The sequence below is a fragment of the Mus caroli genome, unplaced genomic scaffold (genome assembly GCF_978045245.1).
Source record: "Mus caroli unplaced genomic scaffold, Mus_caroli_1 scaffold_11, whole genome shotgun sequence".
Classification (NCBI taxonomy): Eukaryota; Metazoa; Chordata; class Mammalia; order Rodentia; family Muridae; genus Mus; species Mus caroli.
In genome coordinates this window covers 113,083,478-113,155,566 of record NW_028227266.1, presented here as the reverse complement: position 1 = coordinate 113,155,566, position 72,089 = coordinate 113,083,478, and the positions used below count along the sequence as shown (strand labels likewise).

General features: G+C 42.9%; 2 protein-coding genes across 2 annotated transcripts; one reads left to right on the top strand and one right to left on the bottom strand.

Moving 5' to 3' along the window:
* Positions 1-14,230: 14,230 nt before the first annotated feature.
* On the bottom strand, positions 14,231-32,060 carry LOC147002160 (uncharacterized). The gene is made up of 11 exons (XM_085828327.1): positions 31,931-32,060; positions 29,580-29,650; positions 28,810-28,834; positions 26,987-27,100; positions 24,685-24,746; positions 23,958-23,979; positions 21,172-21,285; positions 16,845-16,912; positions 16,369-16,393; positions 14,851-14,936; positions 14,231-14,236 (listed from the first exon to the last, which is right to left on the bottom strand). The coding sequence occupies exons 1-11, from the start codon at positions 32,058-32,060 to the stop codon at positions 14,231-14,233; spliced, it is 723 nt and encodes a 240-aa protein (XP_085684453.1).
* A 4,752-nt stretch (positions 32,061-36,812) lies between these two features.
* On the top strand, positions 36,813-50,781 carry LOC147002159 (cartilage-associated protein-like). Its single transcript, XM_085828326.1, has 5 exons — positions 36,813-36,860; positions 37,353-37,524; positions 40,871-40,999; positions 48,706-48,851; positions 50,713-50,781. Exons 1-5 carry the CDS (start codon positions 36,813-36,815, stop codon positions 50,779-50,781), a joined length of 564 nt encoding a protein of 187 aa, XP_085684452.1.
* Positions 50,782-72,089: the final 21,308 nt, after the last annotated feature.

The window sequence follows — 72,089 nt, the reverse complement described above, 5'->3', positions numbered from 1 at the left end:
CGCCACTGGGCCCCGTGTCTTAGGTTGGTCTGTGCATAAGGAAAGTTGCCCGTCTCTGGATACCGCAGTGCTGTGTGACAGTAACTGCTAAATGACCTAGGGTGAACTCTACAAAAGAGGAACTAAACTTCAGGGGAAATGACCTCTTTAATTGCCATCAATGCTTGGTACACCACTGCCTTATACTGAGCGTGCTCTCGTTTGCCAGACACAAAAGACACAACCCAGGGGGACCACTGCTCCCCAGGCCAAAATTCCCGCCCACTCCTTAAACTATGAGAAGGCCATTGGTGATCCAGGAGGTGAAGTCCCCCAAGGTGAGAGGGTCAAGTTGAGTGCTGTTGAGTTTGGCAATCTGGAGGAGCAGCTTTCTGGACAACTGCTCCGCTTTAGCCGACCAATTTCCTACTCAGATAAGAGGTGAATCTGTTCAAGAGACTGAGAGAAATTAGCTTATACAACTTTATACAAGGGGCACCTAATGGGCATAGGTGGCAAACATTTCAAAATCTACTATAGGCACAAAGGTGAGAAATTTCACAACCACAGCAGTATACCCTGCCAACATTCTGCTAACAAACATGTCCTTCCGGAACTATTACAATCTATATCTCTGTCGGGGGGAGTAATTTTCGAGTCAGCCTCTCTGGTACCCAAATCGGGTGTTCTTGACTTTGTGGAAAAACACAAACAGCTCCCCTGGATCTCGAAATAACGGGATCTGGGCCATACCATTTTCCAGTTAGGACATCTTTCCATTTGACATCCTGTTTAAGGATAGGCGAGGTCATGGCATGCCTATCTGCAGCTGAATGACCATGTTCGTCCAGAATTTAAAAATTTAAAGTAAAGAGAGCTAAAGATAATTGTTCTTTGGGTGGCTGGCCATGGGCGATTCCCCCTTTTTGTTTTTGTAAGAGTTCTTTTAAGGTTCGATGTGCTCTTTCCACAATGCCTTGGCCCTGTGGATTGTAGGGAAGGCCAGTAGAGTGACTAACCTGCATTATTTTGCAAAAGGTTTGGAATGATTTTGATGTATATGCGGGGCCATTATAAATTTTTAAACTATCTGGCCTTCCCCAAGCTTCCCAGGCTTCTAGGCAATGGCCAAACACATTGCGGGATTTCTCACCGGACATGGGGGAGGCGAAAATGACACCTGAACAGGTGTCAATTGAAACATGAACATATTTTAATCTTCCAAATGCTGAGACATGAGTAACATCCATTTGCCACAGTTTTAGAGGAAGCAATCCTCGAGGGTTAATACCAACATAAGGGGGGTGGTGAAATTGTACACACTGTGGACATTGTAACACCACATCTCATGCTGAGGATCAAGAGATATCAAATTTCTGCTTAAGTGCAGAGTTCTATCAGACCTTCAAAGAAGATCTAATCCCAGTTCTTCACAAACTATTCCACAAAATAGAAACAGAAGGTACTCTACCCAACTCATTCTATGAAGCCACAATTACTCTGATACCTAAACCACAAAAAGACCCAACAAAGATAGAAAACTTCAGACCAATATCCCTTATGAATATTGATGCAAAAATCCTCAATAAAGTTCTTGCTAATCGAATCCAAGAACACATCAAAACAATCATCCATCCTGACCAAGTAGGTTTCATCCCAGGGATGCAGGGATGGTTCAATATACGGAAATCCATCAACGTAATCCAGTATATAAACAAACTCAAAGACAAAAACCACATGGTCATCTCGTTAGATGCGGAAAAAGCATTTGACAAGATCCAACACCCATTCATGATAAAAGTCTTGGAAAGATCAGGAATTCAAGGCCCATACCTAAACATGATAAAAGCAATCTACAGCAAACCAGTAGCCAACATCAAAGTAAATGGTGAGAATCTTGAAGCAATCCCTCTAAAATCAGAGACTAGACAAGGCTGTCCACTTTCTCCATACCTATTCAACATTGTACTTGAAGTCCTAGCCAGAGCAATTCGACAACAAAAGGAGATCAAAGGGATACAAATTGGAAAAGATGAAGTCAAAATATCACTCTTTGCAGATGATATGATAGTATATATAAGTGACCCTAAAAATTCCACCAGAGAACTCCTAAGCCTGATAAACAGCTTCGGTGAAGTAGCTGGATATAAAATTAACTCAAACAAATCAATGGCCTTTCTCTACACAAAGAATAAACAGGCTGAGAAAGAAATTAGGGAAACAACACCCTTCTCAATAGTCACAAATAATATAAAATATCTTGGCGTGACTCTAACTAAGGAAGTGAAAGATCTGTATAATAAAAACTTCAAGTCTCTGAAGAAAGAAATTATAGAAGATCTCAGAAGATGGAAAGATCTCCCATGCTCATGAATTGGCAGGATCAACATTGTAAAAATGGCTATCTTGCCAAAAGCAATCTACAGATTCAATGCAATCCCCATCAAAATTCCAAATAAATTCTTCAACGAATTAGAAAGTGCAATCTGCAAATTCATCTAGAATAACAAAAAACCTAGGATAGCAAAAACTCTTCTCAAGGATAAAAGAACCTCTGGTGGAATCACCATGCCGGACCTAAAGCTCTACTACAGAGCAATTGTGATTAAAAACTGCATGGTACTGGTATAGTGACAGACAAATAGACCAATGGAATAGAATTGAAAACCCAGAAATGAACCCACACACCTATGGTCACTTGATCTTCAACAAGGGAGCTAAAAACATCCAGTGGAAGAAAGACAGCATTTTCAACAAATGGTGCTGGCACAACTGGTTGTTAACATGTAGAAGAATGCGAATCGATCCATTCCTATCTCCTTGTACTAAGGTCAAGTCTAAGTGGATCAAGGAACTTCACATAAAACCAGAGACACTGAAACTTATAGAGGAGAAAGTGGGGAAAAGCCTTGAAGATATGGGCACAGGGGAAAAATTCCTGAATAGAACAGTAATGGCTTGTGCTGTAAGATCGAGAATTGACAAGTGGGACCTCATGAAACTACACAGCTTCTGCAAGGCTAAAGACACCATCAATAAGACAAAAAAACCACCAACAGATTGGGAAAGGATCTTTACCTATCCTAAATCAGATAAGGGACTAATATCCAATATATATAAAGAACTCAAGAAGGTGGACTCCAGAAAGTCAAATAACCCCATTAAAAAATGGGGCTCAGAACTGAACAAAGAATTCTCACCTGAGGAATACCGAATGGCAGAGAAGCACCTGAAAAAATGTTCAACATCCTTAATCATCAGGGAAATGCAAATCAAAACCACCCTGAGATTCCACCTCACACCAGTCAGAATGGCTAAGATAAAAAATTCAGGTGACAGCAGATGCTGGCGAGGATGTGGAGAAAGAGGAACACTCCTCCATTGTTGGTGGGATTGCAAGCTTGTACAACCACTCTGGAAATCAGTCTGGCGGTTCCTCAGAAAATTGGACATAGTACTACCGGAGGATCCAGCAATACCTCTCCTGGGCATATATCCAGAAGATGTCCCAACCGGTAAAAAGGACACATGCTCCACTATGTTCATAGCAGCCCTATTTATAATAGCCAGAAGCTGGAAAGAACCCAGATGTCCCTCAACAGAGGAATGGATACAGAAATTATGGTACATTTACACAATGGAGTACTACTCAGCTATTAAAAAGAATGAATTTATGAAATTCCTAGCCAAATGGATGGACCTGGAGGGCATCATCTTGAGTGAAGTAACACAATCACAAAAGAACTCACACAATATGTATTCACTGATAAGTGGATATTAGCCCAAAACTTAGGATACCCAAGATATAAGATACAATTTGATAAACGCATGAAACTCAAGAAGAATGAAGACCAAAGTGTGGACACTGTGCACCTTCTTAGAATTGGGAACAAAACACCCAGGGAAGGAGTTACAGAGACAAAGTTCGTAGCTGTGATGAAAGGATGGACCATTTAGTTACTGCCGTATCCAGGGATCCATCCCATAATCAGCTTCTAAACGCTGACACCATTGCATACACTAGCAAGATTTTGCTGAAAGGACCCAAATATAGCTGTCTCTTGTGAGATGATGCCGGGGCCTAGCAAACACAGGAGTGGATGTTCACAGTCAGCTATTGGATGTATCACAGGGCTCCCAATGGAGAAGCTAGAGAAAGTACCCAAGGAGCTAAAGGGATCTGCAACTCTATTGTTGGAACAACATGATGTACTAACCAGAACCCCGGAGCTCTTGTCTCTAGCTGCATATGTATCGAAAGATGACCTAGTCGGCCATCAATGGAAAGAGAGGCCCATTGGACTTGCAAACTTTATATGCCCCAATATAGGGGAATGCCAGGGCCAAAAGAATGGGAATGGGTGGGTAGGGAAGTGGGGGGCGCTACGGGGGACTTTTGGGATAGCATTGGAAATGTAATTGAGGAAAATATGTAATAAAAACATTTTAAAAATATTTAAAGTAAAGAGAGCTAAAGATAATTGTTCTTTGGGTGGCTGGCCATGGGCGATTCCCCCTTTTTGTTTTTGTAAGAGTTCTTTTAAGGTTCGATGTGCTCTTTCCACAATGCCTTGGCCCTGTGGATTGTAGGGAAGGCCAGTAGAGTGACTAACCTGCATTATTTTGCAAAAGGTTTGGAATGATTTTGATGTATATGCGGGGCCATTATCAATTTTTAAACTATCTGGCCTTCCCCAAGCTGCCCAGGCTTCTAGGCAATGGCCAACCACATTGCAGGATTTCTCACCGGACATGGGGGAGGCGAAAATGACACCTGAACAGGTGTTAATTGAAACATGAACATATTTTAACGTTCCAAATGCTGAGACATGAGTAACATCCATTTGCCAGTTTTAGAGGAAGCAATCCTCGAGCGTTAATACCAACATGAGGAGGGTGGTGAAATTGTACACACTGTGGACATTGTAACACCACATCTCATGCTGAGGCTCGAGAGATATCAAATTTCTGCTTAAGTGTAGCAGCAGGAACATGATACAATCGATGAAAATCTTTTGCAAGCTCCAGTGGGGTGGCATGAAAAATAAATTCCATGCGAGTGCTAGCATCCACTAAGGCATTTCTTTCTGCCATAGGCCCTGGTAAGGTAGAGTGAGCTCGTATATGTTGAATAAAGAATTTATGTGTTCTTTTCCAAATCAATTTTTGTAACTCTAATAAGATGGTGCACACAGGGCTGGTAGGTCTAATGGGTCCTGCAATTTCTAATGCATGCACTGCATTTACTACATAAGCCGAATCAGAGACTAGATTAAAAGATTCCTTAAAAGCTTTGAATACTTCCAACACAATTTTACATTCAGTAAGTTGTGGGGTGCCAGGATTGTATTGAAAAAGAACGGGTTTTTGAGAATTAACTACATAGGCACCAACACCTGTTTTAGAACCATCTGTATAAATATCCAATGCACCTGATATGGGTTTAGATGCTGTGAATTTGGGAAAATCACTGGATTTTCACTAAAAAATTGTAGCAAAGGATCTTTGGGATAATGATTACCTAATTCCCCATCAAAACTACAGCGTAATAGAGCCCAATCATCTATCAAAGAACTTAGAATCTGTATTTGATTAGCATTATAAGGTGTAATGATTTTCTGAGGGGGTGCTCCAAAATGTTGAATACACGATTTAATGCCCAAAATCGCTAATTGAGCTACAGCAATGGGATAATATTCAAGGGTTTTATTGGGAGATACATGAGGATAAATCCACAATAGAGGACCTGACTGCCACAACACTCCTGTTGGTTGACAGAATGTCTTCAAAATGCCTAAGAGGATGTCCTCTCCCTCTTTCCATCTATACAGTTTGGCCTTTTCTAAACACCTTTCTACCTTTTCTAATGCTACTCGGGCCTCAGGGGTGAGAGCACGAGGTGATGAAAGCTGTGGATCGCCCTTCAATATATCAAAAAGAGGGATTAATTCAAAATTTGATAGCCTCATATATGGACGAATCCAATTTATATCACCTAGCAATTTCTGGAAATCATTTAATGTTTTTAAATGATCTTTACGTAATTCTATCTTTTGAGGTGTAATAAAATGTGGAGTAATTCGAGCACCCAAGAACTCTCCTAAATTTCCCTTTTGAACTTTATCAGGAGCTATAAATAATTGTTTCATTTCTAATTCTTTTACTAGCTTAATATAGGCGTCATCTAAACTTTCTTTATTCTTTGAGGCAAGAAGGACATCATCTACATAATGTACTATCCTTAACTTTGGGAATGCATCACGGACAGGTTGTAGGGCTTCTCCTACAAAAAGTTGACACATAGTAGGACTGTTTGCCATCCCTTGAGGTAAAACTATCCATTGATACCGTTTATCAGGCTCTTCATTATTTACAGAAGGAAGAGTAAAGGCAAAGCGCTCACTATCACACAATGCAAGGGGAATAGAGAAAAAACAATCTTTAATATCAATGATTATAATAGGCCACTCTTTGGGCAAACTAGAAAGTAGGGGCAGACCCCTCTGTATGGGGCCCATAATCTGCATTTGATTATTAATGGCTCGAAGATCCTGCAGGAGCCTCCATTTGCCTGATTTTTTTCTTAATCACGAATATGGGTGTATTCCAAGGTGACTGGGAAGGTTGAATATGTCCTAATTTCAATTATTCCTCTACTAATTCTCTGGCAGCTACTAATTTTTCAGAGGAAAGAGGCCATTGAGGAACCCATACAGGCTCCTCTGTTTTCCAAGTAATGGGTATACCACCCTCAACGGCCCCTAGGAAAAATCCAATCCCTTTCTCTCTTGTTTGAACTTTGTGGGCACTAACCTAGTCCTGCCTTGTAATGACTTTCCTAACCCTTTTCCTGGGATGTAGCCCATATTAGACATAATTTCTCGGGCCTGTGGGGAATACTCATTAGTTAATATAAGATCCATTTGGGTTAAGACATCTCTACCCCATAGGGTCACAGGAATATCCACAACATAAGGAAAAAATTTCCCTGACTTACCTTCCTCATGTTTCCAAGTTAATTCCTTAGCACTTATAAGGGGAGCAGTCTTATAACCTAGACCATGGAGGCTTTGAGATGATGTTTGCAAAGGCCATTTTGGCGGCCAATCATGAGTGGAGACAATACTGCGATCTGCACCTGTGTCTAGCAACCCCAGAAAGGATCGTCTTTCAACCTCCAAAGTTAACATGGGGCGATCTCCTAATTCCATTGATAAGAAAGTGAACCAAGAACCTGTAGAACCTAGTCCACTCTCTCCTCTTATTTTATTATTTGCTGGAAAATGTTTATGCAAACTTGGCAATAGTAATAATTGAGCAATTCTGTCTCCTGGAAAGATAGCTGAAATACCACTGGGGGAGGCCACTAAGATTTTCACAACCCCCGTATAATCTGGATCAATCACTCCAGGGGTAATTTGTAATCCTTTTAAAGCAGAAGATGAACGGCCAAGCAATAGTCCTACAGTATCTTTGGGAAGGGGGCCTTTAAAATCTGTATCTATGGGTTGTACCCCCATCTGTGGGGTTAATACAACTCTGGTGGTGGAATGGAGGTCCAATCCTGCGGAGCTTTAGTGGCTCTCCGTGGTCTCTCAGATGACGGAGAGACGGCCAAAGTCTCGTCTGGTCTTTCTGAAGAGCCCCATATATTTGAGGGCCCTGGGGACGTGGGCCCTGCTGTCCGTTTTTTGGCCTAGTGCCATTATATCTTGCTTGTAATGGTCGGCCTTCTATGTCCTTAGTATATCCTGCTTGTAATTGTCGGCCTTCTATGTCCTTTACTGATCTGCACTCATTAGCCCAATGTTTTCCTTTTCTACATTTATGGCATATTCCTGGCTGTCTAGGTTTATCTAATGGAGTCCTTTTCTCATTTTCTGGGCATTGTCTTCTAAAATGTCCTCTCTGGGCACATTTATAACAAGTATCATTATTAGATCTACCCAATTGTACCACAGCTGCCGCCAGGCCTGCATTGGTTAACGGGCCCCCTAGTTCTCTGCAAACCTTCATCCAAACTTCTAAAACTTTATGTTTATAGGGTGTAATAGCTGCTCTACACTCCTTAGTGCATTGCTCATACACTAGCTGTTTTACTAAAGGCATAGCTATATCAGGATCTCCAAAAATTCTAGTGGCTGCTTCAATGAGGTGTGCTGCAAAGTCTGAAAATGATTCTGTGGGACCCTGCAAGATTTTCATAAGATTGCCTGAGACTGCGCCTTTGTTCGGCAATGCCTTCCATGCTTTGGTAGCTACCTCATTTGTTTGAGCATAGACTGCTTCAGGATAATTTGTTTGATCTAAAGCAAAACGTCCTAAACCTAGAAGCATGTCTGCATCCCAATGTCTCTGAGGATCTTGTCCTGTGGCTAAATTTGCTGCTGCCTGACTGTTTGCATATTCATAGGACAAGGACTTCCAATCTAAACACTGTCCGGACGACAAACAAGCCCGAGCAATATTATTCCAGTCCCCCGGGGTGAGGCAATATCTAGCAAGCGCCTCGACCTGTGCAACTACAAAAGCTGCACTCACCCCATAGGTACGGACTGACTCAGCCAGCTGCTTAATAGTTTTAAAATCTATTGGCTCATGATACCGTTGTCCCTGGCCATCTAAGAATACAGGGAAAGTCAGTTCAGCTTCCTTCCAAACCTCTGGGCACAATGAGGTACCTTGTTTACCAGCTTTTGTGGATTCCCTTTTTACTGTATACTCAGGATTATGAGGTGGAGCAGTTGGCACTTTACTCCTTTGCCAACCGACCTCCCTTTTTTCATACCTATTCCTCTCATACCGAGCTGCCTCTTCTTCTAGGTCAGCTTCCTCATCTTTATCAAGCTCTGAGTCACTGGAGTCAGAACTTGCTGAACTTATTGTTAAGTCTTTTAATGAGGGATATCCTTTTGCTATTTCCTTTCCTTTCTCATTATTTCCTTTTCCCTTTGAATTTTCCTTTCCTCCCTTTTCCTTTTCTCTCTCTTTTTCACCCCTTTTCTTTCTTTTACTTATATGTTTCCTATCTTCCTCTGACATACTTTCTTGTTCCATAAAAATTTTCTGACCTGCCTTAACTTCTCCTATCACCCAAAAGCAGAAGCCAGAAATTACAAAAAAACAAAACTAAAACACTAAGAGCTACCCACACTGGGTCTACGGGCAAGAGAATCATATCCCTCCTTTTAACCAGGGATCAATTTTGGGAGACTGAACCGGTACTGCCGTTCCTCAGCTGAAGAGTTCTGAATCCTGCAATCCTCCGTTCCCCTTACGGGCCACCACTTGTTGCGCTCACCTTGTACAGCAAGAAAAGACACAACACGGTCGGATTCTTCTCAACAGCTCTCTTTATTTCTGCAACACTTCCATGCTACTCAGGAACTCCCGCAACCCCCGGGAGGACCGACATCTCCACCCCAGCACTGGGGAGAGCTACGTGTCCTCCTGGGATTTGTCAGTCTGTCACCCCCTTTGATACGTAACACCCGCTCGGGAGGGGTTGGCACCAGATTCTGGCTGGCGCCTGCGCAATGATGTTGTTTAAGGCGCAGGTGTACCAGAGGTCATTGTCATCTTTTGGGCGTGAGGTTGCCTACAACCAGTAAAAACCAAATGAACCAGCTACACTTACACCAATCAGAAAATATTAATTTTTCTAGCTATAATTATACAATAAAAAGCACTTTGTCATTAGCTAAACTCAATAATCACAAATGCTGAGAATTTTCTTAGGAAAAAAACTTCTATCAGCTTTTCGCCCTCAAACCATGAGGCTGCAGGATCCCTTTTTTAAAAAACAGTTTTTCCAGCAGGTGACCTCCTGCTGTGCCTGATCCTGGCTAAAGTGTGTGGCCATTCTCAGCTTTGCTATACCAGCAGAGAAAGTGTTAGCCATCTTTTATTTTCCAACATGAAACACAGAACATTCAGTCATTCAGACGACTAGACACAAACACACATGAATTGAACACGTGAACAGACAGGTGCACCAGACATTAGACAAGACCTTAGACAAAAACACAAAGACGGCAGTGAACTTCTGCTGTAGGGCACAGAGGGAATAATCTCTGTCTCTGGGAGAGTTTTCCTCCCACCTGATGCAGTTCTTAGGCTGAGGCAAATCTGCCTGATTATTAAATCTAAACCCTTTTATTTCTCTCACCTAAAAAGCAGCTTCTGGAAGCTGCGGCCAACTTCCTATTACGTTCCTAGATCCTGATATCACTGCTGCACGTAAGCGAATCCAGTGCGCGGGTTTAGTGCTGTTTCAGCTTAGCCCATACCACACCTTAGCAACCTTTTGCCTGTTGCTTCTCCGGTACGGATTTTCTTTAATTCTTTTCTTCTTCCATGGAGCTCCAAACCAGCAGTGTTTCTTCCAGTGTCCTCTGCCTTACCCAGGGCCCACGTGGATGCCAAATTATTGAGGACAGCCTGTGGCTCTCATGTCTGGGTTCGAGCCTGGGAGACAACCTGGAGCTGAAAGAAAGGGAAACTAGGCGGATGTGTGAGAGAGAGATGGAACCAAGACAAGATTCTGATCAGGGCTCAAATGTTTAATATTAGTCTGCATTTATAAAGAGGGAAGCCGGTCCCCAGTCACACCAAGTTTCCTGTGATGTGGCAGAACAGCCTTTTAGCAGAAACTCGCCAAATTCACAGTTTGCTGATAACTCAGGAAAATCTTGGAGAAAAGGTTAGGCCTCAGGCAGGTGGCAGGCAGTGTCACATCAAAGGAGAGGGATGAGAAGCAGCACAGCAGGTGGTCCCGCCTCAGTGGTGAATGGTCTGAACCAGCCTGCCTAGAATGAAGAAGGGTACACTGTACTGAGTGTTATTGAGTCTTGCATGGTGAGGTTTCTCCACTCTCACCTTTCAGCCTTACTTCCCCACTCTGACTCTTGATGCCATTTATATATTCTTTGACATGATTAGTACCACCAACCTCATGGTACTTCATGACCTTAGTCTTGGCTATTTTAACGTCAACTTGACACAAGCTAAAGACATCTGAGAAAAGTGTGCCTCAGTGGAGAAATTGAGTCTACAAGACCAGGCTGGAGGCAAGCTTACAGGTCATTTTCTTAATTAGTGATTGATGTGAGAGGGCTCAGCCTATTGTGTGTGGGGCCATCCATAGACTCATGATCCTGTATTCTATAAGAAAGTGGGCTGTATAAGCCATTCAGGAGCAGTAAGCAGAAGACCTCTATGGCCTCTGCATCAGTGTTGCCCCCAGGTTCCTTCACTGTTTGAGTTCCTGAATTGGCTTCTCTCAATGGTCTGTGATTAAGGATATGGAAGCCAAATAAACCCTATCCTTCCCAAGTTCTGTATGGTGTTTCATCACAGCAATAGTAACCCTAAGTAAGAACCCCTCCATGGGGACTTTCCATGTCCTGATGGTTTCCTTGGATGCCAGATTCCTTCCCACCTTGGGATTTGTACCTCAGACTACTGTTCTATCATGTTAACATTGTCCTTCCAAACCACAACCCCTCACCATCAGCCCCCCTGCATTATCGCTCTTTTCTCAATATCTCCTGACAACTCTACAAGGTTTTGATACAGCAATTCTTTATCCTGGTAAACTGGAGGCTCAGAATGTCTGCAGCTGTTTCTGTTTCTCTGTGCACTCTCCCTAACCCCTTTCAAAGCTTTTGAAGTTCCTGAAGCCACTGGGTTTGCTGTACTTACTGGAGCAAAAATGGAGGGTTTTGACTAGTAATAGCGCCTCCTCTTTTTCCTCTTCTTCTTTCTTTTTATGGGTGCATAAGACTCTTCGTCATCCGAAGATGTTGGTGGCGCTAAAAATAATAGATCGACCACTGGAAATAGAGTAGAAATAGGTTCAAAATAGGAAATAAGTTGTGGCACAAAGCTCTGGGACCCTGTTGGGTATTTTTTGCAAGGATCAAGTTGACATTACTAGGTGAGTGACTTCAAACACATGCCCTACCTTTCTTATATCAACATTGTCTGGGAAAAATTCTATTGGTTTTTATTTTGTTGGTTGCAACTTTTGGATGTTCCCTTTGGGTCTCCTCTTACATCAGAAACAAAGCTTTTCTTGCTGTCTGTGCTGTGACCAGCAACCGTGTCCCCACTCTGTTCAGCTCCCCTGCTTTCCCCAGTGGGGCAAATACAACCCTTCCCCACAGTTCCACAAGGGAAGGCATGAACCAGATGATCTGGTAAGATTCAACTATATCTTACTGGGCATGTCCCTAAGCAATGTCCCATTGTATACACTTCCCAATGAAATTTTTATGGGATTCAAGTGAGGCCAAATTTCAAGGGAAGAGTACAACTGAATAAACTTAGGCACAAAATGGGAAGGAATGCAGGGAACCACATATTAGATGGTTAGGTCACATCTGGTGGCCAGTGCAACCCAGTTGGCAGAATCAGTAACAAGGTAGAAGGGTTTTATGGGTTACTAGGCACCAAGTACAGAGTCACCATTTTACTCAGGAAATAGGGAAGAGGGTGGGCAAGGCTGTGGATAAAAGACAGAATTAGGGTGTTCAGACAATGTGGCCTATGAGGTGGGCTCCTGCATCTCTGTGGACACAGGAATCAGAAAGAGGAGTCCTCCTTGAGTTTACACTAGGCAGAATCAATGCATCCAAAGTAGAATACAGGACAGTATGTCAGACAGACAAACATCCATCCATCCATACATACATACATACTTCTCAATAAAGGAAAACCTGACCCCACTGCAGGGGTTTCACAGAAGACTTTAGGGAATATACTCTCCATTGATTCATACTCTAGACAAGAGAAGACAGGTGAGAAATATACTAAGCATGAAGTACACAAAAGTCCCAGAGAGCTCAGAGGAAAGTTGTGACACACAGGAAGACAAAGCAAGGAGATCTGATGAGACAAGGCAGGAAAATGAGGTTCAGACTCAGGTAGGACGATAAAGCCAGAAAGGACACTGGAAAGAAAATACAAGTGGCCATGCCTTTTAAATCCTGGGAACATATGTGCACACTCTGAACTAGGGATATCTGAAGAGGAGGTCATAGATGGACCAGAGTTCTAGATTCACTGTCAAGTACTAGGCCAGAGTTTCCAATGCAGGTGTCAACATGTTCTGTGACCCATTCACCCTACAGGTCAGTTTAGTGTGAAAACACAAGCTGGAAATGAGCTAACATATATCCTTCCCTCTATGCTTTTCCCCTTCTGATACCTTCCCCATATGACAGTATAGACTGAGAATGCAGTTACCTACCAGGAGCAACACTGTTCGACACTTTTCTGAACTCCCACTCCTGTACCTCCATCGCTTCTGCAAGAAAATAAACAGAGTGGCTCACTCACTTCTGCCTGCAGAGGATATAGCCACATTGGTTCACAATAGATTAGCTTCAACTTTCCACTGGCTCCTTGACTCCTCATGTTAGAGAGGGTGCTGCAGTGAGGCCAGACCACTCACTCTGCCATCCACCCATAGAGTGCCCTTTATAGAGAGACTTAACAGGCAAGAGAGGACCATAGAGGTGCTGTGATAAATCCTGCAGGACCAGCTGGAAGAGGATTTCCTTCTTCGGCATTATTGGGCCCACACTTCATGACCTTTGTATTCAGGTTCATATCAGTGACTATAGAGAGTTGTACTCCACTGATAGTTCTATCCTAAATCAACAATCAGAAGTGAACGCCAGATGTCAAACAAGCAGTGCACAAGGAGATCTCCTAATTACAGTCAAAGGATTGGAGCTTTGGCAACATCAGAGGCAGGGAGAATGCTTTAATTTTTAAATTTATTTCAGCTGTATTGCCTGCATATGAGTGCCTGTGTACCATATGCATGCAGTGCAAATCAAGACCAGAGGAGGGCATCAGATACACTGGAACTGGCTTTATGGATGGATGTAAGAAGCAATGTGGGGTGCTGAGATTAGAATCTTAGCCCTCTGGTAGAGCAGTCACTGCTCTTGCTTAAAAAGCTATTCCCCAAACTCCCCTACCTCATCTTTAATTGCCAGTGGGGTTTGCTGTTCTTTGCTTCTATACATTACCATTACAGCTGGAAGGAGAATCAAACAAACCTACATCTCACTGATGCCTTTCCCACTGCCTCAGCCTGGCAAACAGAATGTACAACCCGACTGCTTCATGAGCCCCTTTCCTGTTGATCTCCACAGGGCATTCTCTTACTTACCAGGAAAATTCTCTGTACTATCCACAGCGTTTTGTTCCTTTTTCATATCCGTCTCTCCCACCTCGGCTATACCTGAAGAAAATCAGAACAGAGTGTGCCACATGAAGTCACACTGGCTTGAAATTAAGCCCAGTTCTGCTTGGGATTTTCCATGGAGCGTCTATGGCAGAACCAGTATCTCTCATTTAATTTTCAGCCCTTCTTCCCAAAAGGGACCTGGAGTGAGGTTTCTCAGAAATGAAACCCTAAGATATTTCCTGAACAAGGGAGGGATTTCAGATACTTACAACTCCCTATCAGGGTGGAAGCCATCTGCAATCATAAAAAAGAAAGTATTGTCAGGATTGGCTCATATTATATATGTCACAATGGCCTGGCTTTCTCTGGATGATTTAGAGAACAATAGACATATATCGTATGGTGCTGCAAATGACACAGGTAAAGATGGAAAGAGTCTTTCCAACAGTGAACTTTCCAGCCCATTTATACTGCAGGCACACAATCCTTGATAGATCATGAAAAGTCATTTTTGAGGGAACTGCCTCTGTGGTTCAATTTTAATGAATATGGTGATGGCAATCACACCAGAGAGCTGGAGATCCACTGGTAAAACAGACAAATAAACAAACAATTCTCTGAATTCCACAGAGAAAACCAATTTTCAAAAAGCAACACAATTGGAATACAGTTAGACCTGCATTTCTATAGAAGACGAACAAAGGGATTCTTATGGTTTGTCTTGATTCTGGAACACGGATACCATGTGGGAAATCTAGGATAAAACAGAGTATCTGTCAGGTTGTTAATAATTAGTGATTATAAAAGCCTCAGGGAACATTCTCAATTTGCACATGAGTATATGGAGATAGCTTGGACTGCTTTGAGTCCATTCTCCACTGTAGAAGGATGTTCAAAAGAGGGGGAAAACCAGAACAAAAAGAAACCTAGGATCCTTGTTCCTTAACTAAAACCCCTTTAAACAATACAAAAGAAATCCAGCTGATCCACACTTTGCGTTATTTGCATGTAAGTTTTCAGAGCTGATTAGTTGGTGTTTTAAAACCAAACAGGAGACCCATACATACATACATTACAGACACACACACACACACACATACACACACACATGCACACAAGAATGGTGTTCAGAAGACATGAATTTGAGAGAGAACAAGGTAGGTGGTATGAGGATGGTCACAAAGAGAAAAAAGAAATAGGACATGATTTAATTTAAAAAAAAGTTTTAAAGCTCAGTGTGTGTAATTGTTTACACTAGATCTGTGCCACTAGCAGGTGGTTTTCAGAATTGCCCAGGGCTTTTCAACTAAATCTTTCCTTGGTGATTGGCAAGCAAGTTTGGAAAATCTTATTTCTCACAGTGCTATTATCAAGTGTACTATAGTACTTCAGTAATTTTATTTTTATGTTTCAAGTCAGCTTCTAAAACAAGCCCAAAACCTACTGATATAGCCACCTTAGGGTCCTTCATGATTGCTTTTAACTTCAAAGGACTGTGTAAAAAGACCAGACATAGCAGGGAGTCTTCGGACTTTTCACATGAATGCTTTCAAGCATCTGTGGCAACATCTTAGTTTACATATGCAGTTAACTGGACAACAGACACAACTCTTCATGGATGGGCAGCACCTCTGAACTACATGCTGCACTGTCAGCCATGATGCTATTGTCTTCAGGTCTTCTTAAATGAAGGAAGCAAGGGCATTCCACAGCATGAACAGACTCATATTTTCACTTTCTCTCTTTCTACAGTTTTGAGAGCCAGGAATTCTTAGGTTGTTTTCTGAAGCAAGGATGATAACAATATCCAGGCACAAATGCCAAGGAGAACAATGAGATAATAAACTATAAATTTCAATTAAAGTGTGAACTATGTCTCCCATAAACCATAACACCACACAGAATCTCATACACTCAAAATCACAGACCACTGAAGCACACAACCCCCAGCATTCTCTGTGTACACAGTCTCACGGAAACCTATGCAGAAACTTGACTATAAAAGTATATCTAGAAGAACCTTAAAAAAACAAAACAAAACAAAACAAAAACCCAAAAAACAACATGTTGACTTGCTTCCAGAAATAACAAGTTGGTTGGCCCATCAAAGAGAAGCCAGTAAGAGATGCCAGACCTATCTTAGCAGTTACATTTTCTTTCTCATCAAGGAGTTAAATAATACTTACAGCTTTGGTATTCTTCCCAGGACCCCTGAAATTACAGAAAAAAAGACATTATGAGGACAACTCCATGTGACTCGTAGGCACATGTCTTTATTTCTCTTCCTTGGTACTGAAAAGGCATGGTTCTGCCAACATTAGTAGATGGCAGAAGAGATAAGATATATCTGTGACAAACCCACATCTTCTCGTGAATGATGCATCTTTAAGTCCCGTTCAGTCATCAACTGCAAAGTAGTCAATTCAAGGAAGTACATCATTTCCAAGAGGGATGGGTGCTAGCATCCATCCTGGACCTGACTGTGCCATTCAGAAAAGCTCTTTCCCCATAAGGCTTTTATTGGTAAGGGACTATGCTATCATTCCAGAAAACAGAGCATAGTATGCATAACAATGCTACCCTATTTTGAGAGCCAAACTCAAATGAAATAGGAAATTCAGACAGCAACATTTCTATTTTAGTCAAAGTAAAGTCACCTTACCTCATCATGGTATTCGAACTCTTCTTTTCTATAAAATATTTCTTTAATTTCAGGTGCACTCTGACTTTCTAGGAAGACAGAGTAACTGTTAACCGCTGGTGGCTTTGGGCCATGGCTTCCTTAGAGAACACTGCTTAACTTATACAACAGGATGTCTGCGCTGTAAAGGCTAGATTGAGTGGCTACTGGAGCATCCTCAGTGATTGCACTGAGTCAGTGAAGAGCAAGGAAGAGAAGGAAAATGGAACACTTGCACTATGATGAGAGCAAAAGATGACAGCAAGAAAGTCTTCCAATGTTTCAAGTCTCTTACTCATATCAATCACTTTTAGACCAGAGCGTTGGTCTTCTAAGACCAAGAAATATGAGTTTAAACTTATGCTAGGTTGCATCTAGTACGAACTCTCGAGGATAATCTCTCAAGGATCAGATAATCCAGGGTACCCAATGGAATATGGCTTATAGAGTAGCAGCGGTGAACATAAGAAAGTAAAGACTATGAAAATGTCTCCCCTCTGCAGTACATCTGGGTACCCCAGAATGCTGGCAACCATTGAGGCTCACAGCAAACCAGAAGGTGAGTACTCAAGTACAATGAACTACATGGCATTTAACCTTCAGTGGTGTCATGCTCCACTCCTCAGCTCAGTGCATGGACTACAAAGGGACAGTCATATAATCATGGAAAGGACTGCCTCAGAAATTGTGTTGGAGCAGGACTGAGGTGGGGTTATTGCATAGCTTTTCTCTGGAACAGACATTATTTTTAGAGTGGACCAATAGAGCTACATAATTTCTGTCCTTGGACAAGAAAAGAATTTTCCCAAGTAATCTGCTGCTGAAAGTATGGACTGACAATGTTTTTCTGGTGGTTTCTCAGAGGCAAACATTCCATAGAATGAAATCACAATGAAATGAATATTGTAGATGATCTACATGCTTCCCACATTCTTCTGACAATCTAAAACCCACACTCATGGAGGACAATGTACATACACACACATACACACCTACGCACACATGCACACATGCACACACATACACACACACACACACACACACACACACACACAGAGAGAGAGAGAGAGAGAGAGAGAGAGAGAGAGAGAGAGAGAGAGAGAGAGAGAGACTCTTCTAAGTACAACCAACACATGAAGCTTTATGTCTTTCCCATTGATATTGAAGCTCTGTTCAGATAGGAAGGTAGTGCTTAGAATTCTATATTCTCTGGTGTATTGAAGCTACCCCCCAACAGAGCAACAGAGTTCCAGAACGAAGTCTACGATACCCTTGTTTCTATACAGTTAAAACTTATTCGAAAACCCTGGACACACTTCGTGAAATAGCATAATTATTCTAAATTCATTCAGAAAGTCACTAAAAAAGTAAGATTTCAAACAATAATTTCAAAGTAGACAAAAACCATTCATTTTATAGCAATGTCTTGTTTACAAAAGATGTGTGGAAAGGCTAAATCAAAAATTATAAGTTTAAATGTACACAAAAATGTTCATAGAAAAGAGTATACTTTTGAGTTACTCTATACAGGGAATAGAGTATCTCAGAAGCCGTGTGCTGCCATATAAGCAACCAAGTGCTAGGAGCTGGAGAGATGACTCAGAGGTTACGAACAACTGTTGCTTTTGCAGGTTAGCTGGTTTTGAGTCCCAGAATCCTGATGGTGGCTCATGTTCATCTGCAACTTTAGTTCTAGAGGATCTGACCTGTCCTCTGAGCTCTGTCTGCACAAGGCACTCACAAGGTGCATACACATAAACATAGGTAGGCAAAGGATTTATAAACCAAAGAAAACTAAAGCTAAAATATGTTTAAAGTCCAGTGTCTGTGAGTCCATGTGTACGTGGGCATGTAAGTATCCTCAGCTTGTGGCATATCCATGCCTTTGAGTGAGTACCTGCCTGTGCCCATTTTCCTGGAGACCACAAGAGAGTATCCACTAGTCTGCTGTGTTGTTCACTTCTCTGATTTCTTCCCTTCAGCAGGGTCTCTCACTGAAGCTCAAGTTACGCTGGCAGAGATGTGCTCTTGTCCCTACCACAGACAGTGCTATGTTTATAAGCACAGACATATATGTCTGGTCTTTCTGTGTGTCTTATTGATTCAGACTCAGGTCCCATTGCTTTCATATCAAATGTTCTTCTTTCAGAACATTATCTGCATACAGAATGATGGTGTCATATTTCTAATGTCAAACACCACATATCCAGGGTGTTTGTAAATAGAGAAATATTTTGATTTTTAACATTCTACATACATTTTATGGAATTAAAAAATGAATCATTATCCATTTTATTTATTTATAGTAAACATGTTTCTGGATGCTATAGTATTTCTAGGACATCTAGTATACTTTTGAGTTCTTTGGATTAGTTTTTGTTTTTCTTTTCTTACTGTCCTTTCAAGGCAGGATTTTTCTGTGTAGCTGTCCGAGAACTTGGTCTGTAACCCAGGCTGGCCTTGGACTCAGAGATACACCTGCATCTGCCTCCCAAGTGCAGTGTGTGCCACTACACCGGGCCATTCTATTCTCCTCTCCTCTCCTCTCCTCTCCTCTCCTCTCCTCTCCTCTCCTCTCCTCTCCTCTCCTCTCCTCTCCTCTCCTCTCCTCTCCTCTCCTCTCCTCTCCTCTCCCTCTCCTCTCCCTCTCCCTCTCCCTCTCCCTCTCCCTCTCCTCTCCTCTCCTCCTCTCCTCTCCTCTCCTCTCCTCTCCTCTCCTCTCCTCTCCTCTCCTCTCCTCTCCTCTCCTCTCCTCTCCTCTCCTCTCCTCTCCTCTCCTCTCCTCTCCTCTTCTCTTCTTCTCTTCTCTTCTCTTCCTCTCTCTCTCTCACTCCCCCCTCTCCTTTCTCTATCTCTGTCTCTGTCCCTGTCTCTCTGTCTCTCTCCAGATGCTAAGGAAGTCAAAGATCCCATGTATTGCCAGGCACAGAGCTCAGAGTTAAGGTGGTACTGATCAGGAGGAAGATGTTAGAGAAGGACAAGAGAAAGAGGTTATAAGGTATTAGGAGAGTGAAGAGGGTGGGCTGAAGGAGAGGCCTGGGTCTTTATGGAGCACACTGCTTAGAAGCAGGAGCCCCCGAGATTACAGTGAAGACAGAATCTATTCAAATTACACAGATGACCAAAGCTAGCAGTACCCAATGAGAATGCAGGAGAACCAGGTATACCTCCTTAAACCTACTGAAGATGTTTGGAGGAAACAGACTTCTTATTCTAAGAGTGAAATATACAAGTACACTAAAGCATAGAAGATAGACAGGCAATGTCCAGATAGATCCTAGGAGGGCTGAAATCATGTTCCTAAGCCCTAGTACATGGATACTACTAGTTCATGGGAACTATCAAGTCCACCCTCCTCATCTTATACATTGATCTCAGAATGCATGAAAAAAAATGCCCAATGCTGGGCCAAGTCAAGGTTCTTCCCCACCCACTAGATCAGTGGTTATAAGACAGGGCCAGCTCTCTAATCTCCATTGTCTTAGTCATGTTACATGCCAGTTAGTGCAGGATGAGGAGAAGAGACTACAAATGAACTAAAAATCACACATTTGACCTCTGTTTCCCAGGCCAAGCTCAAAAGTCTTTCTGCCACTTTAGCCATGCCATTCTCTGGGTGCCCTTGAAACAGGTCTAAACATTGACCTGTGGCTATAACGTGACACCACTTTGGGCTCCTCTCTCTTTATAGATGCTCCACATTCTCAAGCTAAGGCGCAAAATAAACCTTTCATCTCTAGGTTGTTTTTCTCAAAGTATTTTTTAAAGGGGGTGGAAAATAATTTAGGTATCATCTCCATAGACAGCTACTGCTCATCCTTATGCCTCCGAAAGAGGAAAATCAGAGAAACTTTCCGTTTTCCTTGTCCTTACGATTTCTTTTCCACTCTCTCATTCTCTCAAACACAGAGTGTAACATGACCACTGCTGGGACGCTCTCTCACTCAATCTGACCACCAAGGATTTTTATATAATTCACCTTTACTCTTCAGAGCTAATCCACATGGATCACTCACACGTGGGGGCAAGCAGTACCGAGAGTTGCTCACCTCGTCCTGCCTACATCAGGTGAAGCACACTGGCTTATCCAACATGTGCCTCGGCTTTCCTCTAGTTCATGTTATTCAATGAGAGCTGAAGTGAGCTTTAGGTACATTTGTACATTTTAGGGTTGCATTTCTACTGATGAGATAGATACATTAGCATTTTCACGTATAAAAATATGCTAAATCTGTTCAGTTTTACATAAGGTACACAGGATATTCAACTACTACAGATAACTGAAGCAAATCCTCAGTATTTACAGTACCTGTTTTAATAGTTGGTTGGGTTTCTTTGGATGTACCTTTATGGGCTGAAGGTTTCTCCGGAGCCTGGGAGGGACTTGAGTCCTTCCTATAAAATTTTCTAAAGAATGAAGAAACTGGGAACACATTCACAACAGGGAGAGTTAGGTTAGCTTTATGGCAGCAAAACAGAAAATTAATCATGCTTCTGTGTTTATAAAAATGACCTCATTCCCTGTTTCCAGTTAATCATCAGCGTCAGGATGGCGCTTCAGGAAGGTCACTGCATTTTGTGACTAAGCACTACACAGACACCTTAGGCAATATCTACACTTGTGTGGCTATGACAATACAGCAAGAGCAGCAGGACTTGAGTGTGTTATGGGCATGGAACAAGATGGGAGCCATATCCATCTGAGAAACACAAGTATGCAACGTTGTTCGTATAATTGTTCTTTCTCCATGCTTTCTCTCAAACAATGTAAGTTTCAGAAGGATTTCCCATGAGGATTTCAGGTTTCAAAGATAACTCTACATGGTAAACCATAAGGAAATGCTCATGTATAGCAGAAATGCTCTTTGTTTGTTAAATATCAGATGTTTGTCAGAAATGAGGTTTGTTAAATACCAGAGGAATTAAGCTAGACTCTGGTGACTGAATTCAGAGTGAGTATTCCACTGGATCCAGGTCGGGGAACATGACTGTTGTTGAGTTTTCATTTTCTACTTAATCATGGCATTTATAAGTCATGGAGAACATATGGTATTGCATTAAGAGAGCTGGGAAATATAGAATATTGTACAACATCTTATTTTTCATCCTTAGCTACTATACTATATTCTTTTCATTGGGATCAAATTCTGACAGAAGCAGCTTGAGAGAGAGAGAGAGAGAGAGAGAGAGAGAGAGAGAGAGAGAGAGAGAGAGAGAGAGAGAGAGATGGTCTCTACCTTTCAATCACTGACTCAAAATTGGAGTTTTATCCAAAAGGAGTGGAGAACCCTGGCTTAGTACAAATATGTGGCATTCCTTCTACTTCTTCTGCCTATCACATGCCTGGCAGTGAATGATTTGGATCAACAGGAATTATAGATTCTTGTATATTTCTCAGAAATACTTAGACTCCAAATTATTTTAAATCAAGTTGTCACATGAGATGTTTTGGCAAAAACAAAATTTCTCTTCTATTGACTAAACCTTGATGTCTGCAACATGACAAGGCATGAAAGGTGATCTGGCATTTGGATGACATGTATGCATGTTGCTTTCTAGATGACAAACATCCTCAGCCACTACATGAACAACCCAGATAAAGTGAAGCTGGAAGGACAGTGTGGGACATTAAGTGGTACATTAAGTTTATGCCATACCTTCTCTATTCTGACTCTTCAAATTCCAGTTTCTAAAACCTCCTTTTCCAGGGAGCATTTGCCTCAAGCCCACTCTTTATATGTACATTTTTAAGTTCCAGAATGCCTTTGATACAAGATTAGGCTTAAAATACCAATGTATAAAAGGATGAGTTTGAATTTATGATTCTCTTTACTCTAGTTCAGCAGATCTGGGTTCACACAGTGTGCCCCCATGGGCACATATTATAGTCCGTGGGATCAAAACTAGGACCTTTCACATACAAGGAATACACTAAACCAACTGGACTATACATCCTGCCCACTTTAGCTCTCTATGACAAATTCTTTTCAAGTCAAAGGCCTGACTGTGAAGGTACTTTAACACATCCAGCATCCCAGCCAAACGCTGCCTATATAAGTCAGAGTTGCCCACATAACTCAGAGTTGCCTATAATGTTGCACTGAGTGCTCAGACTTAACAGGCAGCATGAAGACTGACCACCAGTGATAGAAGTAATATTGGAACTCAAAATTGAGCTTACATTTAAAGAAATATAAATAACAAAAGACTGATCCAGCACTGCCCAATAACCAAGGGCTGACTGGAGTTCTTAGTGGACATTGCCCAGAAATTGTCCATGACATTGCTCTTTGAGATCCTGTTAATGTTGACTAGTCTGTTAAGCCTTTTCACCAGTTCTAACTGTAATGAGACATTTCTATTGTAAGTCCAGTTATCAAACACACTCAATCTATTTATTTTAATGTAGTGTCTTCCTACACGCAAACTCTCTGATCTGATCAAGCATGTGGACTTTCTCATCTTCTATACTTGTGAATGTCTTCAGGGAGATAAAGAGCACTGCCCAGTCTTCTGCTGACTGTTGGTGCTTGTCAGTGCATGGGATCTCACTAGGTGGGGTTACTGCAGACAGATGCTAGGAAGCTGGAACACTCGCACAGGGATTGCTGAACCCTTAATGAAGTATTCCTTAAGCTCTATGGCTACAGAGGCTGATGAATTACCTCTACACTTTGGGTTATGATTCTCCTGAGAACTGCACAAAGAAATAAATCTGCTGCCCATCGGTATGGCGAGGTTAAAACACATTTTTGTAGGTAAAATGTGTATCTTCCTTTTTGAATTGACACATTTGTCACTGGGAGGTGGATTGTGTAACAGGGATAACTGTCTTGGGGAAAAACCTATGCAGTCACTGCCTGGTGCACAAAACCCACCCCCCTCCCAAACTAAAGGCATTAGAGTTGAAAGCAGTTACTGTAGACACAGGGCCGTGACTGGGTACTTCAGGTATCACTTTTCCCCCTTTTAACTCCCAATTTTCACTCCCACTAGAAATCTTATATCACTGTAGTGTACCAGACAAAAGACAGCTAGTATTTCTACAATTCTTATCTAAAATGTGTCCTGAGAAAGAAATTCCATAATACATACATTTAAATTGTTTGGATTCCACCTGTAATTAAAAGGAAAGAAAACACTTTGAGGCTCATGACAAAACATGCTAAGTTTTGTCTGCATAGTTCTTTGGTTTACACTTGTGACACAGCACAGTGTAAAGTACATAGGAAAAAGACATAAAAAGGGCTTGCATGATACTTTATGTGATGATGTCACAGAAAACCCAGGCTATGCACTTAGTGGCAGAAACTATTATGTTGCACACTTATGTTGACTCGAGGTAAGATCAGACCACCTTTGGTTGGCAGACCAACTTAATAATCCCTTTTGTGAGATTAATTCCTCTATGGGGGCTCCAATTAGTTGCAATGAATGATCATGTTTTAAATGTATTACACCCTCAGCATTCAAATATACATTGCATGAAGCTTCCCACTACATAGTTTTGGGGAATGACTCAAACTCATTCTAGATGACAGACTCAAGAAACAAGCAGGAGCAGACCCTTAAGGAAAAACACACATTCTTATAGATGGTATGCTTGATAACTTTTGAATAAATATTATATACCATGTGTCTAATGAGGAACTTTTTATTCAGATAAAAAGGTTTCTGTCCACAAACTATGTTGCCCAACACTGGAAGTTTTATGCTCTATTCAGGCAGGAACAAGCTCATACAACTCTCTGTCTTCTTCTTCCTTAAGCTAAAGATCACCAAAGTAACTTTTCTATCTTATAGAAAAGAAAGGGCTTCTTACCTTTGTCACGAACTCTGATATATGGTCTTCGCTAACTGGTGAAGCTGCAGTGACATTCTCTGCTAAGAGGAGGGGGACAGACATTGACAGTCAGCTCATTGTACTGCTTACTACTACTACTTAGGCAGCATCTTTGCTTGGTGAGGATAAAAGTACAAGGACTTAGCACATGTGACTAGACCTAATGAACAGGATGGCTGGGCTGCTGCTGAACTGCTTTCCCTTGAAGGTAAATTAAAGTAAAGAAAGACATGGAGAGGTATTAGTAACAGAACTGTTCCATTTGCAGAGAGGAGGGACCCAAATCAGCATAAAATAACCGGTCTTTGCCGTGTAAGATGAAACACAAGTCTTCACATGTATTCCATTTGGAGGGACCACTGTGCCTCAGTTTGCCTGTTGAGGTCAGAGGACAAACTGTGGGTTCCTAAATCTGTACATGGAAAAGCTAACCCCTACATGTCAAAATGCTCAGGAAACATTTTGGAAGATGAGTGGAATGATTCTAAGAGATGGCGGGATAGGATAGATGCTGCTAGATAGTGTCTTCTAGACATGAAAGGGATGATAAACACATGAGATCCCATACAATCGTTCAAACAGGGCCTGCATCATGCCAGCATCTATTGACTGACCACTTTGGATCAAGAACTATGGCTAATCAGTGATGAGAGAGAGAGAGAGAGAGAGAGAGAGAGAGAGAGAGAGAGAGAGAGAGAGAGAGAGAGAGAGAGAGAATATGGAATATGAATCAGTTTTCTCTAGGGGTGAACCCCCCTCATAGCTTGATTTCAAATTAGCAGCACTAAACATGTATACTTAAGAGCAACATTAAATAAACTCAAGTGTTTATGTAGCAATAATATTTATCATAGAAGAGGTCATATATTTGAAGGGGAACTTGGGATATGTTGGACTGGGGAGGGGGGTAGAATTATATAAATAAAGTAGTCGCATTAAATTCTCTAAGTGTAAATTAAAACAATCTTGCTTTTCCATGTCTCCCCACTTCCTTCCTTCAATCAAGGTGTAGATGCTGGACCCAGAATTTCCCATTTTTGGCCCTGACTCTGCTGGGGTAACAGGTGTGTACAGAAGTGTCCCACCCTTTGTCTGTGTGTGTGTGTGTGTGTGTGTGTGTGCTGGGGATTCAAACTAGTAGTTCACAGCTAGTGTTCACAGCAAGTGTTCTTACCCATGGGGCCATCTGCACAGTCTGTAGTTTTCTGTACACAACTATTTTAAAGTGGAGGCTTGTATTACAAGAAATTATCCCTCAAAGTAAAGAATGATACAATCTTGGAAAGTGTGACTAAAAAGAGGTAAATTGTAATAATTTGTCATATATGGTGCACATTTTATAGAAGTAGATGGCAAAATTGATAATCTATATGTCATTTATGCGTTTATAAATATGCAGTTTTCTGGCCTTTATAACATTTCTTCTTTGTGATGTATATATCTGCAACCACCCCACCCCGTTTTTGGAAAGTTGTAATGTGACTCTGCCACAAACTTCCATTTACATAACTTCCCTATGTAAATGATCTGTAAGCTTATATTACACTGAAAAATAAAATATTACTTCCTTACGGTGTTTCCTTCTTGGTATTTTATAACAACTGCAAAAATTATTTAGATAGGGCACAACACAATGGAAATGTACTGCTATTCACTGAACTTGAAATCCTGGGTGTTTCGTAGTATCACAGTAGTCTGGGGGAAACTGTGTACAAGCAACACAATGGCAAGTAAAGCAGAGCACCCCAGGCACCATGAGCAGTGTGCACTGGTAAGTGGAAAAGAACACGAACCTCTCCTTTCCCCATCCTTACAGATATTGTCCCCACACTCTCATCTCCAAACACAGGTATAACCTGACCATTTCTGGGATCTTTGCCACTTGATTAAGATGAGGCATTCTGGTACCTGGTTTGACTTTAACCCTCAATCATGGGTCACTGGACATATACCAGGTCACTCTTTAGAAAGATCTGCTACAATCAATTTACATCACTCTCATAGGAGAGAAAGCACTAGAGGGCAGTTCACCAAATCCTGTCTCTACAGGGGAATTCCTCCCGACTCAGGGAAGATGTGCTTCAGCTTTGCACTGTTTCATGCTATTGAATGAGAGACCCAAAACTGAATGCATTTTGAAATTCTGTGGTTGTATTTCAATCAAAGATATAGATATATGGCATTGTTTCCATGGGAAAAATAGCCTTAAACTTTTCTATAAATTGACACATGAGATAAAAAAGTTATCAACCACTATAGACAATTACAATTCCCACAGTACCTTTATCATTCTTTACATTTGTTTTAGGTGATGGAATATTGCAGACTTGTGGTCCACAAACCTCTAGAGGACCCATAGCTTGCTTCTCTTCAACTCTTTTTAATAGTGCAGAAACTAGGAATACATTAAAAAGAGGAAGTTTTGTCACCTTTTGGTAGAAAACTCAAGCAAACTAACAACTACTGAGTATTTGTGCCTTTGATCTGACTGCTTGTTCCAGGTGCAGTCATCAGAGTGAGATTGGTGCTTCAGGAGGATCACTGCATGTCATGTACAAGGAGTTAGGCATTGAATGGACATCACAGGAATCCCAGATAAAGCCTAAATATAGATGGATATGAAAACACAGAAGGAAGAGCCACACGACTGAGCATGCTGTCATGAGTGTCCTGCCCAATGGGTATAACTCTAACCCTTCTGAGAGCCACAAGCACACAGCCACACTCTTGCAATGCCTTCAGCCACCAACTCTTCACTACAACACAAAGACTTCCTCCTTAGGTGGTTGAGAAGGACTTCCCATGAGACTCACTAGGCTAGAACAGATCAATCTCTTTAGTGTATACTGTAGGAAAAGCACAGGCATTGCTGGAGTGCCCTGTGATGTCTGTGACATGTCAGAAGACCTCAGCTGCATAGGAGTAACTGTACCTGGAGTCAGGAATGCATTTATTCCAGAACATTGTACAACACTTGTTTACTCTTCATTCTTATCGACTAAATGTCATGGGCAATGTATGTTATTCCCTTAGTGGGATGTAGAGTGGTAACAAGCTGTGAGACCCTCTGACTTTTCACCCAAGCTTACAATGATAGCTACATTCATGCATCAGTGACCATCTTCCCTGACAGATACAACTGAAGGTACACATAGTCTACCTTTCAACTCAAAAGAAGTTGTGGGATTCCTGGATCAGTAAACAGGGCCTTCCCCCACCATCCTCACACTGTCAACTGGCTCTCAGAAACTGAGTCTGATCACTGAGGAACAGAATCCCACTGATGACTCAGACACCAAGTCAATGCAACCCAGTTCTCACATGAAGCTGTGCAAAGAAAAAGGGGGAGCTTCTTTTTATCTGGTCACATCTAGATATACCCTCAACTGGAAGAGACTGGAAAGGCAGCTTGGTGTCATTGTAGGTTGCAAATGTCCCCTCATGCAGTGTTGGGCTCCCATTGTCAGAATCTGTGGTCTGCCTAGAAGTGTGTGGGCTTTTCTACCTCTCATGCTTGTGGATGTATGTCTGTGGGCAGATGGAGAGCAATGCCCTGGCTCTGCCCTCTGAGGTAGTCATGGCAGAGTCTGGGCTCTCTGTGATTTGGACCTACTGAAGGAAGATGCTGGGAATATGTAATATAGGCATCACGAAGTCCTTGTTCCACAAAGTGTCTGTTGATCTGCATGGAGAGCCTCATCGTTCACCTCATAGAGTAACACAATTAAGAAATGAATGCACCACATGTCATGAACTTTCAATTCGTGTTTTGTAGGTTAAATGTGTATCCTATTATGGTAATTCAATAGATTCTCACAAGAGATTGGAGTGGATAATCTGGATGACTATCTTGGACAAAAACAGATTTAGATGCAACCTGATATACACCATTGTAAACTAACTACAGAGATCCTAGATGGATCCAGTGAATCTACACAAATGGCTTTAGCCTAATTTTTTTTTTTAACTTAGGAAACTACCATTTTAAAAAACAAAATCCAAGTTGTTCTCATGAGGTAACTTAGATCATAGTGTTGCATTCACATATAAGTTTACCCAAAATTTGTTTCTAAAATATGTCTTAAGAGACTTGGCAATACATACTGCGTCTGCGGTTTTTATTTTCCACCTGAAATTTAAAGGAGAGAAAAAGAGTATGCAGTGCAGGTCATGCCAGTTTCTGTTTGCATGGGTCTTTGAAAAGTATATCAACATGTTCTTAATGCCAATCAACATAGGTAAGTATCTTTAAGTGAAAGATTATGTATTAGTATATTCTGTGATGGTATCACAGAAGACCAGAATTTCTTAGTTGTGCCGCTTCCCACTTTTCCTATTTCAAAGGCCATATTAACTACCACTAACTGTTTGTCCTCTGCCCAGTGTTCTGAAAGTCACACTGCAACATGCTTGAGCAGCTTTAGAAGTCAGCTGTGGAATTAATCCCTTCTGTAATATGGTCTCAATTATTTATAATAATGCTTGTGGTAAGTCTTACCACTTAGCATCCCCACCTGGACATATGAAGCTTCCTCCACACTGACTTTTGTGGGACATACTGCATATAAGTCAAGGAAACCTGACATGCTTGTCAACTTCTACATGGAATTTATACATTTCCCAAAAGAGGAACATTTTTCTCCAAAGTAAAAAGTCCCATCATACAGACTGTGACACTTGACACTGGGTGCTTTGGTGCTCTTTGTTTAGCTCAAGATCGGGACCAGGCTACTACAATCCCACTTTTCCCTTGCTTAAGCTAAGTCTCTTAAGACCCAAGAAAACCCTGCTCAATGTTGTTCTTAAAATGGGCTTTTGACTGAAGAATAAGATCACTAAAGTAACATTTCTCTCTTAAAGAAAGGCCTTCTTACCGACTCCATAGTCTCTGATGTATTTTTGGGGGCATCTTGTGCATGTATATTGTCAGTATTCTCCAGTATGTCTAAGAGGACAGAAAGTGACAGTCAGCTCATGGAACTGCTTACAACTTACACAGCATCCTTGCTTGCTGTGGGGAAAAGTGTGGGCAAATGCAGGTGATTAGACCTAATGAGCAAGTTGCTTGGGTTGCTGCTAGCTTGTCTTCCCTTGAAGGCACATTAAAGAAAGACCTAGAGAGATATGAGTAACAGAAATGCTACATTTCAAGTCGGGGGAACCCAAAGTAACATAATAATCCATCTTTGATTGTGTATTATTCAATTACGTTTTCACACATATTTTGTTTGGTGGGACACTTTTGCATTTCAGAGAACAACTTGTAGATCCCTTTCTCTTCATTTGTCATATATGTTCTGGAGATTTCAATTTCAGGTCATTGGGCATGGTGGAGGCATCCATTTTCTTGGAAAGGATGACTCTTCTTCCTAAGTGTAGCCTAGGATACTCACAGTACCCTGGGCATCTCTGACCATCCATTCAGACCATGTAGATTCAGAGACAGGGGGAGTCTACAGACTTGGGCTGTCCTTTTAGCTCTCATCTAGAACCCTTACCCCATCTCACTTCTCAGTTTTAGATCCAAGTAGTAGTCAGATCCATTTGCTTTTTGAACTAGTCTGAAACAGAATTGTTACCACATGTCTCTGTATCCACAAATTCCTCAAGATCCATGTATAAGTTGGATCTGCTATTTCTCTTGGTAAATCTGACTCTATTCCCTTTGTCCCTGCTGCCTTCCCCTCAGACTCAGGCCAGGGATAGCGATGGTATATGCATTCTGACTTACTGAAGCTAAGCCAGAGCCTTCACCAAAGTGTATAAAAATAGAAAAACTAAAAGTATCCCTATTGTAAGGTGATGTTTCATGTAAGTATAGATTTCAAAAATCCCAACAGAAATATTATCAATAAAGTGCTAGAATATAAATTCAACTTTAAAAATCAGAACACTTTCTCTATACCAATACAAAGCAAGCTGAAAGAGAGATCAAGGAAACATTCATATTCATGGTAGCCTCCAAAATTAAATATTTAGAAGTAAATTTAAAATGGGAAGTGAAAGATCTCTACAGCGAAAACGTTATAGCCCTGAAGGAGACACTAGAAAGTGGAATCCCCATTATGCTCTTGGATTGGTAGAATTAACAATGATCATCCTACCAAAGAAATTCCAATGCAATGAAATTCAAAATTCATGTGACATTCTTCACAAAAATACAAAAGTCCTAAAATCTCATGTGGAAGCACAAAAAGATCCAGAGTAGCCAAAGCAATCCTGTGCAAGTGACCATGTTGGAGCGATTAACATCAAAGATATTATCCTATATTGCACTTTTAGTAACAAAGATAGCATAGTCATGGAACAAAATAGATATGTATATCAATAACACAGACAACTCATGCACACAATTAAAACTTTTCATACTTGGTCATTATTCTAACTAAACATATCCAGCATCTACAACTAATGGTGAGGGGAAAGCAGAGAAAGTGGGGAAAGCACATGTTCAGTCATGAAATTAGAGCTTTGTCTATTACTCTGCCCCAAATCAACTCTAAATGGATCAAAGGCCTAAAAGTGAAAGCTTAAAAGCTGAAACAGTCAAACAAACAAAGAGGCAGCACCCAAAGGCTTTCTGAATACGACTTCATTTACTCAGTAATTAAGGCCGAAATGGACAAATATAACGTATAAAACAACAAAAAGGGCTGTATAACAACAACAAAAATCAACCCTGAAGATGAAAATAGAAGAGAAAGTCTTTGCCCGCTGCATCTCTGACACAGCATTCATATCCAGAATATCTAAAAAAACTATAAAAAGAAAGGGCTTAGTATAAAAATGATCTAATGAAAAGATATGACAAAGATGATAAGGCCATGAAATCTCAACTGTATAGTTGCTTAAACAGGACCAGCATCAAGACCAACTCTATTGATATGCCACTGTATAGCAAGAGCTACAGGTAATCAGTGTTTAGAGAGAATCAGTTTTCTCCAGGAGTGGGCCCCTCACAGATTTTCTAATTCCAAACTAACTGCACTAAACACACACACACACACATACACACACACACACACACACACACACACATCTAAGAGTAACATTAAATGGATTTATCCTTATGTAACAACAGTTATAAACGAAGAGGTAATATATTTGAAGGGAGAATATGGGATGAGTTGGACTGGAGAGAAGGAGGAATAGAATAATGTAAAGTGGACCCAGCATACTCAGCACCAGTGTGTTCTTCTACTTTGTCCCTTTTGTACTTTCTTACCTGGACTATAGCTCTGAATGCATCCCTGGAGACCTGCAGCCACCTGGGACAACCAGGCTAAATCCTCATGCATGAATTCCCTGACCACTGGGTTCCCCCACAAGCTCATCAGCCATAAGGTCTGCCCCATCCGCTCTGTGATCCATAGACCTATTCATATCCCTACCTGCAATCTCCGAGGCTTGTAGCTATCAGGAACCATAAGTTCTGACTATATCCCTGTAGGCCCGCTGTCACTCAGACAATCAGAGGCTAGATGCCATCAGAGATGACCAGCTCTGTCAAAATCCTAGGAGGCCTAGTGCCATCTCGGCCAACCAGCTCTATCTGCTACCCCAGAAGCCTACTGGCATCAGGATCTATTAGGCCTAACAAAACAAAGGATAACAAAACTAAATGTCAGCTTAAGAACAACAACAACAACAAAAATAAACATAAAACAAACATGAACCAACAGCAACAAAAAAACCAAAAACCATACAGGAGAGATGGCTCAGTGGTGAAGAGTACTGACTGCTCTTCTGAAGGTCCTGAGTTCAAATACCAGCAACCACATGGTGGCTCACAACCATGAACAATAAGATCTGACACCCTCTTCTGCAGTGTCTGAAGACAGTTGCTGTGTACCTAAAATAATAAATAAATAAATCTTTAAACAAAACAAAACAAAACAAAAAGAAACAAAACACAACAAAACAAAACAGGGCAATATGGCACCACTAAAACCCTACAATGCTACTAAGTAAGCTATGAATATCCTAACACACTTGTAACACAAGAAAAATCTAATCCAATGAAGATGGTAGAGGAAGAGAAAGTGGGGAGAAGCCTCGAAGATGTAGGCACAGGGGAAAAATTCCTGAATAGAACAGCAATGGCTTGTGCTGTAAGATCGAGAATTGACAAATGGGACCTCATGAAACTGCAAAGCTTCTGTAAGACAAAAGACACCGTCAATAAGACAAAAAGGCCACCAACAGATTGGGAAAGGATCTTTACCTATCCTAAATCAGACAGAGGACTAATATCCAATATCTATAAAGAACTCAAGAAGGTGGACTCCAGAAAATCAAATAACCCCATTAAAAAATGGGGCTCAGAGCTAAACAAAGAATTCTCACCTGAGGAATACCGAATGGCAGAGAAGCACCTGAAAAAATGTTCAACATCCTTAATCATCAGGGAAATGCAAATCAAAACAACCCTGAGATTCCACCTCACACCAGTCAGAATGGCTAAGATCAAAAATTCAGGTGACAGCAGATGCTGGCGAGGATGTGGAGAAAGAGGAACACTCCTCCGTTGTTGGTGAGATTGCAAGCTTGTACAACTACTCTGGAAATCAGTCTGGCGGTTTCTCAGAAAATTGGACATGGTACTACCAGAGGATCCTGCAATACCACTCCTGGGCATATATCCAAACGATGTTCCAACTAGTAAGAAAGAAACATGCTCCACTTTGTTCATAGCAGCCTTATTTATAATAGTCAGAAGCTGGAAAGAACCCAGATGCCCCTCAACAGAGGAATGGATACAAAAAATGTGGTACATTTACACAATGGAGAACTACTCAGCTATTAAAAAGAATGAATTTATGAAATTCCTAGGCAAATGGTTGGACCTGGAGGGCATTATCCTGAGTGAGGTAACCCAATCAAAAAAGAACTCAAATGATATGTACTCACTGATAAATGGATATTAGCCCAGAAACTTAGAATACCCAAGATATAAGTTACAATTTGCAAAACACGTGAAACTCAAGAAGAACAAAATCAAGTATGGACAATTTGCCCCTTCTTAGAATTGGGAACAAAACTCCCATGGAAGGAGTTACAGAGACAAAGTTTGGAGCTGAGACAAAAGGATGGACCATCTAGAGACTGCCATATCCAGGGATCCATCCCATAATCAGCCTCCAAAAGCTGACACCATTGCATACACTAGCAAGATTGTGCTGATAGGACCCTGATATAGCGGTCTCTAGTGAGACTATGCCGGGGAATAGCAAACACATAAGTGGAAGCTCACAGTCAGCTATTGGATGGATCACAGGACCCCAATGGAGGAGCTAGAGTTCAAAGCCAGCCTGGTCTACAAAGTGAGTTCCAGGACAGCCAGGGCTATACTGAGAAACCCTGTCTCGAAACAAACAAACAAACAAACAAAAACAAAAACAAAAACACACAAAAAAAAGAAATTAAAAAGAAAAAAAATCAATTTAAAATTTTATTTATTTATTTTATTGGTTATTTCATTAATTTACCCCAACCCCAGCTTCTATGGGGGAACTCCCCTATCTATCCACACACTCCTGCCTCAGCAGCCTACCATTCCCCTATGCTGGGGCATCAAGCCTCCATAGGACCAAAGGCCTCCTCTCACATTGATGCCAGATAAGGCAATCCTCTGCTACGTGTGCAGCTGGAGACATGGGTCCCTCCATGTGTACTCTTTGGTTGGTGGTTTAGTCCCTGGGAGATTTGGGGGGTCTGGTTGGCTAATATTGTTGTTCTGCCTATAGAGTTGCAAACCACTTCAGCTCCTTCAGTTTGTCCCCTAACTCCTCCACTGGGGTCTCTGTGGTCAGTCTGTTGGTTGGCTGCATGCATCAACATCTGTATTGGTCAGGCTCTGGAAGAGCCTCTCAGGAGACAGCTATATCATGCTCCAGTAAAGCACAATATTTCATCACACATTTTACATTTTATGGAAGTACACTGAAAAATGGGTGATCTACCTGTGTTCTGAGTGCTTATGAACATACAGTATTCTGTGATTATGACATTTCTGATTTGTAAAGTATATTTGAAAGCCTTTTAAATGATACAATTCAAAATATGAACAGAAGCCTTTTTGCAAGGACATGTGACTTTTCCTAGATAAAGCTCAAAGGTAGACAAATCTTAGAGGGTTCGGCCTTTCTATGGAAGATGAAGTCACATACAAAAAGTGTGTACATGGAAGGCTCCACAGGGTCAAGTTAGGAGCAGACATTGCACTAATTGCTGTCAAAGGCTCAGGTGATTCAAAAGGGTCCAAAGAGATGACCACAGATCCGTGACTTATCTTTGTTCCTCTCCATAGTTTGGGAAATCGTTTTTCAGGCTTCTTTGACATTTTTGTTTATTTAGATGTTCTCTTATTGTGTTCTATCACACTGTTTATAAGACTTCTAACTGATTTTAGACTCAATTCCTCCCTCTTGTTTCTCATATTCGAGTGCCTCAGGTGTTCCACAGCAGCCTTTCACTTCTGTCTACCAGGAAATGCAATGAGTCAAGTGACCTATTAAGATTCAACCATCTTTCTGGGCATGTACTCTCCAAGATGTTTTCTGTTCTGTCCTCTTCCCTTTTGGTAGTTTTCTGACTCTGATGAAATTATTAAGGAAGAGAAAAATGTGGAAAAAAAGACCAGGCACAGGGGAACTCAACATGGTGACTCCTTTGAGCCACGTTTCATTGTTACCAGGTAGAAACAATATCCATACTTTGATACGTTTCTAAGGACAGGGTCTAGAGACAAGGTGGCACCCAGAGGAAGGGACTAGAGAAAGGAGATGGATGATTATGGGGTAGATGCTAGGGACACTTTGCTCAGAAGCAAGAGTTCTCAAGTTTATTGTGAGGAGACACAATGCATTAAAACTAGAGAGACTGCCTATAAAGGGGAGCTACGCCTAGTCGTACAATGATGGAATGCAGGAAAATCAGACACACTTGTGAAGACAAAGGCCTTGAACCTAGTGAAGAGGGAAGACACTGAGAAAAACCACACTCCTCAGGTTATAAATTCATGTCCCTTCAAAGGGAAGCAGGCCAGATGATCACAGAAGAAGACCACAAATATGACCAACACAGAGAACAGATGCAGACTATGGCAAGATGGGTTCCAGAGGAGGTGAACCCCATTGCTCATTGAATATGGACAGTTCTTTATGGGAATTCCTTAAGCTACCCTCTGCATCTAGGAGCCTGAACCAAATATTCATTTAAAAAGAGCCAATGCTGGGGCCAGAGAGCAGGTCTCTCTCACTTGATAGATTAGAGACTCGGATATGTTGAATACTTCAATCATCCCAAATGGCAGTCCAGGTTGAGGAGCATAGGTTGGAAATGAGCACATCTTAACACTAGGCCTTTACTCAACAGGACATTGCAGATAGTACGTCTGGCAATCTAACAACTCTACTATTTTGGTACCACATGAAGCAAGAGTTAGCAGTGAACAGAAGATCATATATGGGCTGCTATAATTCCTGAAGGATGACAGGAAGGGGCTCTGTTCCTCCAGTATCACTGGGTCTACACTGCTAGATTATTACCTACAGAATTCTGTGAGTACAGGGAAAAAAACATTGTCGCTCACCAGTCAGACTGCCTCTCTCCAGGTTATACACAAACTGAAGACAATTTACGAACATTGTCCTGGTGAATCTCAGCTGTAAAATAGATGATATTCAGATACTAGACATGAAAGTATTAGATTATAGCATCTAGTTTAGCTGAGGTGGGACACCAAATAAACTGTGTGACATTATTGCTTAGGAAAGGATCAAGACTATATAAAAAGAAGAAAGTAAGCTGAAAACAGGCATTCATTTTTCTGTTTTTTTTTTTTTTTTTCGTTTGTTTTGGACTGGGTTGTAGTGTGACTCTGTCCCTCTGCAGTGAGGCCACTGCCACCCCAGGCCCCTGACTCAGGGAGTCACTTTTTCTCTGATCTGAATTTGATTTTATTGTCAAATACTTGCTCTATTTGGAGTTGAACTGAAGAGGAAATGTAGTCATTTGTGCTGGGGGGTGTAGCTCAGTGGTAGAGGGTTTGCATACCTGCACAGCACCCTGGGTTCATTCCCCAGCATTGTATAAAACTGGGCATGATGGTGCATACCCGTGAGTCCAGCACACAGCAGTTCAAGGTTCAGCTGGTAAGAGGGCTTAAAGGGTTGATGGGTTTTGCTGCCTAACCTGAGGAGTGTCTTGAGTTTGTAGGAAGGAACTGTCTCCTCTAAGACACCATCTGAGCTCTACAAGTCTACATGTGTGGCTCATGCCTGTGTACACACACAAGTGCTCACGCGCGCGCGTGCGCGCACACACACACACACACACAAAGAATGTAAAAGTAAAAATCCAGAAAGGAGGTCAAGCTCAACTTTAGCTACACAGAGAATTTGAGGTCAGCTTGGGCTATCCTGAGACTCTGGTTTAAAAAAAAAAAAGTGTCTGTTGTGAACATTGTAGGCAAATCCAGATCCACAGGCAGCCGCTTGGTTTGCGGCTAGTCAAGGGTCATCCAGGAGCGAGGAAGCACGGCTTGGGCAGAAGCAAGGCTTGGGCAGAGTCCTGGTTCTTTTGGGGAGACAAGCGTGTCTCGGGTTTGCCAGGACGGGGCGTCACCGCATCTTCTTGCTCTGCAGAACCTGTTTGTCTATGCAGTGCGGGCCTACAATGGGGAGAACTGGAGAATGTCCATTTCCAACATGGAGCTCACCCTTCCTGACTTTCTCAAGGCCTTCTATGAGTGCCTGGCTGCCTGCGAGGGATCGCGGGAGATCGAGGACTCCAAGGACTTCTACCTTTCCATAGCAGGTCGGTGATAGGCAGGGCCTATGCGCCCGAGGCATCTAAGGACCTCTCCCACCACCTCCCCCCCCCCTCTTTTTTCTTAGGAAAGGAAAGAAACATTTTTCTTGTTGACAGGATCTCACTGAATAGACCAGGCTAGCCTGCCTGTGTAGACCAGGCTGGTCTCAAACTCACAGAAATTCCCCTGCCTGCTGGGTGCTGGGATTAAAGGCATGGGCTACACCCAGTTTAGATTTGGGTTTGATACGGTGGACTTCTTGTCCCTTGTGGTCTTCCTTACTTTTTTCTTTATTGGTATCTGAATGGAATAGTTCCTCTCTCTTGTTTCCTATCCCTGATGATTCCACTGTGATTTAAATCTACTGAATCTTTTGTTTCTAGCATTCCTGCCTCTCCAACTCCGTCTATGTCCTCGTCTCTCATCCATCTTGCTGCCTTTCTGCCAACTTTCTATCTCTGTGTCCTTTTTCTTGAGACAGGTTCTCTGTGTAGCCCTGGCTGTCACGGACTCACTCTGTAGACCAGGCTGGCCCTGGATGCAGAGATCTGCCTGCCTCTGCCTCCCGAGGCTTGGGACCACTCCTCTGCTTGCTAACTTTCTCATCAACACCTGATTTACTTTCTCCTCCCTGTTCACCCATTTGCTCACCTCTTCAGTTGCTGGTCATTTTTTTTTAAATTTTTTATTAGGTATTTTCATCATTTACATGTCCAATGCTATCCCAAAAGTCCCCCATACCCACCCCCCCATTCCCCTACCCCCCACTCCCCCTTTTGGCCCTGGCATTCCCCTGTACTGGGGCATATAAAGTTTGCAAGTCCAATGGGCCTCTCCAGTGATGGCCGACTAGGCCATCTTTTGATACATATGCAGTTAGAGTCAAGAGCTCCGGGGAACTGGTTAGTTCATATTGTTGTTCCACCTATAGGGTAGTTGCTGGTCATTTTTAGGAAGAGATGTCTGAATGCTTTGTTCAGCATTTTAACTGTCCTGTTAGCTGGGAATCAGAAGTTGGGAGTCAGAGTCTCTTGGGGGCTTCTCGCCCAGCCTTGCACCCACGTTGAGCTTCTTTTTTCATTTATTTATTTGTTTATTTATTTTGTGTGTGCATGCGCTTGTGCACATGTGCCATGGTGTGGTGTGCGTGTAGAGGTCAGAGGACAACTCACAGGGCCGGTTCTCTCTTTGCCACGTGGGTCCCAGGGATCACCTCAGGCCATCCGGTCTTGGGCAGTTACTCTTACCCAGCAAACCATCTTGCTGACCTGTAAACCCAGTGGTTTTTTTTTTAAATTTTAATAAAGTAAATTGTTTTTTAAAGATTTTATTTATTTATTTTATGTATATGAGTACACTGTAGCTGTCTTCATACACACCAGAAGAGGGCATCTGATCCCAGTACAGATGGTTGTGAGCCACCATGTGGTTGCTGGGAATTGAACTCAGGACCTCAGGAAGAGCAGTCAGTGGTCTTAACTGCTGAGCTATTTCTCCAGCTCCCAACCCAGTTCTAAAGAAAGGCCCTTGGCTGCCACTACCATCAGAACAGCACGCCACTGGTGCCACCAACAGTGCTTCTAAGACATTTAAGCCAATTGCTGTGTAAATAGTTGTCCTTTGGGCTGAGCATGGTGGAGCTCACCTTTAATCTCAGCAATAGGATCCTGTGACTTCCAGGACAATTGGAGCTACATAATGAGACCTTTTCTCAAACAGCAACAACAAAAACAAGATTTCCTTCCTTGGTTTCTGACAGTTACATTGGGAGGGTCCGGTTTTGGCCGGAACAACTAGAAGTGGCTTTAGAACGTCCCACACAGACATGTGTGATAGCTGATATTCTCTTATCAGAGGTGCTGTTCATTTTATTTTATGTTTTCATGGCAATGCTGGGGGTTGAACCTAGGGCCTCACATACGCTTCATAAATGTTTCACCACAGTTAAGGCTCCGTCCCTGCCCGGTGCTGATAATTTGTAAGCATTTAAAGTGTTTTCAGCTTCTGCTGCGTCAGGGTTCATCTATCGCCTCACAAGTTAGATGTTAACAGGGGGACCCTGAGGACATCACAGTCCCTGCCTGCGTTCCTCAGTTCCAGCGTCACCCTAGAGAAGTCTTGCTGATATCATGTCCTTTTTCTATAAAAGTCATTTGTACATAAGTATCCCCCCGATTTTACATTCTCTTCTGGTTGTTTTCATTTGCCCCATTTTGTATATCCAAATTCACAATAGGACTTATGTTACCTGGGCTAGTGGTGTAGCTCTGGGGATAAAGTGCCTACGTGGTCCTGGGTTCAGTTTCCAGCTCTGTGCTATCTGGTCATGTGGTTGGTGCACCCCTGTTACCCCAGCCCTTGGGATCACAGGGTAGAGTCAGGAGGATGAGGAGGTCGGGTCATCCTCGGCTACACAGGAGTTCAAAGCCAGCCTGAGCTACATGAGACGATGGCTCAACTTTGTTTTCTTCCAACTTGACAATTAAATTTGTTGTTATTTTTGTGGTGCTGAGGATCAAACCCAGGGCCTAATGTATGTCAGGCAAGCCCTCTCCCATTGAGCTAGACCCCTAACCTTCAGTTAAATTGTATGAAAAAATGACAGTATTTATGGCATCTTAGGAGTGTAAGATTGTTAGTCATATTAATTTATATTAATATTTTTTAGTCATTAAAACATTTTATATTATATTTTTATTTATTTTGTGTGCATATGGTGGTGGTGGTGGGGCGTGTAGTGCCATGGCCTACTTGTGGCCAGAGGACAACTTGTGGATATTGGTTCTCTTTGTCTATGATGTGGGTTCTGAGTGTTGATTCATGCTACAGAAAACCCTTCCTGTACACTGTATGCTTGCTGAAGATGACAGTGACCAGGCCACATGCCTGGTGCTTATAGAAGGCAAAAGAACGTGATGGATCCCCTGAAACTGGAGTTACAGTTGTGAGCCACTCTGTGGTGTTGGGATCTGAACCTGGGACCTCTAGAAGAACAGCTGGTATTCACCAGGGAGCCATCCCTGCAGCCATGAGCTCTTTATTTTAAATGTTGCATTTCCCCCTTTACCTCCGTGTGTGTGGAAGGCAGGACTAGACTGAAGACAGCGAAGTGGCTGAGGCTGAATTGGTGATGCTTAGAGTGCACGAGGCCTTGGTTTTCATTGAGAGAGAGAATGAGAGAGGGTGAGAGAAGGGGGTGACAGAGAGAGAGAAAGAGAGAGACAGAGAGTCAGAGAGAGAAGGAGGGAGAGAGACAGAGACAGAAAGGGGAAGGTAGGGAGAGAGGGATTGAGGAGGGACACAGAGAGACAGGCAGACCGACTGTTCTAAGAATTTATATCTGTTTTTCAGATCACTATGTGGAAGTTCTGGAGTGTAAGATTCATTGTGAGGACACCCTCACCCCAGTCATAGGAGGCTATCCCATGGAGAAATTTGTGGCGACCATGTACCACTATTTACAGTTTGCGTATTACAAGTGTAAGTAACCCTGTGCAGAATATCCCTGCTTAGCTGTGGCGGCTGAGAAGGCCACCAAGGCCACACACATGCTAAGCACGAAGAGGCCGTCTGGCTCCCTGATTCAAGCAGAGACCCTGAGCTCTGAGCCCGGCTACTGACCTTGAACTCTGGGTTTTCCCTGCTGTTTTCTGGGAGATTTTTTTGCTTTCCAGGGTTGGAGATAAATAGTGTAGGTAAAACTTGGCCCCTTCCCCAGCCATACAGGCTGTCTGCCGGAAGAACCTTAAACTTGTCATCATAGAAAACAGCCACAAGGAGGCACCATTGAATCATCTTGGACCCGGTCAGTTCTGCCAGAGTTTTCTTAAATAAGGGTCTCTGTAGATTAGAAGAGGCTCTGGGCCCTTCCGGGCCGACCAGCAGCAGGGTAGCTAGGGCTCCAATCCAATCGCGCAGGACCTGAGACTGCATTAGTTAGTGAAGCAGAAAACCGGCCTGAGTAGGCGCACAAGCCCCTTTCGGACCGACCAGCACCGGTATAGCTAGGGCACAGAGTCGGCTGACACCCTCCAGCTACCCAGGACACCTGCCACGGGATCTTAAGACTTCTGGTGAGTGGAACACAGCGTCTGCTCCAATCTCTAAACAGAGACAACTATAACAACTAACTCCAGAGATTACCAGATGGCGAAAGGTAAATGTAATAATCTTACTAACAGAAACCAAGACCACTCACCATCACCAGAACCCAGCACTCCCACTTCACCCAGTCCAGGACACCCCAACACACCGGAAAAGCAAGACCCGGATCTAAAAGCAAATCTCATGATGATCGTAGAGGACATCAAGAAGGACTTTAATAACACACTTAAAGAAATACAGGAGAACACTGCTAAACAGATAGAAGACATTAAAGAGGAAGCACAAAAATCCCTTAAAGAATTGCAGGACAACACTGCTAGACAGGTAGAAGACATTAAAGAGGAAGCACAAAAATCCCTTAAAGAATTGCAGGAAAACCAGACCAAACAGGTGATGGAATTGAATAAAACCATCCAAGACCTAAAAAGGGAAGTAGACAGAATAAAGAAAACCCAAATTGAGGCAACACTGGAGATAGAAACCCTAGGAAAGAAATCTGGAACCATAGATGCGAGCATCAGCAACAGAATACAAGAGATGGAAGAGAGAAACTCAGGTGCAGAAGACTCCATAGTGAACATCGGCACAACAATCAAAGAAAATACAAAATCCAAAAAGATCCTAACTCAAAACATCCAGGAAATCCAGGACACAATGAGAAGACCAAACCTACAGATAATAGGAGTAGATGAGAATGAAGATTTCCAACTCAAAGGACCGGCAAATATCTTCAACAAAAATATAGAAGAAAACTTCCCAAACCTAAAGAAAGAGATGCCCATGAACATACAAGAAGCCTACAGAACTCCAAATAGACTGGACCAGAAAAGAAATTCCTCCTGACACATAATAATCAGAACAACAAATGCACTAAATAAAGATAGAATACTAAAAGCAGTAAGGGAAAAAGGTCAAGTAACATATAAAGGCAAGCCTATCAGAATTACACCAGATTTTTCACCAGAGACTATGAAAGCCAGAAGGGCCTGGACAGATGTAATACAGAAACTAAGAGAACACAAATTCCAGCCCAGGCTACTATACCCAGCCAAACTCTCAATTACCATAGATGGAGAAACCAAAGTATTCCATGACAAAACCAAATTCACACATTACCTTTCCACGAATCCAGCCCTTCAAAAGATAATAACAGAAAAAAACCAATACAAGGAAGGAAACCACGTCCTAGAAAAAGCAAGAAGGTAATCCCTCAACAAACCTAAAAGAAGACTGCCACAAGAACAGAATGCCAACTCTAACAACAAAAATAAAAGGAAGCAACAATTACTTCTCCCTAATATGTCTTAATATCAATGGACTCAACTCCCCAATAAAAAGACATAGACTAACAGACTGGCTACACAAACAGGACCAACATTTTTCTGTTTACAGGAAACTCATCTCAGAGAAAAAGATAGACACTACCTCAGAATGAAAGGCTGGAAAACAATTTTCCAAGCAAATGGTAGGAAGAAACAAGCTGGAGTAGCCATCCTAATATCTAATAAAATCGACTTCCAACCCAAAGTCATCAAAAAGACAAGGAAGGGCACTTCATACTCATCAAAGGTAAATCCTCCAAGAGGAGCTATCAATTCTGAATATCTATGCTCCAAATACAAGGGCAGCCACATTCATTAAAGATACTTTAGTAAAGCTCAAAGCACACATTGCATCCCACACAATAATAGTGGGAGACTTCAACATACCACTTTCACCAATGGACAGATCATGGAAGCAGAAACTAAAAAGAGACACAGTGAAACTAACAGAGGTTATGAAACAAATGGATCTGACAGATATCTACAGAACTTTTTTTTATTACGTATTTTCCTCAATTACATTTCCAATGTTATCCCAAAAGTCCCCCATACCCCCCCACTTCCCTACCCACCCATTCCCATTCTTTTGGCCCTGACATTCCCCTGTATTGGGGCATATAAAGTTTGCAAGTCCAATGGGCCTCTCTTTCCAGTGATGGCCGACTAGGCCATCTTTCGATACATATGCAGCTAGAGACAAGAGCTCCGGGGTACTGGTTCGTTCATCATGTTATTCCCCCTATAGGATTGCAAATCCCTTTAACTCCTTGGGTACTTTCTCTAGCTTCTCCATTGGGAGCTCTGTGATCCATCCAATAGCTGACTGTGAGCATCCACTTCTCTACAGAACTTTTTATCCTAAAATAAAAGGATATACCTTCTTCTCAGCACCTCATGGTACCTTCTCCAAAATTGACCACATAATTGGTCACAAAACAAGCCTCAACATATACAAAAATATTGAAATTGTCCCATGCACGCTATCAGATCACCATGGACTAAGACTGATCTTCAATAACAAAATAAATAATAGAAAGCCAACACACACGTGAAAACCAAACAACACTCTTCTCAACGATACCTTGGTCAAAGAAGGAATGAAAAAAGAAATTAAGGACTTTTTGGAATTAATGAAAATGAAGTCACAACATACCCAAACTTATGGGACACAATGAAAGCATTTCTAAGAGGAAAACTCATAGCTCTGAGTGCCTCCAAAAAGAAACTGGAAAGAGCACACATTAGCAGCTTGACAACACACCTAAAAGCTCTAGAACAAAAGGAAGCAAATTCACCCAAGAGGAGTAGACGGCAGGAAATAATCAAACTCAGGGGTGAAATCAACCAAGTGGAAACAAGAAGAACTATTCAAAGAATCAACCAATCGAGTAGCTGGTTCTTTGAGAAAATCAACAAGATAGATAAACCCTTAGCCAGACTCACTAGAGGGCATAGGGAAAGTATTCTAATTAAGAAAATCAGAAATGAAAAGGGAGAAATAACAACAGATCCTGAAGAAATCCAAAACACCATCAGATCCTTCTACAAAAGGCTATACTCAACAAAACTGGAGAACCTGGATGAAATGGACAAGTTTCTAGACATATACCAGGTACCAAAGTTAAATCAAGATCAGGTTAATGATCTAAACAGCTCTATATCCCCCAAAGAAATAGAAGAAGTCATTAATAGTCTCCCAACCAAAAAAAGCCCAGGACCAGATGGGTTTAGTGCAGAGTTCTATAAGACCTTCAAAGAAGATCTAATCCCAGTTCTTCACAAACTATTCCACAAAATAGAAACAGAAGCTACTCTACCCAACTCATTCTATGAAGCCACAATTACTCTGATACCTAAACCACAAAAAGACCCAACAAAGATAGAGAACTTCAGACCAATTTCCGTTATGAATATCGATGCAAAAATCCCCAATAAAGTTCTTGGTAACCGAATCCAAGAACACATCAAAACAATCATCCATCCTGACCAAGTAGGTTTCATCCCAGGGATGCAAGGATGGTTCAATATGCGGAAATCCATCAATGTAATCCAGTATATAAACAAACTCAAAGACAAAAACCACATGATCATCTCATTAGATGCTTAGAAAGCCTTTGACAAAATCCAACACCCCTTCATGATAAAAGTCTTGGAAATATCAGGAATTCAAGGCTCATACCTAAACATGATAAAAGCAATGTACAGCAAACCAGTAGCCAACATCAAAGTAAATGGTGAGAAGCTGGAAGAAATCCCACTAAAATCAGGGACTAGACAAGGCTGTCCACTCTCTCCCTACCTTTTCAACATTGTACTTGAAGTCCTAGCCAGAGCAATTAGACAACAAAAGGAGATCAAGGGGATACAAATTGGAAAAGAAGAAGTCAAAATATCACTCTTTGCAGATGATATGATAGTATTCATAAGTGACCCTAAAAATTCCACCAGAGAACTCCTAAGCCTGATAAACAGCTTCAATGAAGTAGCTGGATATAAAGTTAACTCAAGCAAGTCAATGGCCTTTCTGTACACAAAGGATAAACAGGCTGAGAAAGAAATTAGAGAAACAACACCCTTCTCAATAGTCACAAACAATATAAAATACCTTGGCGTGACTCTAACTAAGGAAGTGAAAGATCTGTATGACAAGAACTTCAAGTCTCTGAAGAAAAAAATTAAAGAAGATCTCAGAAGATGGAAAGACCTCACATGCTCATGGATTGGCAAGATCCACATTGTAAAAATGGCTCTCTTACCAAAAGCAATCTACAGATTCAATGCAATCCCCATCAAAATTCCAACTCAATTCTTCAAGGAATTAGAAAGGGCAATCTGCAAATTCATCTGGAACAACAAAAAACCTAGGATAGCAAAAACTCTTCTCAAAGATAAAAGATCCTCTGGTGGAATCACCAGTCCTGACCTAAAGCTGTACTACAGAGCAATTGTGATAAAAACTGCATGGTACTGGTATAATGACAGACAGGTAGACCAATGGAACAGAATTGAAGACCCTGAGATGAGCCCACACACCTATGGTCACTTTATCTTCGACAAGGGAGCTAAAACCATCCAGTGGAAAAAAGACAGCATTTTCAACAAATGGTGCTGGCACAACTGGCAGTTATCATATAGAAGAATGTGAATTGATCCATTCCTATCTCCTTGTACTAAGGTCAAATCTAAGTGGATTAAGGAACTCCACATAAAACCAGAGACACTGAAACTTATAGAGGATAAAGTAGGGAAAAGCCTCGAAGATATGGGTACAGGGGAAAAATTCCTGAATAGAACAGCAAAGGCTTGTGCTGTAAGATCGAGAATTGATAAATGGGACCTCATAAAGTTGCAAAGCCTCTGCAAGGCAAAAGACACCGTCAATAATACAAAAAGACCACCAACAGGCTGGGAAAGGATCTTTACCTATCCTAAATCAGATAGGGGACTAATATCCAATATATAAAAAGAACTCAAGAAGGTGGACTCCAGAAAATCAAATAACCCCATTAAAAAATGGGGCTCAGAACTGAACAAAGAATTCTCACCTGAGGAATACCGAATGGCAGAGAAGCACCTGAAAAAATGTTCAACATCCTTAATCATCAGGGAAATGCAACTCAAAACAACACTGAGATTCCACTTCACAGCAGTCAGAATGGCTAAGATCAAATATTCAGGTGACAGCAGATGCTGGCGAGGGTGTGGAGAAAGAGGAACACTCCTTCATTGTTGGTGGGATTGCAAGCTTGTACAATCACTCTGGAAATCAGTTTGGCGGTTCCTCAGAAAATTGGACATAGTACTACCGGAGGATCCAGCAATACCTCTCCTGGGCATATATCCAGAAGATGTTCCAACCAGTAAGAAGGACACATTCTCTACTATGTTCATAGCAGCCTTATTTATAGTAGCCAGAAGCTGGAAAGAACCCAGATGCCCCTCAACAGAGGAATGGATACAGAAAATGTGGTACATTTACACAATGGAATACTACTCAGCTATTAAAAGGAATGAATTTATGAAATTCCTAGGCAAATGGATGGACCTGGAGGGCATCATCCTGAGTGAGGTAACACAATCACAAAGGAACTCACACAATATGTACTCACTGATAAGTGGATATTAGCCCCAAAACTTAGGATACCCAAGATATAAGATACAATTTGTTAAACACACGAAACTCAAGAAGAACAAAGACCAAAGTGTGGACACTGTGCCCCTTCTTAGAATTGGGAACAAAACACCCATGGAAAGAGTTACAGAGATAAAGTTTGGAGCTGTGACGAACGGATGGACCATCTAAAGACTGCCATATCCAGGGATCCATCCCATAATCAGCTTCCAAACGCTGACACCATTGCATAAACTAGCAAGATTTTGCTGAACGGACCCTGATATAGCTGTCTCTTGTGAGACAAAGCCAGGGCCTAGCAAACACAGAAGTGGATGTTCACAGTCAGCTATTGGATGGATCACAGGGCCCCCAATGGAGGAGCTAGAGAAAGTACCCAAGAAGCTAAAGGGAACTGCAACCCTATAGGTGGAACAACATTATGAACTAACCAGTACCTTAGAGCTCTTGACTCTAGTTGTATATGTATCAAAAATGGCCTAGTAGGTCATCACTGGAAAGAGAGGCCCATAGGACTTGCAAACTTTATATGCCCCAATACAGGGGAACGCCAGTGTCAAAATGTGGAAGTGGGTGGGTAGGGGAGTGGGGGGTGTATTGGGGACTTTTTGGATAGCATTGGAAATGTAAATGAGGAAAATACCTAATAAAAAAATTAATTAAAAAAAAAAAGAAGTGGCTCTGGAAGGTACCAGGAAAAAATACCTTGTCTCACTTTTTCTTTGCTTGACTCCCCTGCCCCCCAAGACAAATGCCACCCTGCAGATCCCCCATGCTGTGGTGATGTAGTGGGTCCAGTTCTAAACAAGGAGGAGGGAGCAGGAAACCCGTTCACAGGGGATGACAAAACTAGGTCACCTTTGACTCTTCCAGTCCTGAGGGCCTATCATGATTTATCTTGTTGGTTTCTGTAGTGTGGAGTCTTTTATTTATGTTGTTTGTTTGTTTATGTATTTAGAAACTCAGTCTCATGTAGCCAAGGCTAGCCTCAAACTTACTATATATGACCTTAATTATTGATCTCCCTGCCTCCTCCTCCCAAATGCTGGGACTGTGTCAGCACTTACTATTTTATTAACATATATTAATTATATTGTTTATATATTTTAAATTCGTTATTATTAATACACACATATTAAATTATGTATGGTTTATGAAGAACTAGGGATTGAATCCAGGACTCCTTGTATGTTAAGCAAGCACTCTACCAACTGAGCCACAACCCCAGCCTTTGTTTCTGTCTTCCAAGTTTGATTCAGTTAGAGGAGGGCATGCCCTCTCTGGGAATTGTGGTCCTAGCCAGATGGGACCCAGGAGCTGCAGCCTCCAGCAGGAAGCCTGTGGCTAAGGAGCCTCTGTCCTCCTCAGGCCCAGTGTAGCCCAGGCCTTGAGTCCCATCACCTCCTGTGACTTGCCCTGACTGTCTGAAGCCAGCAGAATGAACACAGCCTGAGGGTGATCCGTGCTCTCTACTGTCCTTCAGGCTGTCCTGGGACCTAGGCCGTGCCCTGCCCACTTTCTGAGGTCTTTGACTGGAGGAAGGTCAAGCTTCCATGGGGGGGGGGGGTGACAGTCAGGAGCTGCAGGGCATGGCTCTCACCTGCCTGGCCTCTTCTCTCTGGTTGCAGTGAATGATCTGAAGAATGCAGCCCCGTGTGCCTTCAGCTACCTGCTCTTTGACCAGAGTGACAGGATCATGCAACAGAACCTGGTATACTATCAGTACCACCGGGACAAATGGGGCCTCTCGGACGAGCACTTCCAGCCCAGACCCGTGAGTGTCCCGCACTGGGTCCTGCTCACTCACTAGTCCCCCTTCCCGCACTGGTCCCTGCTCACTCATCCCTCTTCCTCACCTGCAGGAGGCTGGTTTCACCCTTCAGAGAGAATCAGCTCTGAAATGAAGGAACTCCACTGTTTCTGGTTACTGTTGGTCTCCCTGCCCTTCCCGAGTCAGGCCCTGACTCTGTAGCCCTGACTGACCCAGTAGTCACTGAGTAGACTAGACTGGCCTTGAACTCAGAGAGACACCACCCACCTGGCTTCTGGGTTCACAGGCATATGCCATCACACACTGCTTAATGTTTTTCTTATATTTTGACTTATTTGCCGTGTGTATGTACGTGGGCCTGCACGTGCAGCAGCCTGCAGTGGGGGCAGAGGATGACTTGTGAATCAACTCTCTCCTACCATGTGGGTCCTAGGGATTGAACTCAAGTGGTCAGGCTCGGTAGCAAGCACCTTTATGCAAGGAGCCATTCTCCAGGCCCGAGGCGTTTTAACTCCTTGTTCGAGTCCATGTATGTTTCTTCCCCCTTCCCTTTCTCCCTCTTGCTCTGGTTCTGCTCTCTCCAGCTCGTTCATTCCAGCCCATAGGTTTTTGGTTTTTTTTTTTTTTTCATTTGTTTCTCATTACAGATGGTTGTGAGCCACCATGTGGTTGCTGGGATTTGAACTCATGACCTCGGGAAGAGCAGTCAGTGTTCTTAACAGCTGAGCCATCTCTCCAGCCCTGGGACTGTGTATTTACTTATGCATTTATTGTTACAAAAATAGGGTTGGACTTCACATGCTGGTTTTGTAACTTACTTTGTGTCCCCAGCCCCCCTTTTTATGGCATTAGAAGCCAGGAGCTGCTTACAAGCTATGACGAGCATTCCATCACCTTCAGCCCTTGGTCTTTAGAGATAGGGTTTTGCTATCTAGCTCAGGCTGTTCTCAATGTTGCAATCCTCCTGCCTCTGCCTCCCAAGGGCTGGGGCTATAGACTTTTACGAATGAAATATCACTTAATTCCCTCGATAGATAGATAAATTTGAGGCTTTATACCTACAGTCGGGGCTAATTATATGTGACTTTCAAAACCTCTTTGCTGCTGTTGGGTATGGCGGCACGTGACTGTAACTCTAGCACCCTGGATGTAGAGGCGAGAGGATTATTATTAGGTTTGGGGCTACCCTGGGCTACAAAGCAATACACTGTCCCAATAAAACAGAAACAAATATATTTTTTTTCTATTCAAGTTTTTGTATACTGTCCTAGGATTTCATAAATTAATCTTCCATATCTCAATCCCTTGCTAAAGCACACATGCACACACTTCCTCAGTTGCTATGGTTTTTGTTTGTTTGTTTATGCTATGAGAATGAAACCCATGACTCATGTTCATTGGTCACATGCTCTGACACTAACCTACATTTCCAGTGCTTTTATTTTTTTAATTTTTGACAGCATCTCATGTAGTTCAGGCTAGCCTTGAACTTCTCCTGCCTTCACCTTCCAAGGTCCAGGATTACAGGCATGCACCACCACACTTGGCTTAGGCTGTGTTGGAGATGGGTCTCGGGGTTTCAAGCAAGCCAAGCAAGCATGGTACCAACTGAGCTTTAGCCCAGAATAAGCCCAGAATGAGCCCGCCCCCCTCAAGGGCCATGTTAGCATTTATATATCATAGAATCTGCCTTCGTATCTGCATACTTCAGTGGCTGTTGGGTATGTTCACACTCACACAGTCTTTCCTAGTGCATGCTTGTTAACCCTTTCATGCCTTGATTGAAATCCAGTACCCTGTGCTGCTTGCTGTTGACTCACATGAGAAGTCTGGTCACCCGACAGTTCTTTCTGTTTCTGAACAGGAAGCAGTTCAGTTCTTTAATGTGACGATGCTCCAGAAGGAACTGTACGACTTCGCTCAGAACACCTAATGGATGATGATGAGGTAAGCTCTCGTGCTCTGCACAGTGTGCCTGAGAGAAAACATGACTCGGGGCTCTGCTAGAGTCACTTCAAGGCTGGGTCCCCCTCCAATGGGAAACAGAAGGGGCCCTCGTGGATACAGCTGCTGTTGGGGTTTTAATGGAAGCCAGTGTTCTGGTTTGGAAAAGCACAGAGCTGGAAGCCCAGGCTGGACTGATGCTTCTCCTGTGGGGGAAATGTGTTTGGAGTATGCATTAGATTAGGAGAGAGAGAGAGAGAGAGAGAGAGAGAGAGAGAGAGAGAGAGAGAGAGAGAGAGAGAGAGAGAGAGAGAGAGAGAGAGAGAGAGAGAACGGGATGGATTGGGGGTGCTTGTCCCAGGACAGCCCTGTGCAGTCAGTCTCTGCTTCCCCCTTTTTGTGGGTTCCAGGGATTGAATTCAGGCCACCAGACATACAGGGCAACCACTTTACCCACTGACCCCTCCACCATGTTTTTACAGTGGAGTCTCTTACAGAACCTGGAGTTATTTATTCGGCTAAGACTGACTGCAGCGAGCTCTCAGGAGCCTCCTTTCTCTGTCCTCTTCCCCATGGTTGAGGTGACAGGCATGTGCTACTGTGCTTTGGAGCTGTGCACACACACACACACACATACACACACACACACACATACACACACAACACACACAGGTCCTCAAGCTTGAGAGCCAGACACTTTCCCATGGACCTGTCTCCCCAGTCCCCTCCCCCTTTTTTTTGGAGATAAGGTCTTGGCTTGTAGCCTAGGTTAGCCTTACCTGCCCTCTTTCCTGCACCAAGTCTAAAGCAATAGACTGCTAGGTGTGTCTCACCATGCCCTTTCTTTGGTTTTATTTACATTTATTTGTTTATTTATTTGTTGTTTTCTTATTTGTGTGTGGAAGGGGCAGAGGCATGCTATAGTACCACCATGGAGGTCAGAAGACAGCTTGCGGGAGTTGGTCCTTTCCTTGTGGGTGGCAGGGCTTGAACTCAGGTCATTTGGCTCCATAGCAAACTCCTTCACCCACTGAGCCCCTCTCAAAGGCCCCCCACACTGCCATTTTTGAGAAGTGTAGGGAGTTTTACTCGTTCTGCATCTTGAAGACACTTATAAATCCTATCCCGTTTTCCAACCAGGTTATTATAATTTTATGGGTGTAAACTATATCCTTGCTTCCAGGAGCGCATTCTCCTCTGCAAGCTGGTTTTCTGACTCGATCTCCCTTAGCCAACCTCAGCCCTTTTGTTTGTTTGTCTGTTTGATGTGTTTTGTCATTTAGACAGCGTCTCATGTAGCACAGGCTGGCCTCCAGCTTGCACTGTAGCTGAGCTGAAGTTCTGGCCATCCTGCTGGGACCTCTCAAGTGTGACATTACAAACACGCACCACCACACCCAGTTTATTCTGATAGCAGGCATCAGCTTAGGACTTGGCGCATGCTTGTCATGTGCCCCTACCTACTGAATGGTAGATTCATCTTCAGGGCCAGCTCCTTTCTTGACCCATCCTGACAGGAGCAGCATGAAGCCGGGCCACAGGAAAGCCATCAGTAGAAAACCATTCTTATTTACTCAGAGAATGAGATTGGAAGGAACTGGGAAATCCTTTGTAAAAACTGGTGGGACTCAATGTGTTTGGAGGCATAAGAAATCTGGGAGCTCTGACCTATTGCATCCTGGGGGAGCCCAGAGGATAAGAAGTTCTGAGAGACACTGGGCCAGAGCTGAGGCCCTAAGCCGCCCCTCCCCACGCCTCCACTCCACCTCTGACTCTTCTTAAGGCTCTGAGTAAGACGTGGTCAGGGAAGTGTTTACCATGCTGGTCCACATGGCCACTAAGGAAGAAAGTGACAGCCTTTTATGAATAGGAGCAAACGTAACTGTGAACACCACTGGGTATGAAAGTTCTGTGCAAGTGAGAAAGTGGGGGCATCGGGATATACTTCAGTGGTATAGCATTTACCTGACATGCAAAAAGCCCTGGGTTCAATCTCCAGAGCTGCGAAACTAATGAGTTAATAAGGGATGCATAGGCCTGCACCTTATGTTGTGGTCTCACTGAAGAGAGTCCCAGGGATGCTGCTGTCAGAGCTGGTCCCCAACATAGCAACATTCCTACATGGCTGTGGTGGCTTGGGAAGTGTGGGGGGCTGCTCAGGGTGGAGAGCATTTCTGAGGCAGAACCAAGGGGCCAGGAGTAAGATGGAGAGGGGCCCAGTGTAGAAAACCTTCTAGAGTCCTTCAGGGTGTTAGCTAGACCACCTACGTGACACTGGTCATCTGTGAGGTGGCAGGCTGCTTGACGCTGTGGTCACATGGGGTAGGAGATAAGGCTTCATTCTCAGGGAGAGAAACAACAGCTTGTCTGGGTTCTAAGCCAGTGGGGGAACTTGCATGGACCTGAGCAGACAGCCATTGGTGGCCTCTGGGAAACTCTCTTCCTGTCTCTTCTGCCTCTCATGCCCTGTGGCCTCCCTAACTGAGGTGTCTGCCATCTCTTTTTTTTTAATTTTTAATATTTTTTATTACATATTTTCCTCAATTACATTTCCAATGCTATCCCAAAAGTCCCCCATAGCGCCCCCCACTTCCCTACCCACCCATTCCCATTCTTTTGGCCCTGGCATTCCCCTATTTGGGGGAATATAAAGTTTGCAAGTCCAATGGGCCTCTCTTTCCAGTGATGGCCGACTAGGCCATCTTTCGATACATATGCAGCTAGAGACAAGAGCTCCGGGGTACTGGTTAGTACATCATGTTGTTCCAACAATAGGGTTGCAGATCCCTTTAGCTCCTTGGGTACTTTCTCTAGCTTCTCCATTGGGAGCCCTGTGATGCATCCAATAGCTGACTGTGAGCATCCACTCCTGTGTTTGCTAGGCCCCGGCATCGTCTCACAAGAGACAGCTATATTTGGGTCCTTTCAGCAAAATCTTGCTAGTGTATGCAATGGTGTCAGCGTTTAGAAGCTGATTATGGGATGGATCCCTGGATATGGCAGTCTGCCATCTCTTACAGGGAGAGGTTGTGGAGTATGTGAACGACTTGTTGGAGATGGAAGAGTCTGCCTAGTCCACAGGGGCTAAGGAACCTCTGTTCCGCGTTCCTCTTTCTTCAAGTGCCTGGGTTGTTGATACCTCACAGCCTCTCTTCTTAAAGTAAGAAGGAAGCCACCATCTCTCCCTACCAAGGTCAAGCCTGACTTCCCCTTGTTCACACTCAGTATTCATGCTTGTCTTCATGGTTACACGTCTTCATGTCTGTCTTTCCCTTCACACATGTGTTCCCTTCATCTAGTCTGTCCTCCTCATGGTCAAGTTCGTCTCCCCTCTGATCCCATGTGTCTCCTCCATGTTCAGAAAGACAGTCTTCTGTGGTCTGCTTTCTCATCCCTGAAGAAAAATCAGTATTATTTTTTAAGTAAGAAAAACACTAAAAGATGATAAATATATTTGGAGAATTTCTTTGGTCTCTCTGTCCTTCCAGATGTTCCTCTCCTTTATGCCACTCGTTAAGGACAAAAGGTGGCAGAAGATAAAGGCTGAGTTCAGGGCCTCAGGGTCACCTTCACTTGGTTCACTCGGCCTGACCTGAGCCCCTCCTTGCTCACAACACCCGAAGGTGGCCTCTGCTCAGTTCCTTGGAGTCCTCAGAATACACCTCAGAATACATCTCAGAATACAATGTCATTTAATGGGAACAGTACCCGGTTATAAGTCTCAGGGTTAGAAATGATACAGGCCAGTGGTGGATTTAGCTTTCTTTATTCTCCTAAGGACTGTGGGGCTCCTGTTCCACATTAGGCATTTCACTGACAACAGAGGTCCCATGCGGAGTCACCTAAGGAAAAGCTGCTTCTGTTAGTTCCTGGTCTGGGAGCTGCAACAGAATATGTGACACAAGCGACTGAGGAAGGGTTTGTCTGACTCTCAGTAAGAGTGCGGACTCCATCATGAGATAATGTCAGAGTGGAGGCATGAGATCATGGAGTTGGCGGGGGTCACAGTGGGGTCAGGAGGTCACGGTGCGGGCAGGAGATCAAGGTGGTGGGTGGTGGGATGTCACAGTGGGGTTGGGAGGTCACGGATATGGGAGGTCACCATGGTGAGAAGTCACGATGGTGGTACAGGAGTGGGTTTGGGAGGGGAGGTCATGGTGGTAGGAAGTCACAGCAGCTTAAGTTCATGGTGGAGGGAGGTTGAGGCCGCTGGAGAATCTATATGTAGGCAGGAAGTAGAACTCTGGTGATAGGCTCACTTCCTCTCTTTTCCTTCTGGGATTCAGCCCTTAGACAGGCCTACCTGCATTTATTGTGGGCTTTCCCACCTCAGGTAAGGAAACCTAGGAACTCTGTCTCAGGCCTGGAGTCTCGAATCTTGGGTGATTCTGGACGTTGACCTTTGATGTTAGCCACTGCCCTGTCCTCACAGCTTGGAATCTGCAGGAAGAGGGATGCTCATGTGTTTGTAGGAACCTTGGTGTCCTAGCTGTAGGATGCTGTGGTCGCTATTCCTGGTTGTCAACTTGACTATATTTGGAGTGAACTACAATCCAGAATTGGAAGGCTCACCAGTGACCCTTACCTGGAGGCTGGGAGATAGAAGTTTCTGATCTGAATCTTGGTATGGAGATCTTGAGGCATAGTGGCTATGGATTCCAGAAGATTAAGACAGGGAGATCTCCGAGGTCAATGTCATCTGGGATTAAAGGTGTGGTGGAACACACCTTTAATCTGGGCTACACCTTCTGCTGGAGACCATCTAAGGACATTGGAAGAAGGGAGTCTCCCTCTTGTTCCTTCACCTGCTTGCCAAGTACAAACAACCGGCACAGTGTACAAGGCTCTGGGTTTGATCCCAGCACCACATCAAGCAGACGTGCACACCCGTTATCCCAGCACTCAAGAGGTGGAGGCAGGAGGATCAGAAACTCAAGGTCATACTTAGCTACATAAAGAGTTTGACTCCAGTCTGGGGTATATGGAACTCTGTCTCACCACACACACATACTATAAATAAAATGTAAGCATATTGAATAAATAAAAAATGGGCCAGAGCCATATATCTCTAACCTCATCAATAGGAGTTGGGGACAAGGAGATTCCCCAAGACTTGCTTGCCAGCTAGACTAACAAAAAATAGAGGACTCCAGATTCAGGGAGAGATTCTGCCTCAAAACAAAACAAAACAAAACAAAAAGGTGGAAGGAGGTAGGGATGGTTCAGTGGGCAAATGTGCTCGCCCACCTTCAAGCATGAGGATATAAGTTCAAATTCCCCAAGCCTACATAAAACCCAGGTGGGTATCATAAGCCTGTGATGTTCCAGTGCTTCTACAAAGGGAGAGACAGACAGGAGACTCCCCAGAAGCTCAAAGAACAGCAAGTCTCATGTATTGTAGGAAAACAATGAGACTGTCTCAAAGTGAAAGGCAGGGACCATGGCCCAAGGATGTGTCTCTTCATGTCATTCTGGGTCCTGCTGTGGTTCAACTCTTCACTCAGTGAATTTTAATGAGGTCGACCAGTTGTCATGAAATCTACAAGTTGGTGTTACTCATCCTGCTGAATAAATGGCTGGATTTTATTTCTAAACTGTACTTTAAAACACAACACACAAGCTCAGATGGAAAAACTTTTCTATAAATGTTAGGAGAAACAGATCAGTTGTCTTGGATCCAGGTAGAGATATTCAAAGGTGTCGGATGAAGTCTTGGGCCAGGAATGAAGACGTTAGTTTTGTCAGTATTGGCATTTACTGATGGACCACGATGGAAAGATTTCTGATGGATGTGTTCTCTGCTCTTCCTTTTGTCTTTTTTTAAAACACAGGGTCTCTATGTAGCTCTAGTTTGAACTCTGTAGTCCAGGCTGGCCTTAAACTCTGAGATCCACCTGTTTCTGACTCCCTACTGTCCTACATGCCCCTAGATGGTCTTAAACTTAGCAAGTGGCTGAGGCTGACCTTAAACTTCTCTCCAGAGCCTCTTAACCTCCCCCTTCCTTGTGTGCTGAGGCTATGTCACTAGACACCTGGGCCAGCTCTAAGTTGTTTATGCATGCGTGTGTATCATGTGTATACTGCTCACAGAAGCCAGAAGAGGGCATCAGATCCTTTGGAACTGGAGTTAGAGGTGGGTGTGAGCGTCCATGTAAGTCCTGGGAATTGAACCTGGGTCCTCTGGAAGAGCAGTCAGTGCTCTTAACCACTGAGTTCCCTGATTATGGATTAAGCAGTAGGGATTGGGTGAGAGGATGGTTTACTATGCAGAAAAAGCTACAACACTGGCCATGGGTTGCTCAAAGAAGGAATCCAGACATTGAATCTCTAAGGTAGGATAAGAAGACCTACCACAAGTATTTGAAAAATACTTGATTTTTTTTTTTAAGAGACAGGGTCTTGCTATGTTGCCCAGGCTAGTCTATAATTCATAATCTCCTAAATTGCTGGGGTTACAGATATTCATCCTCATGTCTGGCTCACAGAGGCATCTTGGAAGGAATGAAAGAGTAAATTGTTCTGGCATGGGGAAGGAGGAGAAGTCTGAAGTGGCTCGCACCCAAACTGCTCTCCAAAGCAGCTTCATAACCACTCAGAACATTTGACCTATTTCCCCAAGCACAGCCCCCAAACACAAGGGGGCGCTGGCCCTCTGCCAAGTGATGAGGAAGGAAAGGCGTGTCCCAAGTCCTCTGAAAAGACACCATTGTTGAGTGTGTGCGCGCACACACACACACATACACACACAGAGTCACAGACACACTCACACTGCACACACACACACACAGAGTCATAGGCGCACACACACATGCACACAGGCATACACACACAGACATACACTCACACACACATACACATACAGACACGTCCCCATTGTGTCAGTTTCATAGAGTGCCCAGGAGACCACGGCTGCTGGCAGATTCTTCGGAAAAAGCAGAGAGGTGATTTTTCACCGAAATCAAATCTTATTGCGAAGAAGATTCACAAGGCCATGGGATACTTTATTCTATGTCTGTTAAGTTTCAAACCTGGGACAAATGGCTGAGATGCCTGTTTAACATATCAAAGCAGACCTGGCTGCCAGCTTCTCCCTGCACCTGTTACAGGGTCCTCCTGGCTGGCATACCCACCCTCTACCTTGAACTCTCCAGGACAGGGAGCTGGGCTGTTCTTCCCTAGGTAGTCCAACCATTTTAGTTAACTGCCCTCTGCATCTTTGGGCTTCCTGGATGCTGCACCTGGCTCCCCTCTCTCTGCTCTTCCTTCCCCTCACTCCTCTCTTCACATGGCTCTGTTCATATCCACTCTGGACTCTCCCAGATATCCCTGCTTCTGGCTATTCTTTCCCACATAATCTACAATAAACCTCCTCCATCATACCGAGGGGGCAGTCATGTTCTTTTTCTTTGATTTCTTTTTCATTTAGTGTCCAATTTGCTTTTAATTAAATAATAATAATTATTATTATTAATAATAATAATGAGGGGAGATGGCTCAGCAGGTCAGATTCTTGCTGTTAAACCTGATGTCTTGAGTTCTACCTCTGGGGTCCACATGGTGGAAGTGGCTGCCACACTGGTCCCCTGACTTCCACCCATATGCTGTGGTGCACATACACACGTGGTACACACATAGGTAAAAAGTAGATGTCTCTAAAGGCTGTGAGCAGCATCAGTTTGGATGAATACAAATGTAAATATTGAGAAGGCATCTCAGCACCAGAGCAATCAACTAAACAATACTAAGTTCACTCTCATGGCCCCGAGGGTTTTTCTGTTGATTTTGTGTTTTGAGGCAGGATTTTTCTATGTAGCCCTGGCTGGCCTGGACCTCATTCTGTAGCTCAGGCTGGCCTTAAACTCAGAGATCCACCTGCCTCTGCCTCCATAGCTCTGGGATCAAAGTCATGAGCCATTACACCCAGGCAGAAGCCAGTTTTTTAAAGCTTTATTTGGTCTTAATCTATGAACCAGTGCGTGGAAAAAACCACTGTTCAGCTCCTTCTATGTGACTTATCCTGCTTTCCTTTTTTTTTTTTTTTCAGGTTTTTTTCAAACCAGGGTTTCTCTGTGTAGCTCTGGCTTTTCTGGAACTCACCCTGTAGAAGGCTGGCCTTGAATTCATGTATCTGCCTGCCCCTGCCTCCCCAGTGCTGAGATTAAAGGTGTGTACCACTATATCTGGCTTATCCTATAAATATATTTTAAGACTTATTTATTCATTTTATGTATTTGAGTACACCATCACTGCCTTCAGACACACCAGAAGAGGTCACTGGATCTCATAACATGGTGTGCCACCATGTGGTTTCTGGGAACTCATGACCTCTGGAAGAGAAGTCAGTGCTCTTAAGCACTGAGCCATCTCTCCAGCCCTTATCCTATATTCTTAAGTATGTTGTAAAGTGAAGTCGCATCGTCATGAGGGACAGGAGATTAACCATGATTGAACTGACACTCTCCAGAGTAGGAGCCACTGGTCCTCATTCTAGCTGCCTGGAAGCCAGTCTTCTGCTAGCAGCCTTCAGGTGAAGATGGAGAACTCTTGGCTCCTCCTGCACCATGCCTGCCTGGATGCTGCCATGTTCCCACCTTGGTGATAATGGACTGAACCTCTGAACCTGTAAACCAGGCCCAATTAAATGTTGTTCTTACAAGACTTGCCTTGGTCATGGTGTCTGTTCACAGCAGTAAAACCCTAACTAAGACACTCAAACACATTAAAAAAAAAGGTAGATGTCGCCCTAAATTGTCCTCTGGTCCCCAGGCACACATGTCTCTATCAATGCACAAATATACATGCATACACAGAGAAGCCCAGAAGCCCAGGTAACTAATGCCCTGGCTTACTTAGCCTGGAGGATATGGTGCTGGCATCTCTCACCCTCCTTCTCTCCCTCATCAGAACCCCCACCCTCAGCTCCAGGAGCCACCTTGTATACACATCTGCAGTACTGCTGGAGAGGTGGTCAGGGGCTGATGTCCAGAAGCATCCAGTGCTCCAGGGTTCTCCTGCTGCCACCACCCTCCATCCTTGTCACGTTTTTGGGAAACCTACGCCTAGGTTCTCTTTGCCCTCCTTACACAGCCTTTAAAAATAGACATTAAAAAAAAAAAAGACATGCAGACATGCCAGAAATAACCAGTGGCTCAATGAACCTCTGAACAAATATGGTCATATTGACGAGGGAATTCTAAATTCAGCTTTGGGCTCATGTTTGAGTCAAGGAGGAGAATGAAGCCCAAAAGGAAGAGAAAAACAGAGACTGAAGTTGATTTAAGAAACCAAAAGAACGCTGTCCGAAGTAAGAGTGGGGGTGGGGTAGGGTGGGATGGGGAGGTGGCTCAAGGAGAAGACATTTTGGGAGCGAGCTTCTGACCCTGCCTGCTAGGAGTTTTGAGGTTCCTGGCAGAGGTACCCCTATTCAATGATGACACAGAAATGTCACAGGCCTCCTTTAAACCCAAGCTCTGTGAGTTTTCCTCTTGTCTATGTGACACAAGCAAGTCAAGAAAGCTTTGTGGGCCCCAATTTTCCCCTCTGCACACTGGAGCTAGCCATTAGTGTATTCACACTTACAATGAGGTGAAATATGTAAAATGCCCTTTTGTCGAAAGGTGCAGGGGCAAGTTGGGGTGATGGCGTTGTTCTGATTTTGAATATTTTTATTTTATGTGTGGATGGAGTTAGACAGTTGTGAGCTTCCATGTCGGTGCTGGGAATTGAACCAGGGTCCTCCAGGATCCCGTGCTGTTAACCATCGAGCCACAGCTCCAATCTTAGTGTTCTGGTTTGTGATGTGAGTGTGATAGTGTGTTCACACATATGTCCACCTGGGATAACACAGATAATTTTATATTTTAAATGGGTGGCTTGTTATAGTAAGTGAAGCTTTAAACATACGTTTAGAAAGAAACCATCACAAATCCCAGTGCAGAGATGGCCTGGAACAGATATTTGCTTGGTAAGAGCTATTCACTCCCTGCCCTGCAGAGGGAGTGTCTTGTGGCTATGGCTGATCAGACCAGAGGAATTAAAAAGAAAGGCAAGAGAGAGCCAGACATGGTGGCAGACATTTGGAACCCCGGAACGTGAGAGGTGCAGGCTGGAGTGTCTGGAGTGCAAGGACTTCCTCAGCTACCTAATGAGTTCGAGGCCAGTTTGTGCAATAGGAGAGATTATCCCCCAAACAAGCAAAAGCTCTTGGGAAACATGACAGAGAAAAGTCAAGAAGCAGAAACCGGCCTGAGTAGGGCCACAGGCCTCATCCGGCCGGATCAGCGCCGGGGTAGCTAGAGCGCAGGGTTGCCTGACACCCGCCAGCTACCCACGACCCATGCCACAGGATTTTGGGACTGCTGGTGAGTGGAACACAGCTTCTGCTCCAGTCCAATCACGCGGGACCTGAGACTGCTCTGGTTGGGGAGAGAGAAATCCGGCCTACATAGGGCCACAAGCCTCTTCCGGTCAGAAAAGCACCGGGGCAGCTGGGGCGCAGGGTCGGCTGACACTCGCCAGCTACCCACAACACCCGCCACAGGATCTTAAGACTTCTGGTGAGTGGAACACAGCTTCTGCTCCAATCCAATTGCGCGCGGGACCTGAGACTGCATTAGTTAGGGAAGCAGAAACCGGCCTGAGTAGGGCCACAGGCCTCATCCGGCCGGATCAGCACAGGGGTAGCTTGAGCGCAGGGACGCCTGACACCCGCCAGCTACCCACGACCCCCGCCACAGGATTTTGAGACTGCTGGTGAGTGGAACACAGCTTCTGCTCCAGTCCAATCACGCGGGACCTGAGACTGCTTTGGTTGGGGAGGCAGAAATCCGGCCTACGTAGGGCCACAAGCCTCTTCCGGTCAGAAAAGCACCGGGGTAGCTAGGGCGCAGGGTCGGCTGACACTCACCAGCTACCCACAACACCCGCCACAGGATCTTAAGACTTCTGGTGAGTGGAACACAGCTTCTGCTCCAATCCAATTGCACGCGGGACCAGAGACTGCATTAGTTAGGGAAGCAGAAAACCGGCCTGAGTAGGACCACAGGCCTCTTCCGGCTGGACCAGCACCGGGGTACCGCCAGCTACCCACGACCCCCGCCGCAGGATTTTGAGACTGCTGGTTTGTGGAACACAGCTTCTGCTCCAATCTTTAAACAGTGACAACGACAACAACTAACCCCAGAGATTACCAGATGGCGAAAGGTAAATGTAATAATCTTACTAACAGAAACCAAGACCACTCACCATCATCAGAACCCAGCACCCCCACTTCGCCCAGTCCAGGGCACCCCAACACACCGGAAAAGCTAGACACGGATCTAAAAGCATATCTCATGATGATGGTAGAGGACATCAAGAAGGACTTTAATAACTCACTTAAAGAATTACAGGAGAACATTGCTAAAGAGTTACAAGTCCTTAAAGAAAAACAGGATAACACAATCAAACAGGTAGAAGTCCTTAAAGAAAAACAGGAAAACACATCCAAACAGATGATGGAAATGAACAAAACCATACTAGACCTAAAAAGGGAAGTAGACACAATAAAGAAAACCCAAAATGAGGCAACACTGGAGATAGAAACCCTAGGAAAGAAATCTGGAACCATAGATACGAGCATCAGCAACAGAATACAAGAGATGGAAGAGAGAATCTCAGGTGCAGAAGATTCCATAGAGAACATCGGCACAACAATCAAGGAAAATGTAAAATGCAAAAAGATCCTAACTCAAAACATCCAAGAAATACAGGACACAATGAGAAGACCAAACCTACGGATAATAGGAGTGGATGAGAATGAAGATTTTCAACTCAAAGGACCAGCAAACATCTTCAACAAAATTATAGAAGAAAACTTCCCAAATCTAAAGAAAGAGATGCCCATGAACATACAAGAAGCCTACAGAACTCCAAATAGACTGGACCAGAAAAGAAATACCTCCCGACACATAATAATCAGAACAACAAATGCTCTAAATAAAGATAGAATACTAAAAGCAGTAAGAGAAAAAGGCCAAGTAACATATAAAGGCAAGCCTATCAGAATTACACCAGATTTTTCACCAGAGACTATGAAAGTCAGAAGATCCTGGACGGATGTTATACAGACACTAAAAGAACACAAATTCCAGCCCAGGCTACTATACCCAGCCAAACTCTCAATTAACATAGATGGAGAAACCAAAGTATTCCACGACAAAACCAAATTCACACATTATCTCTCCACGAATCCAGCCCTTCAAAGGATAATAACAGAAAAAAACCAATACAAGGACAGGAACCACGTCCTAGAAACAACAAGAAGGTAATCCCTCAACAAACCTAAAAGAAGACAGCCACAAGAACAGAATGCCAACTTTAACAACAAAAATAACAGGAAACAACAATTACTTTTCCTTAATATCTCTTAATATCAATGGACTCAACTCCCCGATAAAAAGACATAGACTAACAAACTGGCTACACAAACAAGACCCAACATTTTGCTGCTTACAGGAAACTCATCTCAGAGAAAAAGATAGACACTACCTCAGAATGAAAGGCTGGAAAACAATTTTCCAAGCAAATGGTATGAAGAAACAAGCTGGAGTAGCCATTCTAATATCTGATAAGATTGACTTCCAACCCAAAGTCATTAAAAAAGACAGGGAGGGACACTTCATACTCATCAAAGGTAAAATCCTCCAAGAGGAGCTATCAATCCTGAATATCTATGCTCCAAATACAAAGGCAGCCACATTCATTAAAGAAACTTTAGTAAATCTCAAAGCACACATGGCACCTCATACCATAATAGTGGGAGACTTCAACACACCACTTTCACCAATGGACAGATCATGGAAACAGAAACTAAACAGGGACACAGAGAAACTAAGAGAAATTATGAATCAAATGGATCTGGCAGATATCTACAGAACATTCTATCCTAAAACAAAAGGATATACCTTCTTCTCAGCACCTCATGGCACCTTCTCCAAAATTGACCACATAATTGGTCACAAAACAGGCCTCAACAGATACAAAAATATTGAAATTGTCCCATGCATCCTATCAGATCACCATGGACTAAAGCTGATCTTCAATAACAAAATAAATAATAGAAAGCCAACCTTCACGTGGAAACTGAACAACACTCTTCTCAATGATACCTTGGTCACGGAAGGAATAAAGAAAGAAATTAAGGACTTTTTAGAGTTCAATGAAAATGAAGCCACAACATACCCAAACTTATGGGACACAATGAAAGCATTTCTAAGAGGAAAACTCATAGCTCTGAGTGCCTCCAAAAGGAAACTAGAGAGAGCACACATTAGCAGCTTGACAACACACCTAAAAGCACTAGAACAAAAGGAAGCAAATTCACCCAAGAGGAGTAGACGGCAGGAAATAATCAAACTCAGGGGTGAAATCAACCAAGTGGAAACAAGAAAAACTATTCAAAGAATCAACCAATCAAGGAGCTGGTTCTTTGAGAAAATCAACAAGATAGATAAACCCTTAGCCAGACTCACTAGAGGGCACAGGGAAAGCATCCTAATTAACAAAATCAGAAATGAAAAAGGAGACATAACAACAGATCCTGAAGACATCCAAAACACCATCAGATCCTTCTACCAAAGGCTATACTCAACAAAACTGGAAAACCTGGATGAAATGGAGAAGTTCCTAGACAGATACCAGGTACCAAAGTTGAATCAAGATCAGGTTAATGATCTAAACAGCCCTATATCCCCCAAAGAAATAGAAGCAGTCATTAATAGTCTCCCAACTAAAAAAAGCCCAGGACCAGATGGGTTTAGTGCAGAGTTCTATCAGACCTTCAAAGAAGATCTAATCCCAGTTCTTCACAAACTATTCCACAAAATAGAAACAGAAGGTACTCTACCCAACTCATTCTATGAAGCCACAATTACTCTGATACCTAAACCACAAAAAGACCCAACAAAGATAGAAAACTTCAGACCAATATCCCTTATGAATATTGATGCAAAAATCCTCAATAAAGTTCTTGCTAACCGAATCCAAGAACACATCAAAACAATCATCCATCCTGACCAAGTAGGTTTCATCCCAGGGATGCAGGGATGGTTCAATATACGGAAATCCATCAACGTAATCCAGTATATAAACAAACTCAAAGACAAAAACCACATGGTCATCTCGTTAGATGCGGAAAAAGCATTTGACAAGATCCAACACCCATTCATGATAAAAGTCTTGGAAAGGGGCTGGTGAGATGGCTCAGTGGGTAAGAGCACCCGACTGCTCTTCCGAAGGTCCAGAGTTCAAATCCCAGCAACCACATGGTGGCTCACAACCATCCATAACGAGATCTGACTCTCTCTTCTGGAGTGTCTGAAGACAGCTACAGTGTACTTACAGATAATAATAAATAAATAATAAAAAAAAAGTCTTGGAAAGATCAGGAATTCAAGGCCCATACCTAAACATGATAAAAGCAATCTACAGCAAACCAGTAGCCAACATCAAAGTAAATGGTGAGAAGCTTGAAGCAATCCCTCTAAAATCAGGGACTAGACAAGGCTGTCCACTTTCTCCATACCTATTCAACATTGTACTTGAAGTCTTAGCCAGAGCAATTCGACAACAAAAGGAGATCAAAGGGATACAAATTGGAAAAGATGAAGTCAAAATATCACTTTTTGCAGATGATATGATAGTATATATAAGTGACCCTAAAAATTCCACCAGAGAACTCCTAAGCCTGATAAACAGCTTCGGTGAAGTAGCTGGATATAAAATTAACTCAAACAAATCAATGGCCTTTCTCTACACAAAGAATAAACAGGCTGAGAAAGAAATTAGGGAAACAACACCCTTCTCAATAGTCACAAATAATATAAAATATCTTGGCGTGACTCTAACTAAGGAAGTGAAAGATCTGTATAATAAAAACTTCAAGTCTCTGAAGAAAGAAATTATAGAAGATCTCAGAAGAAGATGGAAAGATCTCCCATGCTCATGGATTGGCAGGATCAACATTGTAAAAATGGCTATCTTGCCAAAAGCAATCTACAGATTCAATGCAATCCCCATCAAAATTCCAACTCAATTCTTCAACGAATTAGAAAGTGCAATCTGCAAATTCATCTGGAATAACAAAAAACCTAGGATAGCAAAAACTCTTCTCAAGGATAAAAGAACCTCTGGTGGAATCACCATGCCGGACCTAAAGCTCTACTACAGAGCAATTGTGATAAAAACTGCATGGTACTGGTATAGTGACAGACAAATAGACCAATGGAATAGAATTGAAGACCCAGAAATGAACCCACACACCTACGGTCACTTGATCTTCGACAAGGGAGCTAAAAACATCCAGTGGAAGAAAGACAGCATTTTCAACAAATGGTGCTGGCACAACTGGTTGTTAACATGTAGAAGAATGTGAATCGATCCATTCCTATCTCCTTGTACTAAGGTCAAGTCTAAGTGGATCAAGGAACTTCACATAAAACCAGAGACACTGAAACTTATAGAGGAGAAAGTGGGGAAAAGCCTTGAAGATATGGGCACAGGGGAAAAATTCCTGAATAGAACAGTAATGGCTTGTGCTGTAAGATCGAGAATTGACAAGTGGGACCTCATGAAACTACAAAGCTTCCGCAAGGCTAAAGACACCATCAATAAGACAAAAAAACCACCAACAGATTGGGAAAGGATCTTCACCTATCCTAAATCAGATAAGGGACTAATATCCAATATATATAAAGAACTGAAGAAGGTGGACTCCAGAAAGTCAAATAACCCCATTAAAAAATGGGGCTCAGAACTGAACAAAGAATTCTCACCTGAGGAATACCGAATGGCAGAGAAACACCTGAAAAAATGTTCAACATCCTTAATCATCAGGGAAATGCAAATCAAAACAACCCTGAGATTCCACCTCACACCAGTCAGAATGGCTAAGATCAAAAATTCAGGTGACAGCAGATGCTGGCGAGGATGTGGAGAAAGAGGAACACTCCTCCATTGTTGGTGGGATTGCAAGCTTGTACAACCACTCTGGAAATCAGTCTGGCGGTTCCTCAGAAAATTGGACATAGTACTACCGGAGGATCCAGCAATACCTCTCCTGGGCATATATCCAGAAGATGTCCCAACCGGTAAAAAGGACACATGCTCCACTATGTTCATAGCAGCCCTATTTATAATAGCCAGAAGCTGGAAAGAACCCAGATGTACCTCAACAGAGGAATGGATACAGAAATTATGGTACATTTACACAATGGAGTACTACTCAGCTATTAAAAAGAATGAATTTATGAAATTCCTAGCCAAATGAATGGCCCTGGAGGGCATCATCTTGAGTGAAGTAACACAATCACAAAAGAACTCACACAATATGTATTCACTGATAAGTGGATATTAGCCCAAAACTTAGGATACCCAAGATATAAGATACAATTTGCTAAACGCATGAAACTCAAGAAGAATGAAGACCAAAATGTGGACACTGTGCACCTTCTTAGAATTGGGAACAAAACACCCAGGGAAGGAGTTACAGAGACAAAGTTCGTAGCTGTGATGAAAGATTGGACCATTTAGTGACTCCCGTATCCAGGGATTCATCCCATAATCAACTTCTAAAAGCTGACACCATTGCATACACTAGCAAGATTTTGCTGAAAGGACCCAAATATAGCTGTCTCTTGTGAGACGATGCCGGGGCCTAGCAAACACAGGAGTGGATGTTCACAGTCAGCTATTGGATGTATCACAGGGCTCCCAATGGAGAAGCTAGAGAAAGTACCCAAGGAGCTAAAGGGATCTGCAACCCTATTGTTGGAACAACATGATGTACTAACCAGAACCCCGGAGCTCTTGTCTCTAGCTGCATATGTATCGAAAGATGGCCTAGTCGGCCATCAATGGAAAGAGAGGCCCATTGGACTTGCAAACTTTTTTTTTTTTTTTTTTTTTTTTTGTTTTTCGAGACAGGGTTTCTCTGTGCAGCCCTGGCTGTCCTGGAACTCACTTTGTAGACCAGGCTGGCCTCGAACTCAGAAATCCACCTGCCTCTGCCTCCCGAGTGCTAGGATTAAAGGCGTGCGCCACCACGCCCGGCTGGTCAGCTGCTTCTTAAAGTTTCCACCACAGGGCTGGCAAATGTTCACTGTCAACTTGGTAGGATATGGAATGATATAGATCGAGGATATAGATATAGGTGTATGTGTGAGATACAGAGAGGGTGTTTCCAGAGAAGTTGAACAGGGAGAGATCACCCCAAATGTGGATGGCATCACCCCCTGGGGCATGGGAGTCCCAGGCAGAATAACACTGAAAACAAGGGAAAGCTAGCTGGGCATCAGTGTTCACAGCTGACTGTGGAGGCGATGTGACCAATTGCTTCTTACTTCTGCTGCCACAAAGTGAGCTATGTTTTGCCATCACCCTTTCTCCTAATTGGTAGATTGTACCCTCAAACAGGAGCCAACATAAATGCTTCCTTAAGTTGCTTTCTTGGGTACTTTGTCATAGTAATTTCTTCTTTCTTTCTTTCTTTTTTTAAGAATTCACAAAGATTTTTATTCACTTATTTTTTAAAACTTCAAATTTCCCTGCATTTATAATAATTTTTTTATTTATATTTTTTCCCTTTTTCCAATTTTTATTAGGTATTTTCTTCATTTACATTTCAAATGCTATCCTGAAAGTCCTCTATACCCTCCCCCCCCCGTCATAGTAATTTCATGGAGATATGAGCTAACTAATGTCTCAAAATTACTGTGACTCCAGTTATGAGTAACCATGTCATCAAAGCCTGCTGTTGCTGACGTCAAGATAGGCAGTGATGATGTACAGCAGGAACAGAAAAGAGGCAGAGTGGACCCTGGCAAGGAAGGGAATGGTGGCCCCAGTGACTCACAGAACTCTGAGATCGAGAAAAAGAGGCTGGTGTAGTTTTGCTTTGGAACATCCTTCTAAGCTGGAGAATGGACTCAAAGCAGTCCAAGCTATCTCCAAATACTCATGTGCAAATTGAGAATGTTCCCTGAGGCTTTTATAATCGCTAGTTATTAACAACCTGACAGATACTCTGTTTTTATCCTAGATTTCCCACATGGTATCCGTGTTCCAGAATCAAGACAAACCGTAAGAATGCCTTTGTTTGTCTTCTATAGAAATGCAGGTCCAATTGTATTCCAATTGTGTTGCTTTTTGAAAGTTGGTTTTCTCTGTGGAATTCAGAGAATTGTTTGTTTATTTGTCTGTTTTACCAGTGGATCTCCAGCTCTCTGGTGTGATTGCCATCACCATATTCATTAAAATTGAACCACAGAGGCAGTTCCCTCAAAAATGACTTTTCATGATCTATCAAGGATTGTGGGCCCACAATATAAATGGGCTGGAAAGTTCACTGTTGGAAAGACTCTTTCCATCTTTACCTGTGTCATTTGCAGCACCATACGATATATGTCTATTGTTCTCTAAATCATCCAGAGAAAGCCAGGCCATTGTAACATATATAATATGAGCCAATCCTGACAATACTTTCTTTTTTATGATTGCAGATGGCTTCCACCCTGATAGGGAGTTGTAAGTATCTGAAATCCCTCCCTTGTTCAGGAAATATCTTAGGGTTTCATTTCTGAGAAACCTCACTCCAGGTCCCTTTTGGGAAGAAGGGCTGAAGGATAAATTAGAGATAATGGTTCTGCCATAGACACTCCATGGAAAATCCCAAGCAGAACTAGGGTTAATTTCAAGCCAGTGTGACTTCATGTGGCACACTCTGTTCTGATTTTCTTGCAGGTATAGCCAAGGTGGGAGATACAGATATGGAAAAAGAACAAAAAGCTCTAGATAGTAAAGAGATTTTTCCTGGTAACTGAATTCCCTGTGGAGATCAACAGGAAAGGAGCTCATGAAGCAGTCGGGTTGTACATTCTGCTTGCCAGGCTGAGGCAGTGGGAAAGGCATCAGTGAGATGTAGGTTTGTTTGATTCTCCTTCCAGCTGTAATGGTAATGTATAGAATCAAAGCACAGCAAATCCCACTGGCAATTAAAGATGAGGCAGGGGAGTTGGGGGAATAGCTTTTTATATAAGAGCAGTGACTGCTCTACCAGAGGGCTAAGATTCTAATCTCAGCACCCCACATTGCTTCTTACATCCATCCATAAAGCCAGTTCCAGTGTATCTGATGCCCTCCTCTGGTCTTGATTTGCACTGCACGCATATGGTACACAGGCACTCATATGCAGGCAATACAGCTGAAATAAATTTAAAAATTAAAGCATTCTCCCTGCCTCTGATGATGCCAAAGCTCCAAGCCTTTGACTGTAATTAGGAGATCTCTTTGTGCACTGCGTGTTTGACATCTGGCGTTCACTTCTGATTGTTGATTTAGGATAGAACTATCAGTGGAGTACAACTCTCTGTAGTCACTGATATGAACCTGAATACAAAGGTCATGAAGTGTGGGCCCAATAATGCCGAAGAAGGAAATCCTCTTCCAGCTGGTCCTGCAGGATTTATCACAGCACCTCTATGGTCCTCTCTTGCCTGTTAAGTCACTCTATAAAGGGCACTCTATGGGTGGATGGCAGAGTGAGTGGTCTGGACTCACTGCAGCATTCTCTATAACATGAGGAGTCAAGGAGCCAGTGGAAAGTTGAAGCTAATCTGGTGTGAACCAATGTGGCTATTATATCCTCTGCAGGCAGAAGTGAGTGAGCCACTCTGTTTATTTTCTTGCAGAAGCGATGGAAGTACAGGAGTGGGAGCTAAGAAAAACATCGAACAGTGTTGCTTCTTATAGGTAACTGCATTCTCAGTCTATACTGTGATATGGGGAAGGTGTCAGAAGGGGAAAAACATAGAGGGGAGCTCATTACCAGCCTGTGCAATTCACACTAAACTGACCTGTAGGGTGAATGGGTCACAGAACTTGTTGACACCTGCATTGGAAACTCTGGCCTAGTACTTGACTGTGAATCTACAACTCCTGTCCAGCTATGACCTCCTCTTCAGATATCCCTAGTTCAGAGTGTGCACATATGTTCCCAGGATTTAAAAGGTATGGTCACTTGTATTTTCTTTCCAGTGTCCTTTCTGGCCTTATCCTCCTACCTGAGTCTGAACCTCATTTTCCTGCCTTGTCACATCAGATCTCCTTGCTTTGTCTTCCTGTGTGTCACAACTTTCCTCTGAGCTCTCTGGGACTTTTGTGTACTTCATGCTTAGTATATTTCTCACCTGTCTTCTCTTGTCAGAGTATGAATCAATGGAGAGTATATTCCCCAAAGTCTTCTGTGAAACCCCTGCAGTGGGGTCAGGTTTTCCTTTATTGAGAAGTATGTATGTATGTATGTATGTATGTATGTTTATATGGATGTTTGGATGTCTGTCTGTCTGTCTGTCTGACTGTCCTGTATTCTGCTTTGGATGCATTGATACTGCCTTGTGTAAACTCAAGGACTCCTCTTTCTGATCAATGTGTCCACAGAGGTGCAGGAGCCCAACTCATAGGCCACAATGTCTGACCCTGATTCTGTCTCTTATCCACAGTCTTGCCCACCCTCTTCCCTATTTCCTGAGTAAAATGGTGACTCTGTCCTTTGTGCCTCATAAGACATAAAACCCTTCTACCTTGTTACTGATTCTGCTCACTGGGTTGTACTGGCCACCTGTTATGACCTAACCATCTAATATGTGGTTCCCTGTATTCCCTCCCATTTTGTGCCTAAGTTTATTAAGTTGTATTCTTCCCTTGAAATTTGGCCTCACTTGAATCCCATAAAAATTTCATAGGACAGCCAAAAACCAAATGGGAAGTATATACAATGGGACATTGCTTAGGGACATGCCCAATAAGACATAGTTGAATCTTACCAGATCATCTGGTTCATGCCTTCCCTGTGGATCTGTGGGGAAGGGTTGTATATGCCCCACTGGGGAAAGCAGGGGAGCTGAACAGAGTGGGGACAGGGTTGCTGGTCACAGCACAGTCAGAAAGCAAATCTTTGTTTCTGATGTAAGAGGAGACCCAAAGGGAACGTCCAAAAGTTGCAACCAACAAAATAAAAACCAATAGAATTTTTTCCCAGACAATCTTGATATAAGAAAGGTAGGGTATGTGTTTGAAGTCATTCACCTCGTAAGGTCAACTTGATCCTTGCAAGGAATACCCAACAGGGTCCCAGAGCTTTGTGCCACAGCTCATTTACTATTTTGAACCTATTTCTACTCTATTTCCAGAAGTCAATGTATTATTTTTAGGGCCACCAACATCTTCGGATGAAGAAGAGTCTTATGCACCCATAAAAAGAAA

What these genes read in the sequence shown, in the direction of transcription:
- LOC147002159 (XM_085828326.1), top strand. Translation starts at nt 36,813, where the DNA reads ATGGTGCATACCCGTGAGTCCAGCACACAGCAGTTCAAGGTTCAGCTG. An exon ending in AGCAGTTCAAGGTTCAGCTG is followed by an intron (nt 36,861 to 37,352) that starts GTAAGAGGGCTT and finishes CTTGCTCTGCAG; the next exon opens with AACCTGTTTGTCTATGCAGT. An exon ending in ACAGTTTGCGTATTACAAGT is followed by an intron (nt 41,000 to 48,705) that starts GTAAGTAACCCT and finishes CTCTGGTTGCAG; the next exon opens with TGAATGATCTGAAGAATGCA.
- LOC147002160 (XM_085828327.1), bottom strand. Translation starts at nt 32,060, where the DNA reads ATGGGGCAGACCTTATGGCTGATGAGCTTGTGGGGGAACCCAGTGGTC. An exon ending in AAATAAAAACCGCAGACGCA is followed by an intron (nt 27,101 to 28,809) that starts GTATGTATTGCC and finishes ATGTATTCCTAG; the next exon opens with TTTCTGCACTATTAAAAAGA. An exon ending in AAATGTAAAGAATGATAAAG is followed by an intron (nt 24,747 to 26,986) that starts GTACTGTGGGAA and finishes CCCTCCTCTTAG; the next exon opens with CAGAGAATGTCACTGCAGCT.